This window comes from Nicrophorus vespilloides, unplaced genomic scaffold, assembly GCF_001412225.1.
Source record: "Nicrophorus vespilloides isolate i.1.1-1 unplaced genomic scaffold, Nicve_v1.0, whole genome shotgun sequence".
NCBI lineage: Eukaryota > Metazoa > Arthropoda > Insecta > Coleoptera > Silphidae > Nicrophorus > Nicrophorus vespilloides.
In genome coordinates, this window is record NW_017096493.1 from 1 (window position 1) to 67,972 (window position 67,972).

General features: G+C 36.5%; 13 protein-coding genes across 21 annotated transcripts; 3 read left to right on the plus strand and 10 right to left on the minus strand.

The window, feature by feature from the left end:
- Nucleotides 1-5: 5 nt before the first annotated feature.
- Nucleotides 6-1,939, minus strand: LOC108557151 (plasminogen activator inhibitor 1 RNA-binding protein-like; the record flags this gene model as incomplete). The annotated part of the gene is made up of 7 exons (XM_017913559.1): nt 1,565-1,939; nt 1,205-1,346; nt 940-1,077; nt 707-778; nt 556-642; nt 307-499; nt 6-164 (listed from the first exon to the last, which is right to left on the minus strand). Coding segments are annotated over exons 1-7 (1,032 nt in total), but the record flags the coding sequence as incomplete, so codon positions are not given.
- A 1,796-nt stretch (nt 1,940-3,735) lies between these two features.
- On the minus strand, nt 3,736-9,754 carry LOC108557160 (host cell factor 2). Its single transcript, XM_017913570.1, has 10 exons — nt 9,105-9,754; nt 8,483-8,631; nt 7,406-8,420; nt 7,023-7,343; nt 6,371-6,960; nt 6,093-6,303; nt 4,847-5,820; nt 4,432-4,596; nt 4,183-4,366; nt 3,736-4,103 (listed from the first exon to the last, which is right to left on the minus strand). The coding sequence occupies exons 1-10, from the start codon at nt 9,262-9,264 to the stop codon at nt 4,006-4,008; spliced, it is 3,867 nt and encodes a 1,288-aa protein (XP_017769059.1). The 5' UTR covers nt 9,265-9,754; the 3' UTR covers nt 3,736-4,005.
- A 702-nt stretch (nt 9,755-10,456) lies between these two features.
- Nucleotides 10,457-13,236, minus strand: LOC108557161 (exocyst complex component 3). The gene is made up of 7 exons (XM_017913571.1): nt 13,126-13,236; nt 12,816-13,065; nt 12,564-12,759; nt 11,964-12,500; nt 11,724-11,906; nt 11,236-11,667; nt 10,457-11,180 (listed from the first exon to the last, which is right to left on the minus strand). The coding sequence occupies exons 1-7, from the start codon at nt 13,133-13,135 to the stop codon at nt 10,542-10,544; spliced, it is 2,247 nt and encodes a 748-aa protein (XP_017769060.1). The 5' UTR covers nt 13,136-13,236; the 3' UTR covers nt 10,457-10,541.
- Nucleotides 13,237-13,391: 155 nt separating this feature from the next.
- On the plus strand, nt 13,392-15,635 carry LOC108557163 (carnitine O-palmitoyltransferase 2, mitochondrial). The gene is made up of 4 exons (XM_017913572.1): nt 13,392-14,494; nt 14,555-14,739; nt 14,790-15,073; nt 15,126-15,635. The coding sequence occupies exons 1-4, from the start codon at nt 13,467-13,469 to the stop codon at nt 15,558-15,560; spliced, it is 1,932 nt and encodes a 643-aa protein (XP_017769061.1). The 5' UTR covers nt 13,392-13,466; the 3' UTR covers nt 15,561-15,635.
- Nucleotides 15,636-15,700: 65 nt separating this feature from the next.
- On the minus strand, nt 15,701-17,027 carry LOC108557156 (V-type proton ATPase 21 kDa proteolipid subunit-like). Its single transcript, XM_017913566.1, has 6 exons — nt 16,809-17,027; nt 16,696-16,744; nt 16,558-16,641; nt 16,344-16,491; nt 16,035-16,286; nt 15,701-15,968 (listed from the first exon to the last, which is right to left on the minus strand). The coding sequence occupies exons 1-6, from the start codon at nt 16,867-16,869 to the stop codon at nt 15,933-15,935; spliced, it is 630 nt and encodes a 209-aa protein (XP_017769055.1). The 5' UTR covers nt 16,870-17,027; the 3' UTR covers nt 15,701-15,932.
- Nucleotides 17,028-17,122: 95 nt separating this feature from the next.
- On the minus strand, nt 17,123-18,271 carry LOC108557155 (V-type proton ATPase 21 kDa proteolipid subunit-like). Its single transcript, XM_017913565.1, has 6 exons — nt 18,114-18,271; nt 17,993-18,041; nt 17,855-17,938; nt 17,654-17,801; nt 17,336-17,596; nt 17,123-17,272 (listed from the first exon to the last, which is right to left on the minus strand). Exons 1-6 carry the CDS (start codon nt 18,175-18,177, stop codon nt 17,243-17,245), a joined length of 636 nt encoding a protein of 211 aa, XP_017769054.1. The 5' UTR covers nt 18,178-18,271; the 3' UTR covers nt 17,123-17,242.
- A 492-nt stretch (nt 18,272-18,763) lies between these two features.
- LOC108557154 (nuclear receptor subfamily 2 group C member 1-like) lies at nt 18,764-20,896 on the minus strand. The gene is made up of 5 exons (XM_017913563.1): nt 20,374-20,896; nt 20,126-20,317; nt 19,678-20,071; nt 19,235-19,627; nt 18,764-19,178 (listed from the first exon to the last, which is right to left on the minus strand). The coding sequence occupies exons 1-5, from the start codon at nt 20,660-20,662 to the stop codon at nt 18,989-18,991; spliced, it is 1,458 nt and encodes a 485-aa protein (XP_017769052.1). The 5' UTR covers nt 20,663-20,896; the 3' UTR covers nt 18,764-18,988.
- A 144-nt stretch (nt 20,897-21,040) lies between these two features.
- LOC108557157 (UMP-CMP kinase) lies at nt 21,041-22,286 on the minus strand. The gene is made up of 3 exons (XM_017913567.1): nt 22,115-22,286; nt 21,603-22,003; nt 21,041-21,542 (listed from the first exon to the last, which is right to left on the minus strand). The coding sequence occupies exons 2-3, from the start codon at nt 21,996-21,998 to the stop codon at nt 21,309-21,311; spliced, it is 630 nt and encodes a 209-aa protein (XP_017769056.1). The 5' UTR covers nt 21,999-22,003; nt 22,115-22,286; the 3' UTR covers nt 21,041-21,308.
- Nucleotides 22,287-22,868: 582 nt separating this feature from the next.
- LOC108557153 (kinesin-like protein KIF3A) lies at nt 22,869-25,542 on the minus strand. The gene is made up of 7 exons (XM_017913562.1): nt 25,044-25,542; nt 24,465-24,992; nt 24,202-24,399; nt 23,863-24,146; nt 23,588-23,768; nt 23,269-23,505; nt 22,869-23,208 (listed from the first exon to the last, which is right to left on the minus strand). The coding sequence occupies exons 1-7, from the start codon at nt 25,251-25,253 to the stop codon at nt 22,954-22,956; spliced, it is 1,893 nt and encodes a 630-aa protein (XP_017769051.1). The 5' UTR covers nt 25,254-25,542; the 3' UTR covers nt 22,869-22,953.
- A 236-nt stretch (nt 25,543-25,778) lies between these two features.
- Nucleotides 25,779-26,279, plus strand: LOC108557158. The gene is made up of 3 exons (XM_017913568.1): nt 25,779-25,966; nt 26,027-26,113; nt 26,172-26,279. The coding sequence occupies exons 1-3, from the start codon at nt 25,868-25,870 to the stop codon at nt 26,196-26,198; spliced, it is 213 nt and encodes a 70-aa protein (XP_017769057.1). The 5' UTR covers nt 25,779-25,867; the 3' UTR covers nt 26,199-26,279.
- Nucleotides 26,280-26,877: 598 nt separating this feature from the next.
- LOC108557152 (kinesin-like protein KIF11-B) lies at nt 26,878-30,337 on the plus strand. Of its 2 annotated transcripts, none has more exons than XM_017913561.1 (5): nt 26,878-27,069; nt 27,162-27,281; nt 27,335-27,620; nt 27,682-27,836; nt 27,887-30,337. In XM_017913561.1, exons 2-5 carry the CDS (start codon nt 27,223-27,225, stop codon nt 30,252-30,254), a joined length of 2,868 nt encoding a protein of 955 aa, XP_017769050.1. In that variant the 5' UTR covers nt 26,878-27,069; nt 27,162-27,222; the 3' UTR covers nt 30,255-30,337. The 2 variants fall into 2 exon arrangements, with proteins under 2 accessions (XP_017769050.1, XP_017769049.1); XM_017913560.1 differs by having other exon boundaries at nt 26,878-27,054.
- A 32-nt stretch (nt 30,338-30,369) lies between these two features.
- On the minus strand, nt 30,370-34,339 carry LOC108557159 (serine proteinase stubble). Its single transcript, XM_017913569.1, has 10 exons — nt 34,072-34,339; nt 33,370-33,656; nt 33,281-33,311; nt 32,770-33,158; nt 32,389-32,716; nt 32,140-32,334; nt 31,855-32,083; nt 31,510-31,787; nt 31,293-31,447; nt 30,370-31,092 (listed from the first exon to the last, which is right to left on the minus strand). Exons 1-10 carry the CDS (start codon nt 34,172-34,174, stop codon nt 30,922-30,924), a joined length of 2,166 nt encoding a protein of 721 aa, XP_017769058.1. The 5' UTR covers nt 34,175-34,339; the 3' UTR covers nt 30,370-30,921.
- Nucleotides 34,340-39,217: 4,878 nt separating this feature from the next.
- Nucleotides 39,218-49,013, minus strand: LOC108557164 (cell adhesion molecule 2-like). 8 transcript variants are annotated; one of them, XM_017913578.1, is made up of 6 exons: nt 48,803-49,013; nt 43,238-43,448; nt 42,653-42,745; nt 40,934-41,061; nt 40,639-40,807; nt 39,218-39,963 (listed from the first exon to the last, which is right to left on the minus strand). In XM_017913578.1, exons 1-6 carry the CDS (start codon nt 48,950-48,952, stop codon nt 39,818-39,820), a joined length of 897 nt encoding a protein of 298 aa, XP_017769067.1. In that variant the 5' UTR covers nt 48,953-49,013; the 3' UTR covers nt 39,218-39,817. The 8 variants fall into 8 exon arrangements, with proteins under 8 accessions (XP_017769067.1, XP_017769066.1, XP_017769070.1 ...); XM_017913577.1 differs by having other exon boundaries at nt 39,219-39,963; nt 40,916-41,061; XM_017913581.1 differs by lacking the exon at nt 42,653-42,745 and having other exon boundaries at nt 39,219-39,963.
- Nucleotides 49,014-67,972: the final 18,959 nt, after the last annotated feature.

Genomic DNA, 67,972 nt, shown 5'->3' on the forward strand with positions numbered 1-67,972 from the left:
CCCTCCCTGTTGTTGCGAGCTCCACGACCAGCGCGAGCTCCACGGCCGCGTCCAGCTCCACCCCGTCTGCTGTCGCTAAAGTGAAAGTCGATGCCAACCACGCGCTTTTGTCTGCCCACGCGTTGCGGGTATTCAGATGTATCATATTCTTCGTCATCAGTTTCCTACAACAAAAGAAATAACCAACGCTTAGAAATTGTACCAATCGCAATTCATACGCTACATCTACCGCTACACATTTCAAAGGCCAACCAATAGCATATGTGTATCTTTGAAACATCATTGCAAGTAATATTCGAATCTTACCTCTTCTTCGCCATCCTTCTTCTTGCTGAGTTCATACATCTTCTTCCATTGGCTAGGATCCTCACCCTCGCCGGCCTTGCGCAAATTGTATGTAGGCTTTTGACGTCCAGCACGCTGTGCTTTCCATTCATCCAGAGTCAATTCTTTTGGTTCTTCCTCAACAGGTACATTCTCAGTTTCGTTTTCAGTTTCCCTAAACAAAAATAATATAAATAAATCAAATAAAAACATTTTCCGAGAAATAATTACTTTTGTTCAGCATTGATGGATGTTTCGGCCTTTTCATTTTCGCTCCAGACTTGTTCGGTTTCAGTAGATTTGTTAGCATCAGCTTCCCTGAAAAAAAAAAAGAAAAAAAATTAGAAATGCGTCATTGAGAGCGCGGGGTCCGAGGACTTACTCAATGACGTCCTTATGAGATCCCCAGTTGTGGGCACCACCACCATCTCTCTTATCAATTGGTTTGACTCCTCTGTAACCATGCCTGCTTTCATTATTTGAGTAAGGAGCAAAATAACCCACAGACACAATTAGTTTAAACAACCCAACATAACAAGAGAAGAAGAATAGAGAATAAAAGAAGAAGAAGAAGAAAGATGCTTGCTAAGAGCGTTGATGATGGTATTCACTTACGTTTTATCAGATCCGCTTTGCCTCTCGAATTCACGCTTGCCTCGTCTCGGCGCAACGCCGCCACGACCGGCGGTTTTGCTACCTACAGCGCGTCCTCTCCTATTGTCGAAGTCGCCCTCCCTTCTTGGTCTGTCCTCACTGCAAGATAAGGAAGAGAAAGAATTAGCATCATCGACTTTGGTTCATCATGGAGGAAAAGCACATGGCCGGTCCAGTCACATGGCGAAACAACCATGGCTGACAAAATATATATATATATACGCACCGATTGTTTTCGAAATTTCCATTGAAAGGCCTGTCCTCGCGGTTGCGTCTATTGTTCCTCTCCTCTCGGTTCTCATTGTTGAATTTATTAAATGTCTTTTCAGTTTTGTTGTCAGTGGATCGTTGATGATTGAGCTTGCCGTCTGTAATGGAGGAAGTAGTCGATTAGGGTTGAATAGAATGGAACATTGAGATGGTTAGTGATGAATAGCTATGATGATTAAGTAAGGACGCAATGAGCACATGTGCCCGAATGCCGCTTTCAAGAATGGCCGTCGAGGTCGCGGTTCCTCATATTATTTCTTTTTTTTTTCGGGTTCCTGTAATGCCGCGCTTGGGATTCGGGGCTGCAAATTCTCACCTTCACGCTTGTTGTCCTGGGCCTTGTGGGGCACGTCCTTGATGATCTTCTTCGGTGGCTGCGTGGGTTTACCCTTGGCAGGCGCCTCCGGCTTCCCCTTGTTTTCCTTTTCGACCACTTTGGTTTTCCTTTTCAGCTCCTTCTCCTGCTCCTTTATCTGGAGAGTTTCCAGCGGATCCGTCTCGTTGTCCAGAAAAAGGCTATACCTATTGGCCGTACCGATTCCATATACGTTTTCCATGATGAACAATCACGGTTTAACTCTTCGCAACTAGACGATGTTGGAAGATTTCTTTATGGCTACGCTTTAGCCCTATGTTTTCACGCACTCATTCACAGCAATATGGCCGGCTCCGTGTGCCGCACGAGGGTTATCCCTAGCGCACGGCGCTCCGCGCAAATCCAACGGGGCGCATGCTCGGGGCGCCTGAAATAAATGCGCAACTGCGTGTTCCTGCCGCCCCCGGGTCGTTCAACAAGGGAACATAGGAAACACGTGAAAAAGCAACAAAAAAAGAAGAAGAAGAAGTAGTAGAAGTAGAGGGAAACCGGCACCTCGGGCCCCCTTTTTGTGCCGCCATAGCGCGCTGATCACGACCAGGGGGAATAAAAAGAAAGGAACAAAACCGTTACAAACGGCTTGGCTCGATCGATGCTTCTTTTTTTTCTTCAAAAAATACACGAATTTCATCCTTACATAACCGATAAGGCTAGAAGCAACCTCCGCAAAATCGTGTCGGAGCGCGGCTAAATTTAGCGGTCGCCGTATATTTTTAGAAACAATTTCCCGATATCGAAGGAATTCTGTGACTGGGTTGGTTATGTAGTAAAAACAGATTTTGCATAGTTAACAAAATTTAATTGCGATAAATATTTGTTATTTACAGTTCAATTTATTTGTTTCTTTCGCCTACGCCATACAAAATACGATGTATACATTATATATTTCATTCTTACTACCACAATTATTCAACTTATATGCGTATGTAAACGCATGTATTTTTCATACCGCTTCTGTCATCATACCGAACATATTTTTATATAAACGAACAATATGGACAAATATATTTAATTCGATTTCTTTATAAACAACACATCGTGACCACATTGCTTACATCATAGAAACGATACACAAAATTCCTCTAATATGGCCAAGCTTCGCAAACATCCTATTTACAACTCATACAATATTTGCACTTAAATCTACTAAAGTAATATAAACTTAAAATACTTCCAAAGACAAATAATATTAAAAAAAAAAAAAACAAGAAACAGATATACTTCCTCATTATTATTAGAAAATAAAGTACAAGTTAAATAAAATGATACATTTGCATTCAAATGATTGGAAAACGGAATCATATATGAAAAAAACATTTGCAAAATTCTCATTATAATTAAAATTATTATTATTGTTTGTTTACAATTTATAAGCAATGTATATTCATAATCTTTATTATATAATATATTTATATATATATATATATATATGTATATATATATTCTTCAAATTATGGGTAAAATAGATAGGGAAAAAAAATAGGAGAAATAATGAATAAAATTAAGAAGAACGTTAAAGATCCCATTATCCTACAAAACACAAATAATAATTAGATATTCTTTTGAATCCAATTAGTATAAACATGATAATATACATAGCAGAAGAAAAAAAAAACAACTGTTCTCTCTTATTTACAGTAAAAACCATTAAAAAATTTTAGTTTCGTTTGCATAAAAAACATATACATAACAGCTGTAAATCAATGATTACAATCTATTTGTGATTATTGAATATTTATAAACAATGTGGTCACAAATTTGTACTAGGACTATACTCATCGTAACAAGTGTATTTATTTAAGCACCGCAATGCATATATAATATAAAATATAATTTGAGAACTGTCAATATAATAGAATATAATCTTTTTAAAAAAATGTGACATAAAATCTAATTTTAAAATTATATAGGAGCCTTCAATATTCCTTCAATGTTATGTGATTCAAATTGTTGTTTTTTTATATCTCCATTATTAAATTATTTTGTGTAAAGCTATCACACTTTACACACTGTTTTCTTTCATCTCTCTCTTTATACATATATTTTTAAATATATATATGTGAAATGTAATAACAAAATACTTTAATTATAGTAAAATAATCATGTTCACCTTTTTTTTTAGTGTTTATTCATATGTGTTTGTTGCAAGTTGCTTTCTGTGATCAAAAACTAATAGACGTTTTGATTTGCATTCGATTTTTCGACTTGATTTTTTTTTTGCCATTTCATAAATTAGTGTATTCATGTTCTAGATTATATCGATTATATCAGCGCTAACTAACTCTCATGTTTTCTTTAAAATTTATATAATGCTTTTCGATTCTCCTTAAAAATTGTCCATTTAGTCTAAACATTGAACACAACAATCACTCAAGTAATTCCTATATATCATCCTTGTCAGTAGTTTTCACCTTTTTCACTACATTCGTGGGGGTGGTTCCCTCTGGTCCACGTTTAGCAACCTTGTTGGCATAAGGATCTGCGAAGGAGAACAACAAAACAGAATCGATATTAGAATTGACTGACGATCTTTCACAAATTCATTTTTTTGTGCATACCTTGTAACCACCTCACTTGAGTTGCAGGTCCATAACCCTTATCGTTTCTTGCAGCTATGCGAAATATTATAGCAGATTTGGTGGTGGTATCCACGTGGGCTGCAGACAAAGAAGATGTTGGTACTGTGCAGGAATTGCTGGGTCCACAATACACTCGCACAAAAGCTAAATTTGTACTACGTTCCTGCAAACAACGATAACGGGAAGATAAGAATTATTTAGTTTGGCAAAAGCATTTGCAATTTTTACCTTTGCCGCGTTCCTTACGGCTAAGTAAACGGAATACTCGAGGATATTTTCTTGGTTGACACACGGGGGCTCCCATGACAAATGGGCACCATCGAACGACTTTGCTATCTTGATAGCCGAAGGTGCACCTGGGAATCCCGGAAGGCACGTTTTGAATGCTGACACCTACAGATAAAATGCAACATTTGAGTAAAGCTGTGAAGCATGGACACCAAACTCGAATAAATGAACAACTAAAGTAATACAAAAAATACGTTACACATGAATATGAGCACACAGCAGTTATATATAAATATATGCAAATGTCTGCAAATATATATAAATATATATGTATTAGTAGCATGTATAAGATCTTAGCACTAAATTGTTGTTAGTAATTGCATTTTATATTATCTACATTTCTAGGAATACGTACTTCACTCCAGTCACCCAATCCCACTGAATTGAGAGCCGCGACCCTAAATTTGTACGCTGTACCAGGTTCAAGATTAAGTTTCGGCAGATGCGACACTTCAGGTAAATTATCTTCTTTAAAGTTACTGACGTCATCTTCTAACATAAAGAAGTCGTGAACATCGTAACTGGTACCTTTAATAAACCCAACTGTATACCATTCTTTGGAATCCTTAGAAGGTGCTGATGGTGGCTCAGTCTTAATAATATCTTTCGAATGGCCGACAGCGGCCGAAGCCAACGCAGATAAAGCGTCTCCAGTTTCCTCCCTCTTAATTTCCGGCTTGGAGTCGACGCTATCATCGTCGTTATGCATATCTTCCAAATTAATATCTTTGTCTCCTCTAGTCATATCTTTGGATTCGTCGCTAGTACTAAATCCGTCAGTTTTATCACTCTGCATCGAAGAATCATCATCGTCCATTTCAATTTTAAAGTCTTCCATATTATCACATTCCGAATCGTTTTGAATCTTTCGCTCTGTGCCATTAATGGCAGACGCCTGGCTTCCTAAGCCACTGTCGCTGATAGAGTCAGATTCGTTGCTTTCCTCTCCCTTACCGAGAGCCTCCTTAGTTCCACCCTTGAGGCCACCCCTGTACGTGAAAGGTCTGTATGGTGGTGGAAGAATAGTCTTGTATTTGTATTGAATGTTATCATAACAGTGGACAGTACCGCCCTTTAAACCTAGCTTTTTATACTGTGGGTTACCGCCGTACAGGCCACCAACAGTCGCTGTCGCGTCTGTTTCCATGGGTACGGGTTCCTTTTTGTCTTCAGAATCGATGGTCGCGACATTCTTGTCATCAATGTGCGCAGACTCTGCGTCTTCGGTATCCATACTCTTTTGTGGCTCTGGATCAATCAGTCCTGCTTCCGCAGCAAGAGCTGCTAATGCCGCGTCAGTTGTTGCTGGACCGTCGAATGATGTCGAAGCTTATGTAATTAAAAGTTTACTTTTAGCATATTTAATAATCACTAATTCTCGTTGTTTATTATATATACAGACTGGACCTTTTTTTTTGCATCATTAAATAAATCCTCGCATATTGTAGATTGACATAAACATAATTATGTGCACATCAACTATAATATATAATAAATAAACATCAAGAATATCCAAGCTGTGCAATAAAAGTGTCTTACAGCCTGTATATTGTAAAACATCAAGTAAAGTACGTAAGTTATAATTAGACATTGTTAGTTACCAAGAGTAGCGGACGGCTGTTTCGGTCTTGTCACGACCATCACCTTCGGCTGCTCGACCGCCGACGAATTGGTTGTGGTTGCCGCTGTCGCCGTGGCTGCAGGAAGACGCAGAATCTTGCCCTGAGGTGGGGTTGACATGAACGTTACCGTTTTCCTGTTTCCGTCGGCTAACTGAACTGTCACAGGTTTACCGCCAAACATAACTTGTTTCTGAGAAGGAAGAGGAAACATCTTTATTTTCATACATCCTGTTTTACAAAGTTGAAGTGTTGCTTACTGTATTTTTAGAAATAGTTATTGTTTTTGGCATGATTATGGGTTTGCCACCGATTTTCATATTTGATAAATTGGCCACTGCTGCTTTAGTAGCGGATTGTACGTTCACAGTTGAAGTCTTCGGCTGAGATACGGTCACTGCCTGGGCATTCGTAATCGTTTGTATGTTGCGAATGCCGGCATTTGAACTTACGACTATCACCTGCTGATTACCGATGGTAGATATTTGCCCAGACGAGTTTTTTTGAAGTACAATCTTATTTTGCTTATTGACCAACATGTTCGAAGAAATTGATTTCACCGTACTAAGGACCTTACTAGTATTTGGCGGTACCAACTTCACAATCGTGTTGCTGCCTCCAGTAGTCTGTAGTACTGGCGATTGAATTATGCCACCAGATTTAGGTAAAGTTGCGACCGTCATCCCCGTGCTTGTCTTCACCAAGGTCACTATCTGAGGTTGCGCTCCGGTCTTCTGGACGAGCCCTGCGCTTCCTTTCTGGACAATTACTTGCTTACCAGCGACGGCGACTTGAGGGGAGCCCTGACGTATAACCGTCCCAGTACCTTGAATTTTTACATTACTACCACCTAAATTCAAAATCGAATAACAAAAAATAAATTACTTCTGTTTGTATTTTGCTAAACATTACCCAATTTGATTTGCTGCGCAGAAGCCACTGTTATTTTTTGGGTAGCAGCGGCTGCTGCTGCTAGCGCTTGAATACCAGACATACTTGTTGTCGGTGCGGTCTTGGTCACAGCAACAGCCGCGTTTTGTTCAACAGTGGCTACTGCGCTTGTCGAAACGGCAGTAGCTAATATTGATGTGGGATTGGTCATCACAGTGGATGTGTTCAAGGCTGGTACTGCCACAACGGCTGGAGAATTGCTAATTCCTCCTCCTACTCCAGTGACGACGGTTGTGGTGGCTGTTACTGTTGAATTTGTTATTTTTGTTGAAGCAGTTCGTACTAAAGCAGAATAAGTAGATTGTAGATTCATTAAATATATAACATTTATTTCGTTTATTTACCTCTGACGAGCGGACTCATCACCTTTGCTGTGTTGAGCGGAGAGCCAATTGCTTTCGCTGCAGCGCCAGTTGGCAATGTTCCCGCCTTAGGGGACATTGCGTGTTTTATTATACTCGAATTTGGTATATTTTTCGGAACCAGGCCTGCCGATGACGGTAGGTCATATTTTTGAATTTGCAATATGTAAGTGTTCGTCGATGGTGAACCAGTCCAATTAACTTCTAAAGAATTAGTACCGGCCTTTATGAGACTCACTCTACCAGGTTGAGGTGGTTTATCAACTTCTAGATACCATAGGTCTTTGCAACAAACTTGATTATTCCAGGCCTTTCTGTACCCATCACGTCCAGACCAAACGTATAGTCTGGTGTTTATACCAACAGCGCAGTGGCCAGCTCTGGCGCAAGGATAAATGGACTCAAAAGATCCGATTAACAGATCGTCCCAGTGGAAAGTTTCTAGATTCAGGCAAGCCATGGTGCCAGTGCACTTCCATTCCTTTTCGTTTGGGGACGTCTTGGTATCCTCCGCAACTACCGGAACCCAGCCACCAAACACATACATCCTGTTTCCAATTAATGTCGATGTGTGCAAAGATCTGGGCAGTGGAGTTGTACCAGAAATACTGGGTTTACTCCAGCATAGTGTGTTCGTTTCCAAGAACCATAGATCGCCAAGACGGCATCCGCTCATACCACCATATATAACCAAATAAGACTTGTCATTTGTTTTATCAATGTAAGCCACTCCAGTATGAGACTCTCTAGCAGGAGGACATGGTCCATTAGTACAAGGTATCTCCCACTGAACAGGGTTACTTCGAATATCCAATGCGTATAAGTCATTTAGATACCTTGGAATATTATTCTTAGGATCCTCACTCTCATTGGCCAGACCCCCAAACAGAAATACCTTATCATTAACTAATGTGAAACTATGACCCAATCTAGCACAAGGAGCTAATCCTGATTTTGGAGCCTTTGGTTTTAATTTCTTCCACTCCCACCTTGAAGCCTATCAATGGAAATATAACAAATCAATTATTCAGTCTTTGCATTGCTCTAAGAGTTGCTCACCTGTAGTTCATAAAGTTCACTACTGTATTTACCATACTCAACCATTCCACCAAAAATTAACAGCCGAGTTCCATCTACCACAAAGCCATAAGCAGCACATCCTGGTGGAATATCTCCTTTCAAGACTGGTACAAACCATTGATTTGTTGCTAGAAGGGATGTTGAGTTAATAAGGATATGTCAAATTAATGAAGTGAAGATGTGTGAATATGTCAAATATGTTTGTTATGGTAACAATTGTTTGTTTATATGGCGCGCGATCGTTGTAGCATGCATTATTTGTAGATGTTGGTGTTGTTGTCATGGATCCAGCCCAAAACCAACATCTTGAACGGCAGTAGCACCGATACAAATAAAACTGCTTATTCTAGATTGCGATTGTCAGTTATCGGCGGTACACTTTGTATACACGCCGCCATCTTGGATTCGATGAAAACGTAAATAAATAAGATCGTCGGACGCTCGGAGTACAATAAGAACCTATTGGATGAATGGGAATCGATCATAAGTGTCTCCCCTGAACCGGTGGCGTCTTCGCGATTCGCGTTTGGAGCCGAAATGGTATAAATAACAACATCCGCGCGCCATATTTAATGGCTGCAAGCCAGCCGAGTATAAATACCTGTATTGTAAACGTGGAGTTCATCCACGATTCCTTCGTTTCCACCACCAAATACAACCATTAACTCCTTTATAGCAACAGCGCGATGCCCATGTCTCGGTCTAGGTTGTGGTCCCGTAGGATCGGACACCAATTTCCACCTTAAGACCTTACCCGCCATTATGTGATCACATTGCACTCAAACTACCACGCCAATGGAAATCGTGCTTGACAATTTCAAACCGCTAACCTCACTCTTAGTCCCACTAGTGAAACTCGTTAAATGCACCAGAAAAACACGAGATATGGCACCGGCCCCTACACTTCTTACAATTCCGGCACAAAGCTTACCATATTTCCACCCTAATAACTTCGTATTAGCCCCCAAAGTTCAATTATTTAATCTAACAAACATCTAGAAACATCAACTCCTGATTGTTTCTCAAGATGGACGATCTAACTTGACATACGATTGGTCAAATTGCTTCTGAAGCTCCCCTACCGTCGAATAGCCTAACTACCTTTCCCGCTTTCTTATTTGAATGACAACGCAGGGGATGTTCAGGACCTGCTCCCTCTGTGACCAAACCACATTTATCTACCCTCCGCATGTTAACCATGCGTACTCCCAATGATGCCAACATTTGTTACATTAAACATCTGGACCAAATCAACTTTAAACCACATGCAATCATCTAAAATCTATACATAACTTTCAATACATAGTTTCTTATTTTATCTGATTCTCTAATTCCATTAAAACGTTATTTAAACATAATCATTTAACATAACTTACATTTAATGAGAAACTTTCACATTCAAATTAATTTGTAATAAATTATAATACAGTTAAAACAAAAACAATATTCATGCATAACGACCAGTAAATAAATAGATAATTTAATATATATTCTATATTAATCATCACTAATAATTCCAATTTTCTTATAAGAATTAAAAGTAATTACAGTTATTCTCCATTTATATTTGATATATTTAGAACGATTTTGATAGAAGATATTTTGAACAATTGTTGGTTATTAAACCATAGTTAACGAAGATTGGTTTTTAACGAGAATCTATTACATTCAAATCAATGCTAATTGAAATTTTTACTATTTTGGCAAATTTTCTAAATTGTTAAATTACGTATTTGCAATGCATGTCGTGATAGCGAACATTTCTTGTAAATATTTGTCAAATGATTACGAGCAGTTTTATCTTAGTCTTATCGGAATAATGGCTAATCATACATTTTATAGCTTTTTATAAATAATATTCTTTTCTTTTGTGATTGCTTTAAAAAAAATTTAAATTATAATTTTCAAAATTAACCATTTGCGAACTGGAGATACAAAAAAAAAACAAGCGAATTATCGTTATCATCATATATTTTATTAACTATATAAATAACATATAATCTATTTTGCATATCAGTTGGATTATACAAGGTTAGGCTTAGGGAATGTTACTTTTGATGTCTTGCATCAGCGACTTGGGGAAGACTATCTTCGAGAATATGCTCTGGTGCGAGCTTGTGGATTTCTGCTTGATCACGTAATTGACCTTATCTCTGAGCTCGGACTTTGGGATGTCTCCTCGCAGATACAGGAGCCTGCTGAGATGATCCTCACTGATATCAGGATACTTTTCGACAAGCCTATGAAGATCCAACGAAAGCATATCGTCTTCGCTCTTAAACACCTCTGCCAACATTCCAATTATGTCCAATGGGTTATCACTGGGTTTCATATTCGGTGCGATCGAGAAGAACAATGATTTCAGCTTGTTCGCCTCTTTTGTGATCTGATTAGCGGCTGCCAGACAATCCTGGTACGTTTTGAAAACAATCTTCTTTTGAAGCATGCTGACAATATATCGTTTCGTAACTAGATTACGAGCTTCATTCATTATATACTCGAAGTTCTCATCCACCAATCTGTTGTAGTCCTGGAAGTAATCTTCCAATGTTGCACTGATTGTTTCTAATGGGAGACTCTCGTTCAACCATCGCGACGTGAACAGCTCATCGTAGTGCTTATCCAAATCCAAGAACGCCTCCTCCAGTAAATAGAAGCATGATTGGTTTCGTAAATTCTGAAACAAATTTGTTGTATCAAAACACGCAATTATTATGTTTCGAACAACTTACAATATAGATCTTTTTGTAATTGCTTTTCTTTATCTCTAATTCCATGGAATGACCTGTACTATATTTATCTATAAATTGCAAACCCAATTCCACCAATTGAATGCAGTTGTTCACGGTAGCAATCATGTATTGCGTGAAGTACGGTACTTGACTTCTGTCTTCAAAGTGTTTGTTCTTGAAATCAGAGATAGCCTCGCGATACATTTTGGCGTAGTTTTCAACATGTTTAATACTCAAAAATAAAGCTTCATTCGTTAATTCTAGATTAATAGTTTTGGTTACGTCTAAATTCTGCCCGATCATTTCGAACACTATAGAAGGTCCGGCCGTTCTTAGAACCATTTCCGATCTAGGCGGATTACTTGACCTCCACTCGTTCTTTTCGGTTTCCAATGTTTTCTGAAGCCACTCGATATAGTTGTTCTCCATATTCTAAAATCAAATATAAATAATTATCATTTGGCAACTGGCAAATATTGATATATTACAAATAGATATTTCTTTTGTAAATTGTTCAATGTATCCATATTCAGAAGCGGACCCAAATTTTGCGTATGCTCAATTAAATCAGGATGCCCCATAAGTTCAGGTCCTTTGTAAGTATTCATTGTCCAAGAAAGGACAGATACATATTCATTACCTTCCAAACCATTTTCTATAATAATATTCAGCTGAAGAACGAGAATTACTTTCAAATAATTATTACACTTTCATAGTAATTGATTTACCTGATTTGATAAGCAATTGTTATACATTTCTATATACCTATCAATAATATTGTATTCTTTGGGAACGCATGGTACGCACAAGGTCTTTACTACCCTCAAATCTTCAAGGATGAGCAATCGAATTAGTTCCAAATACCTAATCAACCATAACTTATTATCCTCCCTTCCTTCAATTTGCGTTCCCTCTATTCTTGTAGCGACGGCCTTCTCCAGAACCTCGAAGCACATATCCTTCCACTTCTTCGGCCTACCTGGAGCCATGAAACCTGTGTTCTTTGCATATTTCAAAGCTTCCTCATCAGCCTTTTCTTCCCGTTTTATAATTCTGAATGCGGTCACGATTACTGTAGGCTTCTTACGAACGGCGTTCAAAGTTTGACTCAAATTTAAACGTAATTGTTTTTCTAATAATTTTGATAGGGTTTCAACTTCTGAGAAGTAAGCTTTGAGCATTACAGTGTCATGAGGTGATTGATTAGGAAGTTTATGAAGCTCAAAGAGCAATTCATCTCTGGAATTCTCTAAATCCCTTAAACACTAAAAATATATAAGAAATACATATTGATTAAAAAGTATTAGGATTTAGATAAAATTAAGTACTTGATGTGTATGAAGCAGTTTGCCTTCATTGATCCATTGCTTAGTCTTCTCTACACTCTCTGGGATTTGGAAGATATTTTTTAGGTTCTCCCTAGCAGTTACATACTGGGAGTGTCTCATATTCTCTTCACGGACATCACTCAACTTATTGTGTAAGTCAGGGACAGCAGTAAATAGCTGATTCATTTGCTTTAATCTAAACAGACAACAAAGAATAAAGTTGCAATAGAAAGTATTAAAAACAAAACTCACATCTTCTCAACATCTTTCATATCTTGTGAACTACTCTTTAATAGCTGAAGTCCATCCCTGAAACCATTTAGCTGACTTTGCATGGCAGATTTCAGCAGGGCCTCAGCAGAAGCTTTCTTCCTTATATATTGTTGCTTATAAGACTCCACCTTTTCCAGTTGGCCTGGTCTTTGCAACATGTTCATCACATTTGTGATTGCAACCTGCACCTGTTGTGTTTCCAACTCTTTCATATTTAACTTCCTATATTCTGAAATAAAAGATTTTATTAAATATTATTGTGAAATTCAATCTGTTTGATGATACTCACCGCCTTTCATTATGTTTGTTTTCCTTTTGACAAACGTCAAATTGTATAGGTTATGGCTAGGATTTCATGAATTTAATTATACTGGATTAAATAAACAAACTTCGTATAAATATTAGGATATATCACGTATTTTCTACTTTTATCAGATATTTTATATAATGAGATTGTTGAGTTATCAGTTATATATGATTACGAGAAAAAAAAATATAATCTTGGACTTTGACCTCATTTGATGTAAATTGAGGTAAATCATGTATTTACTGCTCAGCACTGCTCAGTGAGTGTTCCACTTTGGTCGTAGTATAGTGTTATTTGTAGTATTTAGTAGTTGTTTATTGAATATGTTACTAAATCAAGTGAAGACTATATCAAAAAAGAGTATAACTCAGCAACTTATAAGACATAAACATGATTATCAATATTTGCAAAACAGTAAGATACCTACAATGCACTTCCAGAAGTCTTTACCCAGATTACCAATTCCAAAGTTGGAAGAAACTTGTGCTAGGTATTTGGCTGCCCAGAAACCTATCCTACCAGATAAAGTGTTTGATAATACACAAGCAACTGTGAAGAAGTTTCAAGAGACAGTTGGAAAACATTTGCAGGAGCAATTGATTAATTGGGATAAAACAAACAAACACACAAGTTACATTACTGAATATTGGTTTGATATGTATTTGAAAGACAGGAAACCAATTCCAATTAATTATAATCCAGTATTAGTTTTTCAAAATGATAGCAGACCAGAATATAATGATCAAGCTGTGAGAACAACAAATTTATTAATTAGTTCTTTGAGATTCTACAAATCTTTGAAAAAACAAATTTTGGATCCTGAGGTTTTCCATATGAATCCAAAAAAGAGTGACACTCCTGCTTTTAAAAACATTTGCTCTATGGTGCCTTCAGCTGTATCTTGGTATGCAGCATACATGTTCAATGCTTATCCCTTAGATATGAGCCAATACAACAAACTTTTTAACACTACTAGGATACCACAAATGGATAAAGACAAAATAGTTTCTGAACCTGCTAGACATATCTGTGTGCAATATAAGGGAAACTTCTACACATTTGATGTTCTAGATGAGTCTGACAATATTTTACCACCTGGTGATATTAAAGCAGGGATTGTTAACATACTTAATTCTGATGCAAAATCAGCCGAATTTCCTCTTGGTATACTAACAACAATGGACAGAAATAAGTGGGCCAAAAGTCGAAATAATCTTGTTAATTTGGGCAATGAACAAGCCCTTAAAAAAATCGATTCTGCTTTATTCAACATTTGCCTTGATGATGACATCATTGGTGATGATAAATATGCTTTAGTAAGGAGCTCTTTGCATGGTGATGGCAAAAATAGGTAAATTCTTCTTTAAAAAAAAAAAATTTTAAATAATAAAATTAATGGGATATATTCAAGATGGTTTGATAAAACAATCTCATTGCTAGTTACTAAAGATGGTTTTTCATCCATAAACTTTGAGCATTCTTGGGGAGATGGTGTAGCAGTTTTGAGATTTTTCCAAGATATTCTCAAAGATTCTACTGAGCATCCAGAGGTCAACAAAGAAACCAAATTGGGATTAACAGCTGTCAACAAAATAGGTAATTTGTGGATTCGAATTCAAAGGACAAATTTAATAGTTAAGTTACAGAATTTAATATTGATGATTCTCTAAAGCAGGACGTATCTACTGCAATTTCTGAATACTCGGAGGTAACGAAATCTCTGGACGTGAATTTCGTCGAATCCGAGGGTCTTGGAAAGGTGTTTTGCAAGAAATATTCTGTAAGTCCAGATGCTATCATGCAGCTGTGCTTCCAATCAGCTTATCATAAGCAGACTGGAAGATTCGTGGCTAGCTATGAATCGTGTAGCACAGCGGCTTTCAAGCATGGTAGAACCGAAACGATCAGACCAAATACTTCGGAAACGAAAGTGAGTATGAAGTGCTTTACTGTTCAATACATTACATGGATTTCGTTGGCAGGAATTCTGTTTGGCTATCAATTCGGCAAACAGGCCTTCCAATTCGGAATTGGTTGACTTGATAAAGCGGTGCTCAAAAGTTCACGGGCAATTAACGAAGGAGGCGGCGATGGGACAGGGATTTGATAGGCACCTGTTTGCACTGAAAATGTTCTCCGGGAAGGTCGACTTGTCCAATGCCAACATCTTCGAGGATCCCGCTTACGGTTTAATAAACCACAACATCTTATCGACAAGTACTTTATCGTCACCTGCAGTCTTAGCCGGTGGTTTCGGACCTGTGGTTAGGGATGGCCTAGGTATTGGTTACGTGATACGCGATAATGCTATGGGAACTTTGGCCACTAGCTATCCGGGAGTCAATGGTAGAGATTTCATAAGCTGTTTGGAAAAGTCTATTGAGGAGGTGGTAAATGTGTTGGGCTCAGCAGAATAACGCACTTACGTATTTTGTAATTTGTGGGAATGAAGGTCACGTGTTTGCATTTTTTTATTTAGATTAATTGTTTTATACACATCTTCTTTGAATAAAGAATTTATATATATATATAATATAGTTTAAACTAAATCAACGAAAACAAAAAAAAAACGTACACACACCAACACCTTCTAACTATACAAATTAAAATTAATAATATACATTTATACTACATCTTTGACTATAGCTATACTTCAGAGATGAGCTATGACTGCTCTAAACAATAGCCATTAAACAGTTATATATTTTTTACTTTTTTCAATGAACTTATTGAAGGATAGGTATGTATATTTACAACAAACAAATAAATGAGTTATCTTACAGGATGATTTAATGTAGCTTATCACCCATGGATACTTTTGAAACCTGCAACAGGATTATAAAGTTCACGACCTCGTCTACAAACTCCCTATAACGACTGAATTAGCTTACCATATAAATTCCAACAATTAATCCAAATAGACCAATTGCACTACCGAAAATTTCAACGATTAAAATTTTCACGAAAAGAGCCGAATTGGCGGCATCAGCCAAAGCAGCACCAGATCCAACAATGCCAACGGCAATTCCGCAGAAGAGATTTACAAATCCAACAGCTATGCCAGCGCCAAACATTAGATACCCTGCCATCCAATTCTTGCCGCGGATCAAATCGGAATCATTCACAACTTTCATTGTGAAATCCTAGTCAATCAAAAGCAATCGATTAGCAAATTGTTTAACATTAAGATTAGCACTTACCTCAAGGTATCCAGAGAGCACAATAGCAGTAATCAATCCATAAATAGCAACAGCTTCACAGAAAATAACTGAGATTAAATTTTTGGTCTTGATGCGAGGAGCTTTCACACCACCACCAATGATACTTACACCTGTGGTGTGAATACCACTGCAAAATTATATAACATGTCATAAAATATAGGAGAAAAATGATATGAGTGAAATTTGCACTTACAGGGCTGCCCCAACTACGGATAGAGCAACAGAGAGACCAATGCCTATCGTAGCCCACATATGAGGGCTTGTATCTTCTAGGAACCTTAAATCCAATGATATTAGAGGGGATGCTATATAGAATTAGGGACTTACTTACCATCCAAAGCTGACTCTCTCCCCTTTTCCAGTTAAAACATGATACAAACCTGGAATAATGTTTAGTTGAATATGTATACTAAAAGTCCTATTGATTTTATTTGCAATACTCACTTAAAATTGTGATCACAGATAGGGCAGTGCCAGTGAAAACTGACGTTAGCATAGTCTTCATTTTAAAACGTTTTGTGTGGAATGGTCTGAAAGTCTAAATAATAGTCCACAATCTAATATGACACTGGATCCGCGGATGGAACCGAATGTCTTGGGATCTGTCACGTGAAACTAAATGGATATAGGAGTGGTTCTGTCTTGTGCTAAATTGTTGTGAAACAACAGAGACAGACTTATGGCTAGAGCAACATGTTGGAAAGAAGAAGAGGGTTGCTGTAAAGTAGGTCTCTGCACTGTTTGCACGACCGCCAAAATTTAAAATAGACCTCGTTTATTAATTAGCATTATTAATATCTACAAATCTTAACATTTACAAGACTCTAGCGAGGTGCTTACTCTTAGAGTACACCTCTTTAAACTTCCCGATAATCTTCTTAAACCTTTCCCATTCCACCCTTGGAGGTCTGAAAAAAATAAGATAAGAGTATTAATACTGATCCTCGTTTTCCCTTCTTTGGAGTCTTTACCATGTAGATGCCAATGATGAGGCCGAACAAACCAATGGCACTACCGAAAATTTCGACAATTAGAATTTTCACGAAAAGACTTGAATTCGCTGCGTCCGCGATGGCAGCTCCAGATCCAACGATTCCCACACACATACCGCAGAACAGATTTACGAAACCTACAGAAAATCCAGCCCCGAAGATGATATGACTGCCCATCCAATTCTTTATCACCGCCTGCTCAAGCTCCAATTCATTCAAATTACCGATGGATCCATAATCCTAAATATTCAAAAATTTAAATTCTCGATCGCCCATCTAAGCTATACCTATGCATACTTCCAATAAACCAGAAAGAACTATGGCCGTGATCAAACCGTAAATGGCAACGGCTTCGCAAAAGATAATAGAGATCAAATTTTTGGTCTTGATTCTTGGAGCTTTCACTCCAGCACCCATGATACTAGCTCCGGTAGTGTAAATTCCTCTGGAAAGTAACATGGTCATAAAGGCGATATTATGTGTTTGAGAGTTACGTACAAAGCAGCCCCGACAACGGAAAGTGAGACTGCAAGCGCGATCCCCGTTGCAGCCCACATATATGGGGTAGTCTCATCCAAAAACCTTCAAATTTCAATAATTATGTGAACCACCCACTTAGCTATCAGAATATCTTACCATCCTATACTCAATTGCTCGCCCTTTCCGTTCAATGTATAATAGAGGGCTTAAAATAAGCAAATCGTTGGTCACATGCTCTTACAACACACCCAAAAATTGGGTTTCATGGATTACTTACCGAAGAACAGCAGGACCAAGGCTGTGGTCGTCATGAACGTGTAGAGAACCGTGTAGCGAACCATTTTCGTGAAACTTTTGTTCTTCGACGAGGGTGGAAATGTAATTGATTTTGCTACCTACACTACCGATCACACTCACATAATTCACTGCATGTGATGAGTCCTTATCATAAAGTATTTTATTTAACGTTTAGGTGGGAACCAGATAAGAGATCTTATCAGAAAATGTGACATGGAAATATGTACTCTGTATAGAGTAATTTTATTGTTTTGCTTACAGGAAATATTGTCAAAATGTATAATCTAATATATCACATTGTATAATGAAAATGCATAGCAATTTCAATCAAAACAGATTAAGAAAAGTTTAGGCATAATACTGTTTTGTTCAATAAGTACTTTCTTATATAAATATATAATTTTCATCACAATTTTGCTAACTGATTTCAATTGCGAAGTTTCCGTAAGTAGTAACACCCTGTAAATACTAATTTAAAACAAACACAAAAATGTATAATGCACGCAAATCTTAAAATATAATACATATATAAATATGAATAGAAATTGCAACCCAAAGAAATTAGAATAATTAAGTATCTATTATTTAAATAATTTATATACTATAAATAAATATATATATATTGTTTTGTATTTCTTTCATTTGATCACATTTCGTTTATTAATTTAGTCCGTTCCAGTATATGTAAAGGCCGATTTAGTTAAAGTTAATATGCGGTCTAATTGTGTACATTGTTAAAGGAAGATAATACGAAATAATAATCTAAATAATAAGTATATCAGAAATTGCACTATTGGAACATCCTTGAAATGTAATCATTGAAAGTAAAATAAATATCAATCTGTAAGTACACAATTATTTGCACAAAAAGTCTTCGACATTTTCAGACTTTACTTGTCGCGGAAAACTGTTTCCATTCCCGCCCATCTGAAGTATGTAGGGAATAACACTATCGATTTGTACTTGGCCAATTAAGCCGGCAAAAAATAGCTCCTCTATGATCTGAGGATCCAAGGCACGCAACGGTGGTAGACGTAACAACAACCTAAAAGTAATAATAAATTAGAATTTGTTAGAAAGGTGAATATGTGATACACTTACTTCGGAAATCTGTCTACGTCATCAGGACTGTTAACATTTACGTAATTTCGCAACGATTGAAAGGACTTTTCCTGAAGTCTCTCCAATTGCTTTGTAAGATTAACGTTAGGCTGTTCTGAGGAGAAAAGAGCGATCGCTTTCAAATAGGCATATTCGTGGTCATTAACGTGCAATCTGTTCATTGCGTTCACATAGTCTTGCAATTTGACGATGTGATCAGTCACTTGCTTTACTTTGGTTGCTGGCATTTTGTCTTGTGCTATTGACGCATGTAAATGGCTAATTAGTGCAGCCAATATGGTGGATAAAGACAACAAATTGGAGCACTGTGAGAGGCTGAGTGCAAAAAGGTCAGGCCAAGAGCTTTTCAACAAAATGATCTGTGTTTCATGACTGAAAATTCAATGATATTAAGTAAATAGTGAAATGAAATGATAACATACCTAAATGATTGAAATAGAGGAATATTTCTAGCCCAATGGATTGCTGCAAATAAAAGCCTTGAGCCACTTTCACAGATATAATGAATGTTCAGATATGGCGGTACGGCACCAGGGGTCTGCAAATTAAAAGCTATATGCTGTTCCTGCAGTAGGGGTCCTTCTATATCCACATAGGATTCTTCGCATTGTACATTAGTTAGGTCAGTCCCATTCAGGCATTGTACTCTAGCCATTGTATCCAATGCTTTGGAGATTAACTGCTTGTCCCTCGCCACAGTCAAAGCATCTGTCAACTCGCCTGCTCCAGTATTATTACTATCCATTGAACCTTCATCTTCAATACTAGCTTGACTAGGAGACATGTGATAGGGAATATCTGAGAAACTTGGATTACCTAAAGACATAAAATATGTATATTACTATGATAAAAATAATTTAAATTGAATACCCATTCTCTTGTTGAAAAATGGTCCTAATGGTATATCACAGGTACTCATTGGAGCTTGAGGCAAAATATTTGTCTGCTCTGAAGTGAGATCCTTGCGCAGGAATATCCTGTTTAGGCCAGGATTGAAGTTGGAGTTTGTGTTATTTATGTACTCCTTTTTATCAATGATTGGCTTCCGCTCGTGTTGGACAGCTGAAAGAATTATGAATCATCAGTGATTAATAATGTTTACTTTAATATCTACTTACAATCACTTCTCATTCCGCAGGCAAGACATTTCTGCAACCTGCAGTACTGGCACCTGTTTCGGTGGTGCTTGGTAACTTCACAGTTCTTAGATCCCCGGCACTGGTAGCCCAGCTGCTTTCGTATGGATCTCTTAAAGAAGCCCTTGCATCCCTCACAACTAATAGCCCCATAGTGCCTACCAGAAGCCCTATCCCCGCACACGACACACAGTTCTATAGCCAAACAGAGAGAACTTGTGTTGTTCCTATTCTTGTCACTGATTATCTCTGTTTTGATGGTTTGTTCCATAGTTGCTGGTATGGGTTTATTATTTATTTATATTTGGCGACCAAGCACTATAAAGGCACATAGATATGCATGGATGTAATTGACTTTGCGAAAACTAATAGAATCTTGAGTATTTTATTTTGTTTGACCTTTCACTGGTATTAAACATGGACAAGGTTCATGACCTTAAACTACACCTGCTTAATACCCTTCAAGATCCAATCACACTCGCGCGTTCATGTTACGCTACGTTCATTCAATGTTTTCTTTTTGAGACGCATGCTTGAACATACCAGTAATACCAACTGAGAATATTCAAAAAAGCCCGCCGAAAGACGAGAGAGTGGAAAAGCCGGAAAATCGGTGAAAAATAAGTTCCATTAAAACATACGAAAAATGAATTATTTAAATATTTATTTACTTTAACACGGGTTTACACTTAGATCCTAAACATTTAGACTAGATGTAAGAGAATAATAATTGATACATTCTATTGCCAATTAATAAAGTTGGAATGAATGTTATAAAGAAATCATTAAATAAGGAATGCAACTAACGAAATAACATATTTAAATATAGACAGAACCCTATATACTTGTAACAGATATAGAGAGTAGAAGTATTTACTTAGAATTCATTGTAAATTCTTAATGTTTATAAATCTTATTTAATTATCCCCTGCAGATTCCATGTCTACAAAAGCGGCTTTCACATCTTCGAAAACGTCCTCCTGGGTCTTGCTGGCATCGACGCGTTTCACCAAGTTAATCTGTTCGTAATGTTCGATAATCGGCTTCGTCTCATTCACATAAGTATTAAAGCGTTTTTTCAAACTTTCCAAGTTATCGTCACTTCTACCGCTGCCTGCAGCTCCGCGGCTTAAACATCTATCAGTGCAAATCTGGAATGGAAAAACGTTTATTACACACAACATTTGATATCATTATTATTATGCAGTTACCTCTAAGGAACAATCAAAGAATAAAACAAAAAGGAGTTTCACTTTCTCAGCAACACGCCTGTTCCAGCCATCTAAATTATCTTGGTTTCTGGGGAAGCCATCTATAAGGAACTTGTCCGTTCCAGATTCCCTCATAGCCCTCTCCAACAGAGAGCATGTTATGTCCACAGGCACAATCTTTCCTTCCCTTATGTAGGTCTCAATTAGCTCACCATACTCTGATCCAGGCTTCTGCCTCTCCTCTCTGAGCAGGTCCCCAGCAGACAAATGTTTAAAGCCAAAATTATCTACTATCTTCTGGCATTGGGTACCCTTGCCAGCACCAGGACCACCCAACACAAATACCACTTTATGAACCATTTCCGAAATTTTCAGTAGACGTTTGGCACTGTTCATATAATCTGAAACAATATGGTTATTGATTTTTCGTCTTCCTCTTGAAGCTTGTCACTGAATGTTAGTTATTTCATTGGATGACATAACCAATTTAGGACCGATCGCATGATACGTACCTTACTCTCTATTAATAGTCAAGTGTTTTGTTGGCTTAATTCAAGAGATATTTACTTTCTCTGTGATAACAAAAAAATTGATTACAATTGCTATTATTTATCAAAAAGCCGGACGTGTTATAAACATACGCGTGAGTAATTGAAGGTCTTAGATAAATAGTATATTTTATTCTACCACGAGATGGGTCTGACTTACAGCGGAATTTCGGAATGCAACTAAGAGGAGTTCAATCAGACTATGTACCAGGAGATCATCAATTTGAGAATGTTTTTTAAGGTTTATCAAATGTACCTTTCATCTTTTATGTGCTCCTGATGTTGAAGTTGCAAACAAGTTTTGAACAGATTTCCAGTTTAAATCTGAAACACAATAACTTCCGATTTTATCAACCGATTTTGATATTTTTTTCACCAAATCTTCCAGTTTTTCATTTATAAAATTATCAGCATTAATTATTATATTTTTTTTAAAGATAACTTAATAACTTATATGAATTTCTGAAATTTTAATATAAACACTCAGATTGTTCATAGGTATATTTCATTTATTATGTCAATTACAGATATAAATTAATTAAAATGCGACTTTCCAATTATGAGATAAGTCGTTCTTAATACATATACGATATATCTACCACATTTTGTCAAAATTCCTATGAAAATTGTGTAACATAGTAGAGTAATTTCATAAATTAATTGAATAAATAGCGAAAAATTTTTGATAAATTCTGACGAATTCTCTTAATATATACAAATAAATAAAAATGAAGCTTCCAAATTAATTAATTAAATAAAGCATAATTGGTATTGCACAGTGAATTGCTGTTGGCTAGTGCTTATTAGATTGCTGATCGGATCTGGGAAGTCCGCTTGGAGTGGCTGGGTCTTGGAACGCTCGAGGTTCTGACTCTTCGTTCCACCTTCTTTCCAGCATTGTAGCTATGGTACACATTCTTCATGCCTCTGAAAGCTGGTGTGGATTTATCCACGTTTGCGCTCATGTGCTTTCGCATATTGTTTCCGGTATACGCTACGCCTTTAACTTGGAATTCAGTAGTGTCCGTATTCCATAACATTTTCCCCTCGATTGTTTTCTAGTAAGAAAAATCGGAATAGTTAGTATATAAGAAAACGAAGATGAAATTTGCTTTTACCAGATATTCCTTGGGAATATAATTGTCTATCATTACATTCGCCAATTGCAATTCTCTTACTAATAAACGATAATTATCTAATAGAGCTTCCATTTCCCGTTGGTATTCATGTTCTTTGTCCGCATGCTCTTCTTTTACTTCATTCAAAAGCTGCTGTACTTTCTTAAGATTTTTAGTAATACCAATTTTTTCTTCTTGTAAAGTAGAGTACTGCTCTTCTACGTTGATTCTTTCTTGCTAAAAATACCAATAATAATTCAAAATTTCGGCAATAATTATAAACTCGTATAATAACATATTAATGTTTATTATAACTTACCCCTTTCTTTTGTATTTCCTCTTGTAGCTGTTTACTATATTCCTCCATGGTCTGCAACTCACCTCTGGATAATTCTAATAAGAATTCTTGCTGCTTGGCCTTCTCGAAAAGATTTTCGCCACCAACCAAGATTTTCTTTTGAATCAACGATATTTTACTCAACAACTCGGTTTTTTCCCTCCTAAAAAGCATTAAAAAAAATTTAGTAAGTTTCCTAACTTAAATAGCACAAAATATTAAAAATAAGTCAAATAATAGAGATAATTTAAACATACTCAGTTTTCTCAATTTCCTCATGTTGTTTACGAGATTCCTCTTCCAAAGTGATGTCTTTCTTCTTCTTGCTTTCCTGCTTTGCCATCTCCCTTTCTTCATGTAAAGAAATCAAATGGATCCTCTGCTGTAGTTTTTCAATTTCCAATTCAAAACACTCAATTAATCCCTTTTTAGTTTCAACATTGATTCTAGCAGTATTCTTAATAAATTTAACTCTGCTAGCGTACCTCAAAGTGCAGATGCTTTCCTCGTAATCCATTTCCGAGGGGCTGACCATTGCGATCTACAAGAAAATGTTAACAATACCGTTTTCGTCATTTATTTAGTTAGTATATTACCATTGCAGTTTTAGAATTTCCTCCTAATGAATCTTGCAATAAACGCGTTAATTTTGAGTTTCTGTATGGAATATGAGTACTTTTTCCATCCACTAATGCTGATATAACATTTCCCAAGACTGAGAGTGACTGATTGATATTGCTTGCCTCTTTCAACCTATCCCCTGTTGCCTGAGTTCTACTAAGACGTTCTGAGCCCTATAAATTTATATATAATATAATAAATGTAACTTTTACTTACAGCTAGAATTCAAGAAACTTACAGCCAAATCAACCAAATTCAATTTGCCAATGGTTGTCTTGTTGTCTGCCCTGTGTTTTGATTCAAGAGTTATGGTAAAAATTGCATGTGACCGAGAGCTAACATCATTCATTAATGTTGATCTAGTGATTCTGTTGTTGTTACCACGATTCATAAGTTCTGTAATGGATTCTATGGAATCCACAGTAAAACCCATAAGATCTTTTACATAAACACCAACATCTTTGCGCTCCCTAACTTCCAGCTTATTGTTTGGTGTTGTTGATAGCAAGTCCCTGACTTCTTCATTATATATTTCCAAATATGTGACTGTGACTGCAAATGATTTCTCTTCACTGGCCCTAGCAATGTGGGTAAATATATGGGCAAATGCATTTGGTATAATTCCCTTGAGTTCTGGTACCTTGTTATTCCCAGCCATAGTGAATGTTTTACCAGTACCAGTTTGGCCATAAGCAAATATAGTACCGTTATATCCCTGGAAACTCTTCTCAACAATAGGATAAGCAATGTGCCTATACAAATCCATCTGGAACAATTCATTACTTGATAATGCTAGTAATGTTAACGTTTACAATACCTGTGTGCACACTGGGCCAAAGACATGATCAAACTTGAATGACTTTGTTTTTTCATTACCCACTTTAAACAGTGTTAGGACATTTTCTTCTTGATCCAGAGTCACTATATTTTGATTCCCATCAGCCACCTCTTTTTTATTTAATGGTCTTATTCTAATCACCACCCGGACATTTTCCACTTCTCCCAACACTGATTTCTTGTTAGCCATTATGTACTGTAGATGTTACACTGTTATTAATTTATTTCATTCACAGCATAGTACCTGCTGTATGGAAATATATATATATTGAAGTAGCAGGAAGCTAGTTCTATATATGTTTAGAATGAATCAATAATACACCCACACATAGCAACTCATCATCACACCTTATAATGTCTTATAAGACATAAGGTGTTGAGTGGTATATGCAAAATATGATCTACATCCATACATGAAAGCTTATGTATAGTTCGATAAACACTAATAAATCTCATTTGTTCACATCATACAATAGACCTAACTAATTATGGATTTTTATAGCTACATATGCAGTGTTAGTTGCATATTCTTTAAATTGGTATAACAAACAGCAGTATATGTTAGCGAATCTCCAAAGTATAGAGTAGTTAGAGTATTCTAAATAAAATGTATAATATTCAATTTCTACTATATTTTAATATGTTTTACTAGTAATATAAAATAGTTGTAGTCTGTTGTGTTGCCTATCCAAAGAACTTGCTGTATCTCGAGTTGCCAAAGCTTGATCACTCACAAAAGTATTATAGATTGGTGAACTGGGTACTGTCAGCAGGTCCAAAAGGAATTGTTAAAATCCGTGAAAGATGTGGTACGAGATCCTACCCAGTTTTGGAATTGTCGTGGCTGCTATGGGTATTCCTCACCTCTCAGCTTATGTTATCAACAAAGTCGCAATTGGCAACGTAAGACATAACCTACATTACATAATTTCTGATAGCACTCTAATTCCCTGGAATTTGTAGTTCTATAGGCGCAGGTTGCTGACGGAGGAGGAAAAGCGCAACTATCTCCGTGATACGAGGCTGACCAACAATCCCTACACTATTGCTGTATGATATCCTTGACTTATATAGCAAGTGCATCTAACTAATGGTATTTTGTCCGCAGGGCTTGGAAAATATTCCTGATTCATAGAGGATGCTGTTGACAACATCATGTAGTAGGGAAGAATTGTAAAATAAAGAGATATTAACAATAAATTATTTTAAACTGTTATTAAACCTTTAATTCTATCATTATACTTAACTATTTTTTTAGATGATAATTTGTATATTCAAATGATGCTTGAAACACATAAACACTTAAATAGATGGTAAAACATATTTAATTTGGAATCAAAGTGTTAATTCAAATAGAATTGTATGAAAATTTAAATTCAAATTGATTAAGAATATCTATAAGAATATTTGAAATATATTAATGGATATTACATTGGAGTTAATACAAGTTTTTGGATATTTTCAGTTATTGTGAAAATATGGACTGATATAAGCAGCATTTAAGAACTGCCTAAAGTTCTCAACATTATATCACAATGTTTATAATAAGTTGATTATGTAGTATTTTTTTTTATATTTTTGTCTTAGAGAATAGTCCAGTCATTTATTTTACTGATTTTATAAATAGGAGTTCATAGTAAAGTTATACTGCATAAATAGATATAGGATTAATAACAAATTGCAAACAGGTCTTGTTTTGAATTTATCTTGCAGCATTTGATGGTAGATGTCGTGTAGAAAAGTACATTCAGCTGCCGGTAGGGTATAAACATTTGAAATGATTAACGGCTTTGCTTTGCCGGGAGAAGTTATAAGTTAGTCCTTAGTCAACGTTTTTGTTCTGTTAGTTAAATGTTAGCTTTAGCTGTACTTGTTATGTCGGAGAGTCGGTGGTTGTGTCGGTAGTGTCCATCAAGACTAAGTAAGAAAGAAAGAAAAAGACAGAATTCTATGTGATTTATTTCGATTTCAACGGTCGTACATATATACAGGTTAGAAGTTTAACGGTAAAAATTTTGAATTTCACTTGTTGATTGCTATTGGCGGATTTTGTGTAATATCGGGCTTCATTTTTTTTTTGTTCGTTGGTTTTATGCAGTTGTTAAGGGTGAGTCAGGACATCATTTGCAAACGTTGTTCATCGTGATTGTGGTGCTAAGATGGCTCGTTCAATACTGAAAAAGGAGTCCCAACATATCCAGGCATTTGCGCGCCTAAGGTAAGTGGAATTATTTGAATATGTATTTCTTATATAAAGCTGACTACTTGCAGGCCATTTAATAAGATTGAGTTGGAGTGTCATGCAAAGCAATGTCTGGAGATCAGTGGGAAGGATATAATTGTTCAGTTGCCCCATGGCAGTAAACGGTTCATGTTTGATAAAGTTTTTGACACAAACTCTAAACAAAAGGATGTGTACTTCACAATTATTGCCCCGATTATTGAGGAAGTCATGAAGGGGTACAACTGCACAGTGTTTGCATATGGACAAACGGGCACTGGAAAAACGTACACAATGGTTGGCAATCAGACATCAACGTCTATAAGTTATACACAAGTATGTAGATACATATACATTGTACATATGCATATAACTAATTTGTTTATTTCTGTATCAGCATTCCGATGCAGGTATCATACCCAGAACACTTGGACATCTATTTGAGACCTTGAAAAGTAACTCTGACATGGATTTCACAGTGCGTGTATCATACCTGGAAATGTATAATGAAATTATAATTGATTTGCTGTCCACTGAAGAAAAAATTTTAAAGTAAGATATTGGAATGAGGTAGTGATATATATGTAATAAGTATTTTGTAGGATTTATGAAGACCAGAAGCACAAAGGATCTGTGCAAATACATGGATTGGAGGAAGTGACTGTTTTTGATAAAAATCAGGTGTTTGAGATTCTTCAGGCAGGTTCGGAAAAGAGGAAAACCGCGGCGACGCTGATGAATACGCAATCCAGCAGATCTCACACAGTTTTCACGATCACGCTACACAGCAGAGAAACGACTCCAGATGGCGAAGAGTTGGTGAAAACTGGCAAACTCAATCTCGTCGATCTGGCAGGAAGTGAGAACATACTGAAGTCCGGTGCGGTAGAGAAGAGAGCTAGGGAGGCGGGTAACATTAATCAATCATTGCTTACTCTGGGCCGCGTGATCAAAGCTTTGGTAGAAAAAAGCCCGCATATCCCGTACAGGGAATCCAAATTGACTAGGATTTTGCAGGACAGTTTGGGTGGCAAAACAAAAACCACCATCATAGCTACTGTCTCACCAGCCTCCAATAATATAGAAGAGACAATAAGCACATTGGATTATGCTTTTCGAGCAAGAAACATATATAACAGGCCAGAAGTTAACCAAAAGATGTCCAAAACAGCTCTAGTAAATAAATATTTAGCGGAGATCGATAGCCTCAAAAAGGACTTGCACGCAGCCCGGAGCTCTGAAGGAATATATTTGAACCCCGAGAATTACTATTCGTTTCTGGAGGAGTCTGAAAAGACGAAGCAGGAACTGTTGAAAACCGTTGAGGAATGCTCGATTTTCGAAAGCCGGGTGCAGGACATCGAAAAAACGAAGACTGACTTGGAAGAGCTTTATAATCTTACGAAAAAGGACCTGCAGGTGTCTGCATATTCGTTGTCTAAATCTAAAGACAATTTAAAGAAGTTGAGGAAGCAAAGACGTATCCACCAAATACTCATCGACAAATATGATGAAGCGCAAACTAATCTTATGAAGGACAGAAGTGCTCTAGCGACAACTTTACAGAATTGTCTTAAGGACTCTCAACTTTTACACGACAAAGTTGAGAATCTGTACGGGGTTATTGGTAGCAATACAAGCTCGTCGCAAACGTGGCGGGAGTCTTACGACAAACATCACACGAAGTTTATGTCGAATGTGAAGAAGTACCATACGAATTTGGGACATAAATTCGGCGACTTGAATGCGTTGATGACTGCCTACAATGAATTCTTTGAGAAAACTTTGCTGCAATTATGTGAAGAGGTACACCGGGACATGCACGAGTCTAGTGATGCAATAAAGAAAAGCAGCGAAATCACCAAGCATTCTTACGATTCGCTTGTAAAACGTGTTGTTGAGAGGAATGCTCATATAGTGGAAGTCTTAGACAATATCCGCGATTCACATGTCGACTATGTTTCGACTAGTAAAGAGCATGTCCTTGATATGGATTCTAGGATTAAAGACTTCAACACAACATTGACTGAATGCTTAACTGACAAAGCTTTAGCTACTATTGCTCAAGATGAATCAGAGATGGAAAATAGCATGGAAGACATGAAACGTACTATTAGTGAATTGAAAAAAGCTAACGACAATCACATCGCTGAGATTGAGGAATGTCATAAGTATATGTTAGTTGGTATGCAGAAAATTAAATCTGCTGAAGAGAATGCCCAGAAGAATGCACTCTATATTCAATCAGTAGAGAAGAAAGCACTGAAAGTAGCGAAATGCACGGATAAGGCGATTGATAACATGAAATCGTTTTGTACGAAAACGCACGAAATTGCTACACCTATATTTAAAAGTCTAGATGAAAATTCAGAAAAGCACTATGTTCACATAGAAGAGTTGTTGGGCTATACGATGGAGTCATTATCTAATGTGCAAACGGAAACTAATGATATATGTGAATTTGAGAAGAATGTTGCCGAATTGAACAAGGAATATTCGGAGAAGATGGCCAGCGAATCTCATAAGCTTAAGAAAACTGGTGAATCAGTGAAAGCACATTGCGAGGGATGGAAAACGGATGTAAAGGGACAAGCGATGGAGTTTGAAAAACGTAATGATGAAGTGATAGCTGACATAAAGGACATGCATTCATGTATTACGGAGTCATTGCAACAAAGCAAAGAGCTGGTTGCTAATTATTTCAAACAGTTGGTTGATGCTAAACCGACGGGAGATACACCGTTGAGGAAGGAAACTGATGTGAAGTATCAGACTCCGAAGAGGGTGTCCAAGAATATTATGGAGAAATTCTCCACGGAATTTGAGGATTCGATAATTGAAGTTGATGATAGTGATATTGAAGTAGAAAGTTTACTGGCGACACCAGTCCGGGAGAATGGTGACAGTAGTGCGCAAAGTGCGGACAAACGCAAAAGTTTTAGTCCTAACGTAGATTCAGCCTCACCTTGAAGAATGCTGTTTATATAACGTTTTCTGTGTTATGTGTTATTATGTATATGGTTCTATATGAGATAATTCAAATAAATGTATTTTAAAAAAAAGAGAATATATTTGTGTTGTTTTTTTTTTACAAATCTATAAAAATAATATAAAGCATAAATACATCAATTAGTAAAACATTTTTTACTTACTTGGTAACAAAACTTATAAAGATATACTACACATTTACATACATGTGATGATCAGCCTTAATGAAAAATAAATAGGTAGAGAGGTAAGTGGTTAAGTAATATTTGCAAGGCTTTTGTGTGTTTTTTTTTTCACATTTGTTTTTGATAGAAGTGTTCCCCAACCAACCATAAAAAGCAATAGAATAGACTGCTGAGTCTATTCTCAGGAATGATTATTGTCATGTCCCCATTTAAAACTAGAAACAACAGGATATATAGAACGGAACTCTGTACAAATATTATAATAGTATTAAATTATATAATAATAATCGTAAGAATTAACAATAATAAATAATTAAATGTAAAATAATAAACAAAACTACATACATTACTCAGGATCTGTCGGATTTGTACGCAATTTCATTTGCAAATCGATAAACTGAGCGTAAAATGCGTGTCAAATACTATACTGTATTATATGTACAGATGATCGTTTTGGTAAAGAATCACGACATATTATTAACACTGATTATTTGATTTATCCAGCCTATGAACGATGAGACTTTCACGTAGACTCCGGGAACGTCGACGCGGCCGCAACCGAAACCCCAGGACACCAATCCTGCTAACTCATAGAAGCCGTCATCCTGGCATACCAAGGGACCTCCGCCGTCGCCCTGAAATTAAACCAACCAAATATTTAGGTACCATAGATTCATTTTATATAACAAACAAATGGTTCTTTCAAAATATCCTAGATACACACAGAATGCGTTCTAATGACCTACAATTGCCTTGTTTATATTATACTTATTCAATAGTTCTTTAAATTGTTTTTGCTAAATTAGAGAAGACTGCTTAACAGTAGAAAACGTACTTGGCAGGCATCGTTGCCTTCTTCGCCACCGGCACAGAAGCTGCTAGCAGGTAAAATGAAAATTTTCTCGGTTACAGCGTTGACCTTCCGGATACATTCGGCATCGCTGACTATAGGGATCTCCGCTTCTCGCACCCTCAGTGGTATAGGTCCAGCTAGAAACGATCAAAACGCTAATTTAATGCATAGTTCTAGGTGATAGTTAGAGATGACGTACATTCACCCATGTATCCGTATCCGGTGACGGTGCAGCGTTTGCCCGCGGCGTGGCTGACTCCTCGAGCCGGTAAACAAACCAAGCAGACACCTTCCTTCAGTTCTGCTTGACCGTGGAGTTTCAATAGGGCAATATCGTTATCTAGAGTTTGGCTGTTGTGGTTGTGATGGATGTAGGTGGTGGCGACGCGTAGCGTCTGTGCACCAGGACTACCGTACTTCCTAGTCAGATCGTGATCACCGACTCGCACATAGATCGCGTCTCCTGTACGCACGATGCTGCAAAATTCAAAATGATTGGTAATTTTCGAACATTTAGTAGAACAATGAAGCTCTGAATATTTACTTGGTGACGCAGTGGGCCGCCGTGAGGACCCATTGGGTGCCTATCAACGCTGCCCCGCATAAATATTGATTAAGGGAGTTGATTAGGGCAACCTGCCAGCACCATTCACCTCCTTCACCGTCTTCGCCTCCGACCACTCGCGCCCCGCGCGAGTTACCCTTAACACCGCAAACGTACTTGTTGTGGTAAGTTGGTCTACCCGTTGTTGAAGGTTTAACCTCGAGGGATGCTGAAAGCATTATTCATTCACTATTATTAGAATTACAAAAATTTTCTAAAACCTACTTAATGCTGTCGAGTCGTTGACGGTGGTTTGCCAGGGTGTGGTGTAAACAGGTGTGATAGAAGAAGGCGTCGTATTTTTCTGACTAGATAAATCATCCTCCTTGTGGCCAGTGACTTCGCGAATCACCGATTTCGGCGCGCAACATTTCGTTCCGGATTTTTGGCATTTGAAAACTTCCGTCATCTCAGCGTTTCCTGCGTTCAACAAAAATTATATATGGTCCCATTGATTGTTGCTTTCTTACTTACGGAAACAAGTGAAGCTTAGATAAGGTACAATGCAGGAGCCTGGACAATCAGGTCGCGGATCCACAGTAGTTGTCGTTGTCACCGGAGGCGGCTGCTGCGGTCTAGGTTTAGGTCTCGGACTCGTAGCAATTGATGACCTGGTGTTGCCGCAGCAAATGGATCCGCCTTGACAATTCGATGTGTTGGAGATGAGAACCGCGGGCCTTTGGCAAAAGGCAGCCATAATTTTCAGGAGGCAGATTCCCATACATCTAGGACCGGGATCGCGAACCGCTGGTCGCGGAGTCGTTGTGGTCGTCGTTACAATCGGCCGGTCATCGTTTTCCGTCTTAAATATTGTGTTAATATTGTCGTCGTTCAATGAGCTGTAAATTTTCTTACCGAAGCAGCTAAACAGCAAACACTACCGCCGCAGTCGGCTTCGTAGTCCACGTTGTCGCAAAGTAAAGCGAGGAAGTCTCCTACGCATTCACCTCTGCATTGTTTCGTCGGTTTGGTTGGTTGGATGTGTGCTAGAGTGGTTTTAATGAAACTCTCAGTGGTGGTAGACGAATATGGTTTTGGTTTGGGCTTAGGTTTGGGAGTGGTCCAAACGTCGACGCGCGTCTTCGTTGGATAGATCAGATTTGATGGTATGTTGTCTCCGAACTGATCTTTGGACACGCAGCAGCTTAAGTCCGGTTGGCAGAGATCCGCTGTCGTCAGGATGGCCTCGCAGTAATTGGCGACAGTGTTGGCCACACACACGCCCGAACACTTATTAACACTCGCTGTTCCCATTTCGCCCCCCGCCCACGAAGAAAAGAGAAAAAGAAGAAAAAAAGCAACAAATTTAGAACTCACCCGGTTCTTTAAATAATTTCCTATGCCTTTTAGAGGCGTTACAACTTACGTGATTCCTTTTTGTTTGAGTTCTCCTGCGGCTAGAATTCAATGATTATTGCTTACTGCTTAATGTGATTTATGGGGTATTGTATTTACCTGGCGCGTTGTGGACGGGGGCGGTTGCGTTGTGGTGGTCGTTGAGGTTGTTGTGGTCACTTCCGTGGTGGTTGTGGTGGTGGTCGGATGATTGATGGTTTGCTGAGGGGTCGTCGGTGGTGATTTCTCAGTAGCGTTCAAGGGTGGCGCTTCGATGCAGCATTTCATCGACTCCGGACATTGGGCATCCTCCAGGACGTCGTAGCAGATTATGGTGGCCAACGCATGGACGCAATCTCCAGGACAATCTTTCGACTTGACCGTGTTGGTGAACGTGTCCAGCAGTCCTGCACGTTGCGCATCGTATATGGAATAATTATGCAGCTTGTTTATTATATTATATATACGCTCATCGTATATACTGTTATTTGTTGTGCTGACCTCAAAATTATCACCGTTTGGATCGATAAGCGATCCTAGGATTTTAAGATTCGGGATAATTGCTAGATTCCGTTGCGCATCGTTTTAATGGGGAAGCCTAGCCTGCACGAGGGTTGGCTGTGCGCGCTCGCATTGAAATCTCTGCCAGCTTATGTAATGAATAGAGATTTTGCGTCCGCTTCTCATGCATAATATTCGGCTTCTCGGTCATTAAAAATGTAATTCTTTTTTTTTTTTCGTGGGATAACAGTAAAATTTAAATGGCGAAGTGCGTTGGCGAATTGGACTGGTTTTCGGTTTGTTGAAGAATCTAGCACGTACCTGATAAGAAGCTGCCGGCGAGGGAGTCATCTTGAGCGGATGCTCCGATTATTTCACTGCACGAGAACAAGAAGAAGAGGGCGAGTGGTACAATTCTGCACATGTTCAGTACCTTCGGAGAAAAAACTTAGTCCACTTATTGTCAACAACACAAACTCATCGCAGACCGACTTTCATTCATATGCGCGAGGAACTGTGCAATACGGAATTATTTCCAAGATACCCGCTGAAATTTACCGTTGGCAGCTCAAGGTTCTTGGTTGGGGTCTCTTCGGGCTCGTGTATATTATTCGGCCATCGGACGGTGCGCGGCGGACGCCTTTGTACAGTTATATCCATCCAATGCAGAGTTGGTCGCCAGCCGCATCCAAGACCATGGCCTTGACTATATATTATTGTGCCGTTGGTCATCGACCTCTTAAGTAGCTTGTGACGCTACGGCATTGCGCATGCACACACACCTTACGCCTTCTCACCTTCTTCGATGATATCACGTCCCATCATTACCACCGGGGTGCTGTGATCCGTTCGGCCCTACCATTATATTCTGCAACTGCCTCACCCAACATCGGTGCACCGTTGCTTGAGCCCATTCATTTCGATAGCCCCAATTATCCACCAAAACTATTTCCTCCTCTTCATTATCAATTCCTGCTGAATTCAAATCCAAATACATCGGAAATGCGTTCTACATTCCACCAAGGAAATCCTCCTCACCACACCATTTTTGTCACACCAACTTCCAACTTAATATTTACAATGCAATTCTTTTGTCCTCAGCTCATCATCAAGTATCCAACCCATCCAATCCTATATGAATTGTATGCATTGTTCATAGCTTCATATTAAATATTTTTTTATTTAAAAATCAACATAATAATAGCATAGGTTATTTATTCCTGAAAATCAAATAAATCATTGCTTTTATAGAAAGTAAATGTATTTGTTTCATTACTTATTTTACACAATTAACATATATATGTATATATAGTATTTCCAATGCAATCAGAAATTTGAAAACTGTTGTCAATCCGAGGAAATCGTAGCAGCAGAGAAGAGATGAGGTACACTTCCACTCTTTAGAAAGCAATAAATACAGGTTCAGCAATTTAAAAACTTTCTTTATTATAAAACTTATTATGGATAAATCGAGAAAGCCAGAAGTGCTAAGTTCAGTGAGAACAGTTTACAGAACTTCTCTATATGATATTCAAGCACTTAATTACCTGCCCAAAGTTTGCATGTCTCAGGGGGATACGTGAAATGGCCCAAATTAATTGAGACTTTACGTATACATACATCCATTGCAAATAGAATCCCTCTCGCGTGAAGAAAAACTAAGGAAACGTAAGCATCCGCACAATGGACAAATTAACAGATATTTGCCTTAACAGTTTCCGAAACTATATTGTTATATTCCAAAGGGAAACTGTCGCATTTCTAATCCTACCGCACCTGCCTCAACGTTCTAAGCCATTCGAAATCTAACGGAAAACCTTCAATAATTATACCTATTAATAAACCTATATCTAACTTCGATATACGATACAGTTTTGAGCGTTTCGAGGATTAAAAGTTTTGTAAGCGAATGCAAAGGATAAATATATGGAATCCAATTCGCATGTGGATAAATCGAGAATGTATATGTTGCAAGGGTGAAAATAAAATTTCATATTTTCTTCTTACAATCCGAAGGCAAGCCACTATAGCGTATTTACGTACCAGCATGAAATTACTGCTTGATGAAACAAGTTTCTCATAAAATATGTACGCGCGAAAACTTCCAATATAGTGGCGTTACGTAACGCGCTCGAAGCTCGTTTTCGAAAATTTTCACTTCATCCCGAGCGGAGAAGATCGATTACTTTATGCTTATGCATTTAGTTGCTTGTTTACTGTTACTACATTCAAGCTCGTACACATTTAAGACTCCAGCATGGAAATACTTTAGTTGCATCATATGTTATACAAAGCTTTAGATTTTTATATAAATAGTAGTAAGCATTATTTAATAATATTTACTTTTTCATGATAAATATTTATAGTTTATTATTTGAAATAATACAATAATGTGTGTACATACCTTTCGTTCCGGATGATATTTGTGCTCGTCGGAAGTATCATTCACTTCCTTTGAGCGCTTAGCGTCGTCGAGGGCTTCCTAGAAAGGCAATTCTTTTCAGGAAAAAGGTCGTACAGATCAGATGGTATTGGATTGAAAGTAAATACAAGCATGGCAATGGTTGCAGCAGTTAAGTGATTCGTTTTATTATCGCAAATTGATATTTGTAGTCCATGAAAACGAATGAGCCCATGGTGTTTCCTCATTCTCAGCGAGAATGAACTCAGCACATACAGATGCAGCTCATTCGAAACCTTTTTAGATGAACAGATGTTGGATGCCGTCCCGTTACGGCCTGTTTTTGTTTTAGAAAATTAAGGCACCCTCTCGCGACATGTGCTGCTACAACGAACTTTCTTTTCTCCATCCATACATACATACCATACCATTTCATTACATTCCGCCTCTGCACAGGATAATTCAAACGGGAATAATGGTGAAACAAGTGGAATTCAAATCACAGTACATCGACACCATACACATAATTCATGTTTATATAGTTTTATTTTGATAATATACACATCCTTATAATTACAGGTTTCACATTCTCTTTACAAAACTCTTTTCCGATCGTAGCCTAGCTCTCTTTGAAATCCAACTTATCCGGATTGCGTCGCCTTTCGCGCTACGCACCTGCATGGTATGTGTGGTTAAACATCGAACACAATCATTTTTTACTTAATTACGAGTTGAAAGTTACATTTAGTGAATAATTATGATATACATACTTATATCATATACACATACATACATTCTCCTGTATATATATATGCATATACGCGTATATATATTTATTATACTTGGTAAACACAAAGAGAGAAAGAGATAGAGAAGAAAACGAGCGCATCGTCATTCGAGTACATTTTAGATACTGGTTTTCTTGAAGTGGCACAGTGAAAAGGAAAGTCGTAGAGTTTCGATGAAGTTTCTGGATATCTGGAAAGGATATTTTTTTGCTTCCCCTAATTTTCAATAACCGGAAAAGGGATCATTGAAATTGGAAATTCCAGGAAAAATAAATGATACCCAGTTATTATTATATGTTCCTTCACGAAATGAATTCAATTAAAAAAATTGTTGATGAAGTTTTTGGAGTTCTGGAAATAATATAAATTTATTCTCCGAGACGAAAGAAGTTGCAGTTACCAAGTATTTTCTTTTTGTCTTCTTCTTGTAAATTGTATTCTTTTTTTCATGTAGACACCGAATTGTTTCGTATTATGCAATGAATCAGCGAATCAAGAAAACAGGGCAGTTAATTGGTTGTGTTTCCGTTTGGGATTTTGTATCAACTTTTAAGTGTTCTGGAAATTGTATGCACGAGATCTTCCCGTTATTTTATAACAACATTAGTTTGCGAGGTGAAATACTGATCTAGATATTGTGTGTGAAGCACTGTTTACCGTTATTCTGAAGTTAATAAAGTGTATTTTCTGAGATAAAATACTGATTTAGATTTAGTTACTGTTATTCCGAAGTTAATAAAACCTATTATATTTTGAGCTGGAATTATTTACTTAGACGTTATGTGTGAGGAATAACTAAAATTTATTATGGAATAATTAATTTTGATTATTTTTTTTTTGTGCGTTTCTTTACCGTAAATAGTTTTGATTTGATATCTTCTGTAATTTTTCACCTCATTTTTTTATTTCAATAACCAATTTCCATTTTGTTCTTTTGTAGATTTCATTATGTAACGAAACTATAATATTTTAAATATAAGTTTTTAATCAGTCATTTAGAAAATAAAAAAAAAGTTTCAATTTGAAATTTGAAATATTCTCTAAAGAACGTTTAGTGTATTGGAAATGAAATGCATTTTGTTTCTATTTTTGAGGTGATTTTGATGTGATTTATTTTAATTTTGAAGAGATTTGCTTGTGCGCTTTTTCTTGCTTTAGCTTTGACATCTTCAGAAGCAATACTCAACTTCTATTTTGTTCTTATTTTATCTTACCGATTTGCTTATGTGGCGAAACAGTGAAAAACAAAATACAATATATTGAACAGAATTATTTACGTAGTTGAAGCAATTGGAAACTTTTTGTAAATTTTGTTATTTTAATTTATTGAATCATTTTTATACAATATTTCGTCTATTTCTTTCAATTTGTGTTCAAATTGTATCAATGTTGGTATTCGATCGAAGATAGAGAGGATTATAATGAAACATATATTTACACATTTACACTTAATAATTGACGCCTATGAAGGCGATTCTCGACATATATATATATAAATATATCTTCCCAGATTCCAAGGGATGGGGAGGATATAATAACCATTCCGAAAAAGGTTGGGATATAGAAAATTATGATTCTTTTTTTTTTATCTTCTTGTGGTGATTTTTGTAGAAAATATATATAAATTCAATTTCGTTTTTGCGAACACGGGGAAAGCCTTTAATTGATCTCGGAAGATGGCAAAGGTGTATTAAGCCCCGAGGATCAATGAGCCGTTTCCTCGATGAAGGACGAGCAAGTGCCTCGTCGGTTTTGTTTACTTTTATTATTTTTTTTTTGAGGGGACTTCTTCAAAGGCGATTTCCCGTTGCGTTTGATTCGGATTGACTCTCATTGTTCTTAGTTTTCTTTCGCTGGGAAATGGGATAATAACAGAGTTTCCAAACGCAATTCATGACTGTTAGTCCAGCCCTGGCCGCTCCTGATTGCAGCCATGCTAATCCCATCCAATTTTCACGGACCTTTCAGCCCTGGGAGTGCCAATTATCCCATTGAATTATGACCGGCTACCACGTTCTCAGTTAATAACCATCTTCGCTTTACACAACCATTCCTGTCCAAATAAATCTAAACGTTTTGTTTCTTTGGTAAATACCCATTAATATATACACACTAATATGATAATACTATTATTACGTTAATATAGATATTTATCTTGTTTTATATATAATCATCATCATCATCATCTTCATATAATATATATATATAGATTTCTTAAATATTAATAATCTGCTTGTATATATATATATTTTTCTTATTTTTCAGAATTGGTTTCTTAGAATTTCGATTTAAAAATTTCCCGTTCTTCCAGACTCGAAACGCTTCTGACAACAATTTAATTTAGAACTATTTGATTTTTCAATCAATTAGATTTGTGAATAATTTGATTTTTTTTCTTCTTCGCCAAACATCATGAATAATATTTAAGAGATTCGCTAGACACCGAACAATGAGTCACAAGGTTACGACAGAGTTACTATTACGTGAGTATCATAATATTTGAAGAGAGAAATCATAGGGAAATCATATATCTTTTTTTTTTGTCATTTTTGTAGTTGATTTTTTTTGTTTTGTTTCTTCTTTAACTCAAGATGGGGTTGGTTTTGGGTGTTGCTTTAGCTTCGGGTGGTGGTGGGATATGTTGGATGGGTGACATTTTTGGTTTGGTTAATTTTGCGGAAGTGAGGAAGTGCGAATAGAAAAACGTGGGGGATTTGAAAACGGGGGATCAAAGTAATGTAGAAAAAATCGTAGGAGGTTGGGGGTTGTGTATATATGGTGTTTCAGGGTGAGGATGTTTTCTTGCAAGTACGTGTGTTGTGTTTTTCGCTTAACTTTAGACATGGTTTGGCTGACTTAAGACTCGGGGTTAAAACAGCTACCTGTCGCGCACCCTCAAGGGTTGCAGTTGTATACTCAAGTACATTGTGCAGTACATATAGATAATGATTATGAAAATGCAAATCTTAAAAGCGCTTTGGGAAAGTCCTGCAGATCCTGTTTGCATAGCGGCCGGTCTTTCTCCTACAAAACAACAAATCATAGGCATATACAAAACCCGGAACCTGCTCTCTTTTGATTTGGTCTACTTTTGCACATGCACCGCGTACGATCGTTACGTTTCTCTCTGTATTTGCTTGCTTGTCTGTTTGTTTGTTCGGCTCTTCAAATGGTTGCGCCCTTGCGAATATTAAGTATAATATGAGTGAAAATAAAGAAAAGTAGAATAACGAAAAATTAAAGAAATTAATAGTAACAATAAAATCAAACAGAACGAATAAATAACAGTGGAACTGGGGTTTCGTCGAAACAAATTCGGATGAAAGATGATGATGAACGAGAAGAGACCAACGAGTTACGTCGAGCCTTCGTATAAACACAAGTTCGATTCATCCTAGCAGTTTCACGCAGATCTTTGGTGGTCTTTGAAATGGTTGCACCGATGCTTGGCATGAGTGAAACATCCAGAACGTGATAGGTGATGATTATGGCATGAATGAATGATTTAGAAGAAGATGGAAATGAGATAGGTGAAGATTGACGGCCAGTCGATGGCCTTTAAGAGAGCCAGAATGAGTAGTTTTCGTAGACCGATGTTCGAAAATCCGAGATTGAGGAAGTAAGCGTAGAACGATGGTGCAGTGCGTGTTGCCGTTGATATGCGACTTGACCGGGATGAATACTGTGGGTTGAACTCACCGTTCAAAACATGTACCCGAACGCTAGCCACATCTGCGTTCGATGGGCTGCATGAGTATTTGCCGGAATCTGAAAGATCCGCGTGTTGTATTAAGAGATACGAGGTCGTGATTTCACCCTTTTCGGTAATAACACTGACGCCACCGCGGCTCGAATCGTAGCTGATCACCTACAAGAAAGAGGATGTTTAGATCCAAGGCAAAGTAGCGTCTTTGAGATCACCAGGCAAATGAATCTGCACGTAACAGTCAGTTCGCCCAAGTGACACCGTCTTTACCGGTGGATTCTTTCTTACGTCATCGTGATGGTACCAGAATATATAAGCGGGAGGTTCCGGACTAAAACGAATGGAACAAGTTAGGTTGATGGTGCTTCCTTTGTCAACATGTAGATCGGGACCTCCTAAAATCGTAGCAGTAGGAACTGGAACAGAGCGCCAATTACAATGCAATCCATACAGATCAACTTAATGCTAGTTCGACCCTGACAGTAAGCAAAAACGTAACGAAAAAAAGAAATTAAAAACAACAAGAAAACAACAACATTAATAACAACAACAACAACAAACGTCGAAAACAAAAATGAAAATAATAATAAAAAAATAAAACAAAATCAATAATGATAACGGAAAAGAAAAGTCATTGGGACAACGTAAAAGTAAACAACGCGAATCCAGCGCACATGAGGGCTGCATGGTGAAAGTATCCTCGACCGACAATAACGATAAATCGAGACTCCCAACAACTGCTATAACCATTCTATCCCAGAATCCGTATCACCTTAATTGCCACCAATTGTTTCTATATATATATATCTTTTTTTAACCCCCCACCCACCAAAGCTCCTTTTTTTTTGCTGTTGCAACTATAAAACGCGTTTATTGGCAAACGACAAACGCCCTGTAATGTCTGTACAGTTAGTTACCAACCAATTCCCAGGATTCGCCGGCTAAATTACCAATAACCGCTCTAAATTATAATTACATCATATATTATCGGTACAATCAATCAGTTGCGAAATTTAGCCAGCTCACAGCTACAACTAATTATATATTCGTATTCATTAGATTATATTTACATAAAGATATATTAAATGCTCCAACCATCTAACAGTACAAACGCAGTTTTTAATTTGCATTCATTTTAATAATGAAATCGCGCGCGCGACATTTTCTACATGGAATAATTCCACAACTAAAGCAAATATCCCTCGAAAAATAAAAAAATATTCAATAATATATGATAGATTAATATAAAATTAATTTTCAATTTATTAATTTACATGGAAAATAAATAAAAATTATATTAATTTAATTAGACTTTTTTTTTAATTAATTCATTTGTTTTTATGTAAGAATTATTTAATACTCGTATTAATGGTGGGATGCTTGCAATTGTTGTATCTATTCAAAGTTTGGAGTATCTAACAGCTTACACATATTTTGACGAGTTTGATTTTCTTTAATTAATTACATATAAAAAAAAATAGTAATACATTACTTACAATTAGTAAATGCTCTAAAAAATAAAGATATATTATAACAGTCATATTAGTTTGAACATAATTCTTGTTTTCAAACATTTAATTTGTTTGATGAATGAATTGAAGAAAATTACAATAATCAAACTCAATGATCAATTCATAACGTTTATGTATGTTGTTGTTTGATATTTAAGTATTTGTGATTTGTTATACCTATTGGTATAATATGTGTTAGACGTGAGGAAAAGGTTATTGAGTTTGGTTTTGGTAATGTTTTGGTAGAAATCGATTGGTAACTTTCCCAGCGACGGCTTTTGTATCACCAGCGCAGCGCCACTCACATGCACAAGTTCAGTTGGTTAGGGGTTAAAGATTTAGCAGAAAACGCAGCCACACACAGAATCGCACGCAAACACACTCACGCATTAGTTAAATATATATACACATCAATATTCGAGCAGTTATCCATTTTAGTAACTGAAAACATCGAAAAACCAACGGAAAGGGAATATAAAGTAAATGAAAAGAAAACCTTGATCTGCGAACATTTTGTGATAACTATCACTACCATCACTATAAAATTTGTCCCTTTCCGATTCGGGCAGATCTTCGTTATCGCTGAGATCTGGAACGAAAACGGAATTCGTGAAGCGGATGCGAGCCGGCCGTGATTCATGTCCTAATTAAGGGTAGATTTACTTGTTTTCTTTTATTAGTGTTAATTTCAAATTGCAACTATTCCTGCAGTGAAAGATCCATTATCTTTAATAATGTTAACTACTTGATGAATTTCATACTGTTTATTAATAGATATTGTTATATTATTATAATTTAAAAAAAATAAATAAATAAAGAATAAGGAATGAAAACAAAGACAAAGAATAGTAACGAAATTAAAAGAAAGAAGGAACAATGAGAGCAAGATCTAAATAATGGAAAACAAAATAAATGTGTCTCTAATTTACTTTACTTGAAACGCGTTTTGACTTCTTTCTAATTGTGAATTGCAAAATCTATACTTTAAATGGTCTTTCAAATTTTGAAGTTGTTTTTTACATGAAATAGTTTTGGAAAAATAATGACTGGTTTAGGGGTGTTTTTGGTAGATTGAACTTACCGACGACGTTAAGGGTGACGGAATAGCTTCGCACGGGTTGGGTACTGATCTGACATTCGTATACTCCGGCATCACGTTTTTGTGCCCATTTGATCTGCAGTGTCCATTCGTCAGTTTCGGGATGATGATTAGCTTGGAATCGCTGGTCGCTAGTATAGGTGTAGCTGCTCACGGTGAGTATGTGGATATCTCGATGCCTTATCCAAGACACCTGCAATGAATCAATCATCAGCATCCCTTCGCCATTAACAATACAACGCACTAAATCTCCCTGCTCGGCGCCAATAAATAACCCTCTGCCCTCATGACTCTTTAAACTCTTCCATTCGCTGCGTTATTAGGGCTCTCCGCAGTTTCGCGCAGGCACTGCCACTTTGGAATTGGATATAGTTCAACAACAATCTTGGCAACTCGGGTAAATTTCATTTAGCTGCGAATTTATCGCGGCCCTCGAACTTTCCAAGAGCATAATTACGACACTAATATGCCGAATATATTTCTTGCGCAATCGTTGAATTCTTTCACAGCGACGTATAACGGGACATATGCAAACGAATGGTATATGAGAAACAAAATTGGATAACATTTGCACATAATGATAGAACCATGTAATATTTAGTATGAATACAAATTCCATTTGATTTCGAAATTTTACAAATAAAAAAAATTAAAACAGTGACAGGTTTGATTGTATACCAATAAATTTATACTAGAAAATCTGTCTTAACTAGATGATGATATGAATTATGTTTCCACTTAATAACATCATGTACACTCCGAGGATAAACGCGTGTGCATCCGAATATTTCCCGCTGAGATTTGCATTGAAGCCCTTGGGGTGCGGCGATTTGTTGAATATACCCAGATTTGAATTAACTCGCGGTCTAAACCACTGAAATCTCTAAATGTAATTAAATTTCAACGGAAAAGGGGGAATACATACTCGCTCGGATATTGCGCTCGGAACGGACGCACCCGTTCCTCGGGACACCCCTTATTAACTCCACAAATTATTAACAATTCATACTTTAATCCCATCACGTCATTCGCTATTCCATTACATTTTTTGACGCTGATTTTATCCGCGCGCATTAGAATCAGAACAGTTTCACATAATGCCGCCCCTTTGAAGTTTTCATTTAATCCACCACACGACAAAACTAGCATTTGCAATTTAATCATGTCTAAACTTTTATTTCCACTCGATTCTCACATTCATAATGCATCTCTAATTACATAATTGCATAAAAAAAGAAGATCTTGCTGAACTTTTCTCATCGTAACCGATAATTTCAAACATTGATTACTGCACAACAAATTATTAATTATTTACTTACGTAATTGTTTGCAGGGCTACGTTCTAATTAGATTAACTCACGACACTCCAATTTACATACCATCAACGCAATCATCAATTTATAACTGTAAAAACAAACTTGTTAACTTCGAACAATCCGGAATTATTTCAATTTTTGATGTTGTGAGTTTGCAAATGGTGGAAACGGTTTTTCAAGAAGCGTGAAGCAATGACAAAAAAAAAATAATGTTTGTATGCAAACAGCTATATATAATAATAATGCATATTTATAGTGGCGAAGCATTGTGATCATAGCCAGTAATGGTCCATTCAATTTTATGTCCAATTAAAACGAACAAATTTGATGCATAAAACGTTCAAATCCCGTATACTAACACATATATAGCTGAAAATATATATTTTTTTATGTTGAAGCCACCAACGCGCCGGAATAATATTTTCTATACTTTCAATTTTAATGGTTTTCTCGTAAAATTATAATACAGATATATTAATGGGGAAGGTTTGCTTCCAGATTTTTTTTTTATAATTATCAGGCAACATATTTTTATATACTTATGATATTAAATGACGAAACGTGAAGCAAATTGCTGGTCTGTACGATCCTATATACGGCTTTCCCCGTGGGCGTCGTTAATCCATTTTCATATATATATATTTTTACGTTACGCAATCGCTCTTGTACGTCCTTCAGGTGGTCATAACATTATTTCGTGACAGAACGACTTGCCACTTGGGTCCGCAGGTCGTGCTGTTTCATATATACATTTTTTTTTCCCATTTATTTTCTTTGTAAATCATAACGGAATCACACGCGCGTTACACAACTCAACGTGATTTTAATATTTATTTATTTTTTTAAATATTTATATTACTAATTTAAGAATTTCTAAAGAATTGAATGGTTTGTCGTCATTTTAGTTTAGCAAATAACTAAAAGATAGCGTTCAGAAAAATTTGTATGAAATGGTTTAAAGCTGTTATACTGAATTGACGCTACATCTGCAGTTGAAATATGAAATGCTAAATCACTCAAAAACAAAGAAATCAATCACATTTAATGTGTATCGATGTATGGGGGATGTTCGCAGGCCGGGATTAATATCGCGTCGATTTTTACACTACGCCGACCACAGGATCCGCAATTACGCAGTAATTTCGATGTTGCATAACGCATAAAGTTGGACCGATTGACGTGCTCTGCGCAAATAAACGACGACGCGCCGATATAAATGTATTTAATTAATGCGCTTAAATTTAATATTGCGCATTCCGTGTTGACTTAATAACGATATTAAATTTCATCCGTACACCCAATTCCGATCCCTTCGTCCTGCGGGACTGCCGACCCGTCAATTACTATGCATGCCCATGCCTGTTTTTCATCCCTTATTTTTTTTTTCTGTCACACTGGTTTGAGGGAGATTCCCATTTGTTGTCCGCGGCTGCAAATGACCAATTCTCCATGCATTCCCAAAGGCAAAAGTAGAACTACCACCATCCCCCAATGGTCGGACTTTTTTAATGCGAGAAGCATTTTAAAGTTGTCGCTCAATTTTGAAACCCTAATCATACCCGGCACATCCGCAATATAAATGTAAATTGTGTTATGCTCGGACAGGTAACTCCAATCGGTGGAAAGCGACGTGATTTTCCACTGCTGCTACTCACATCACCGTCTCTCTTGTTCTTGATGTTATTGTTGATGTTCATTTGTACATTGAACTAGATAAGTAGCATCCGTGTCCTGAATGTTAACACAGGCTCATATTTCTGCGCGATGGGAATTAATTCAGCATAAGTATTGTACTTATTACGTTTAATTGAAAGGAAAACATTCTTCTTTATCTTTCCTTCTTTCTTTTTCCTTATACATATATATTTCTTTTTTTGTGTGTGTGTGTGATTCATTAAAAACCGACGAGGCAATTTTACGAACTGAATAAGCAAAATGCAGCGGAGGATGCTAGTGTTTCCAGATGTATGCAAATTTATCTTATTCATATTTAAACCGTTGCCTCTCGCCGGTTTTTCATTTACTTCCGAAGCAATTTTGTTAAACTGCATTGTATCTCTCGAATGCAATAGAAATATTGCGTACAATCTCTTGAAATGGTAAACTTATTGCCTTCCACAACTCCATGTGGAAATATAATACAAAGCGAATTTCTTTAACAGTGCAAACATACATTAAAACGTTATGAATGAAACTAGACATTACGAAGTTATTAAATTAAATAATCCAAATCATTTTTTACTATTTTTTGTTTCACTAATTGTTAAGTATATTAAATAGTAAAAATTATCTAATTCTAAACTTAATAAAAGGAAATAATACCAAATTAAAAATTTAAGAAAAAGTACAAATTATTTTTAAACAATAAGAAATTTGTTTTTGACATATGAAAAATTAAATGTTGTAAATTATTTTATAAGCTAGGTTTTAGTATTTTGTAATTGATCTTCGAAAAGGAACAAATTATTACGTGCAGTATCCACGACGATTGATAAAGTGAACGTAATTTGCCCACGGCTAATCATGCCGTACAGACAAAGGGAGAGTTACGATAGGATTGAAAAAATATGTACATAGATCAAATTTCCCGTGAGTTTCAGGATAAAGGATAGTCACGTTCTTCGCTGTTTTATTATACATTTAAATATTTTTTGATGTGTATGCTTTGCCGAAATTGGAGCGTGTATTTCCATCTTGTGCATATGTGTGTAATGTCCACGAAATGAACAAATGTTTGGGCTGGTTTCGCGATGACCAGTAAAGATACCGGCTTTTAATAGATGCCCAGACTTGCTCATTAGTGAGGCAATAAATATCCGGACGGCAAACGAAACTTCCGGTCAGCAGATACTCGGCCAGTTATCGCCCATCATTCCTTTCTAAATTAGGCCCTTTCGCGTTTTACGGCGAATCTAAATAAGCCCTGCGCTGAAAGCGTACAAAAAGGAAACATTTTTTGGTAAGAGAAGGAAGAGTAATAAAACGAAAAAGAAAGCAGGAGTACACGGTGAATAGAATAGAGGAGAATAGCTTGCTCCGAAAACTTCCGTGCGAACAATGATAAAACCGGTGATATAATCTCTATAATTTACGTTCGCATTCACCTTATTCCTTGTACCACTTCTCAAAATGCAAAGAGGACGAAGAAAAATATAAGCGGACGTTATTTACTGATTGCATTCATTAATTATATTGTAAAAAAATATACTTTCATTACATAATATTTTTGTAATAAAAAATTAAAATTATGCTTATTGTTGAAGTTAAGAAAATCAGTTTGAATGGATTCCAGTTTCATATGAAAGTTGGATATCTGGGGAATGTAGTGAGTATTCATACATCACTATGGTTTCATAAGTAATGTTCTCATCTAACCATAGATTGGAAACAGTTGATTAAAAGAAAAAAATCTACAACTGCAGAAATTGCATTATATATAAGAATAACTCAGTTCAAATCTTTGAGGAAGATTTTAGAAAGATCATAGTATATCACCAATAAAAGAGTATACTAAGACCTTCGAGATGAGACAATAAAAGTGGTAATCAGAGTTTTATCTAGCAAATATAAAGATAAGCTACCAAGCTTAATTTATTGGACAATGACATTTGGACATTATTATGTTTTAATTTATTATTAATTAAATTTAGATTTATTCATAACTTTTTGTATGGTTTTCTTATGTATGTTTTGTATCGAAATTATGGGAAACAAATTTGTAAATTATGTAATATCAGCATTGATTTAAGATGGTTTGTCTGATGTTTTAATCAAAAAAAAAATACATATTGGATGTGGAAAAAAAAATCGCAATTTCCTGCGGACGCTCATCTCGTCCTGGCGGCCGTTTTCGTCCGTGCGCAAATGTAACTGGTTCTATTAAAAAGTTAATTGAATTTTGCCATTGTTATGTCGCGCAGTCGAATGGTAATCACTTTTTAAACTCGGAACGTGTCGCGTCGGAGCACGTAACACCTGGATGAACTCGGTTTCTTAACAGCGAAAAGAAATTGACAAACGAGGAAAAATCAAGGGGAGGTCGAAGAGGAAATAAAAAAAAACGAAAGAAAGTTGTAAGCAGGAAGCGTAATTATGAATCGATCGGATCCAGTGCGAGTGGAAGATTCGTTAATTGCCACTTCGGAGCAGACTAATTAAAAAGTCCGGAGAGTCCCTTTATGTTGCTTTTCGAAAAGAGAAGAAGGATGATGATGATGATGATTTAGCTTACCGTTTTGTTTCCTAGGTTTCGAACGCGGCACGTTAAGTAGGCGGATTTGCCTACTAAGGCTGTTACATTCCTTGGAGACATTGTGTCGAAGTAGGGTTCCGGGTGGCTGGGGCTGGTGGGTAGTACCTCGGGGATGGCGGCCAAAGTCATCAGGAGGTTGTAGTTGTTGTTGCTGCTTCGGTTGACCACTCCAGCGTCGACGAGCCCTCCTGGAATTTGGAAAATATGTTTGTACTTAGCGCCAGCAAGGATTAATACAATAAAACACTTTGCGGTTAATGGAAGAGGCTGTGTGCCTTCACCATCCAACTCCGAGGATAAATAATGTATGGATGCGCCGGGCAAAGTGGACCGTTAATATCACGGTATCACTTTAGCTTTAAGATATCGACGCGATTCCCACAGGGGCCTTCCAATCTATTTAATTTTGACTTCTTTACTCCTTTTCCATACTTTTTAAACACATAGCCTACATACAATTTCATCAACGAATTATGTTTCTCTACACAATACTTCCAATACATTTTACTGCTACATTCACTTTAACCATACACGGATAGATTTATTTAAGAGCCATTTCATTACCTATTTTTCTTTTTAACTGCTCAATAAATAATACAAGATCTTATAAATTACACTTAGCTTTTCGTATCGTTGAATTTCTGGACATATCGCAAACCCAAGTATAGCATACAGCTTCATAAAATACAAAAAAATAGACATATCTTTTAGTAGATTTTTTGTTGTTGTTGATTTAACATCATGAATACATGTTTGAATTTCAAAAGACACAAGAAGTTAGTAATTGGAACGAGCGGCAGGTAACGAACAACGAGAGAAGAGGTTGCGTTGTTAAACGCTGTAAACGGCTTGTGTGGTCGTAATTTATTTAATTGGCGCGTTATCAATAATGGATTTGATAATAGGATGCGGAATGGCAAATTACGATGCCTTATCTATTCGAAGGGATGATGCACCACGCTGTGCGCGCTTTGCGTGACATGCAACCAATTACGAAACCCCGCATCGGGTTGAAATAATACGCGTTACGTAAACGTAAATCATAGTCAAAGGCGTATTTGTAGGTAAAAAGTAAGCAAAATAAGATGGCACGCGACGATCCGGGTGAATACGCCGGATCATCACAGGATAATCCAATTCGTAATCGGATGCAGTTACCTAATATATATTTAAAAAAACTTAACTTTTTATTTACTTGTTTTCAGGTAATGAATATTTCGATGTTGGGAAATGGTTTTAATATATTTTTCAAGTTCGTTCTGGGTGTTAAGCGATCACCAATCGAGCGGCCCAAAAAATACGTGGAAAGGTTGAAAAATAAAATAAAAAATAGAAGGGAATGCAAATAAAAATCTCAAAGCCCGTTGTTTATGGCGGCTCGAGAACGTAACGTTTTTATTTTCCCAGCTCGCATGTATTAATAAATGCATTTCGGTTGATCGATGGGATGGATGCTTGTAAAACGTTGTCTTCGTTAAAAACCGAAAATCCTGCATGCTTTCCTAACGAGGCACATCGTTACATTTCTCCAACATTATTAAATTTCACAAAACACTAATATTGTGTTTTTAAAACCAATTTAAAAAAAAGTCTGTTTTAGTTTAAACCCTAGTTAGTATTATTAGTGTATAGTATGTGATGTGGTGGACTGTAAAAATATTGTATAAATCTGAAGTAGAGCATACTAATTTACGTCCAATTTCACAGGGAAGTCCCCCGGGTCTTCTATTATGTCAACTCTATGCAACCGATATTCATACGTCGAGAGAGGCAAGACAATGGAAACGTTCGCACATGATATTGCATTATTAGAATTCGATGGAAATCCGGTAATTGCATCACGGTAGCTCGAAGATGAGCTCCATTTCCTCGAAACATGGCCCAAGAAATTGCGAATCTGATTAAGCGAAATGAAATCAGAGCATGTTCCATTTTCAATAGAAAATTCATATTTGACAAGTAAAAGTAAGTTTACGGGAATAGGAAGTGCACGTTCTCTGCTATCATTATTGAGTTATTTGAAAACTACATTAATTTCCAGCTAAAATTGAGACAATTCCCTGGATCAAATCTGGAGACGTCGGAAGTACTGGAGAAAAAAAGTCGCCGATGAAAGTGTGTACGCGTTTGAGCTTGGGTATGGGAGGACAATCCTAGTATATATATATATTTATATAGATATATACAAGGCGGAAGAGAAAGAATGCGAGCGGAAAGATAAGGGTGAAGGGAAATAAACAATGGGCGTCGTGTGCGTCTGAAGGGAAAGCCGGTAATTAGAGGAAATGGTGCAGCGGTAAAGTGTTGAATCTCAAGGGTATTTGGTATCAGAAATGAATCGGTTTTATGAAGACGATGTATAGCCCAGACGTCAGTTACAAAGCAATCTTCTTAATAACTCGGATGGGGGGGCGGTGAACAAAGCGGTACAAATTCGGTTCGCGACGTTCTGAATCGACCCATCGATTTCAATTTCGAGAAAAATTAGCTCCATTCCGGTGAGTACAGATCGCGGTGGTAGGATAGAAACGAATACCGGTATTTTTGAAAAAAAAAAAAAAAAAACTTGTGTTGAAATATGGAAGACACTTCAGAGCTATCCGAATTTCCAGATGCTAGATGAACATCTCGCAAATCTTCAAACATTACGTTTTATTTTCCTTATAAATTTCGATCTACTAAATTATTAAATCATATCTGCCGGATAATTTAACAAAATGAATGTTGCGTTATTATGATTATCTTTTAAAATATATTGGATTAACATGCAAATAAATAAATTATAAAAATTGTAATTAATATGTGTATGTTATGTAAGTATACTGTCGAGTTTTGATAGTGAAGACAGTTATACCGGTAACTAATTTACTTAATGTCCTTTTAGCGATAGATTGTAAAGGGGGATGAAATTAGATTCTGTCTCTCGGAGATGACACGTGGCTGGTGACGGTAACTAGTGTAAGTTTGTTGGATGTGCATCGCGACGTGTTTTCTTGAAAGAACAGGAGGAATGTGCGCTGCGCCGTCTGCTAAGATTTATTATGAGACAAATGCCATAAGATCGTACCCCCGGTGGATGAGGAGGAGTGTTCCTTATTTACTTGGTTTTCGCCTATTTTTATGATTCCGGTCCCGCAGACACGTGCCTCTCCGATGATTTACGAGGGTCGTGAGCCATGGGCAAAATCGCGCCGCGACGCCGCAATTATTTTCTCGCGTCCTTCGCCTTTCACCCTACGACAACACTCGCACGAAGATCCGTCTAAACCTAAGCAAACGAAATGATTGTGTAACATTGTTCACGCATGACTCTGACTTTAGTTGCAGATCGATGCCGTCTGAATTCGGGACACGCCCGAGCACCAGATAGCGAGACCAGAAGCCGTTTAGTCACTAGCAGACCTCATCCCCGAAACCAAGTTTCCATCCTGCTTCATCAAACTACAAGCTTAAAATGTACTTTCGTACATCCCTCGCCGTTCACCCCTTGCAGTCGGAACTTCTTGAGTTCCTCTGGCTTTCCGGAAATGGTTATAAGTATAATTAGATCAATCGGCGTACACCTGTCCCTTCTTCCGTATGGCCTCTGGATGTGCGATGGTAGTCGAGGTCCCATGTCGGTCACTCAACCTCCGTGTCGTGGTCATTGTGTAGGTATAGCCTCGGACCCCTCTTGAGACCTAATCTGATTTATGATCCGTTCTCGAGAAAAACATAAAATTACAGCTCGGAAAAAGGGATTTTACAAATATCCCTTCAGCTATTTATGTAATGTACACCGCGCGCGCTGCGGGCGTCTCGTCTCCCTTTTCATTTTCCCTTTCTTCCATTGAAAAGGTGTTCCATCCACTCGAATAACTTAATTGTTGACACTAAACCTCAAACGCTTCGAGGTAACGCCCGTCCTGCGGATTCTCCCCATTCCGCAACATAAATACAACGCTTAAATATTTATGGAGCTGCTCCTCCGCACTAGACGTTTTCCACTCAATTACTTATTAATGCGAAGCCTTTCAACATTAACTACTATTTGTCTTTCATATTACCAATTTCCAATTTATAAATATTACATCTCGCATTAAAATAGCAATTACAAGGAGCGCCGTTTTCTCGCGCCTCCATAGACCTTATCTAATATTCCATTCCATCCACTTCACGCACGACCCCAATATACATTCCCAGCACATCCCGACATCATTACTACTAACATCCATACAACGTCACATATGCTTTAACCTTACATTCAGATTTCAACACAAATATCATCTGCATCATCAAGTTGATGTTATTTAAATACAACACTACACTAGGAAAGTAAATAGTAAATATATTCAGTTCTGAGCCCCATTTTGTATTTGATATGCCTATGAAATTGGAAACATTTGCTGAAGGATCATTACAATATTAGGATCATATGTAAATCCAGTAATTGCATCGCAGCATGTGCTTAATCTCTTGAAAGCATGGATCAAGAATTTGGAGTGAGCTAGAACTAAATAAGCTTAAGTTATTTTCATCACCGTCAAGTTTTCTTCTATTAATATTCTAAATTGTTTTTATTATAAAAATTAGAATAATTCAGTAATTTACATTTTCAAGAAATGTTGGTCTCTCTAGAAATAATTCTGTATTTTCAATTAATTATCCTACAAAATGTTAATGGTTAATGATAGTAATAGAATTTGTGTTGATTTAGTAATTGAATTGAAAATATAAATGAGTGTGAATGTTTTAATGTCATTGTGCGTGATTTTGATGGAAGGCAAACTGTGAATTGCATGGGTCTAATTAAGACTGCAATCGCTGTTGAAAAGACTTCGATCGGAGCTGAAAGGAATGGCCGTAAGTAAGAAAACTTCTTTACGGAGTAGAGTTGATCAGCAGCAACGCCTGCGGGCATCGAATAGCACAATCGCGAAAGGACGTCGGAATCGATGGATCCAATTGGAATCTAATGTGAAACGACGTCGGGAAGATCGCATTTCAATCCAATTGGAGCCGTTTGGTCACAGACTATCCGTTGTACTTACAGCAAACGATGGCAAAGTAATTTTTATCTTGTGGCTTAAAAATAACATCGGGAATGCTATATTTTTTTTCTTCATCTTCTTCATCATCAATATTTGTTTTGCTCTGTTTTTGTGCATTGAAAAGAATAGATAGTTGCTATTTGTAAAAGCGTTCGGGAATTTCCAAGGAAGCGATTTGTAATGAATGCCCGCGGCTGTTGAGCGGCTAGCTGCGTGGGCGGATCCGAAGAATATATTCTTGTTCCCATGCATTTTACTCCAATTCATCCCCTTTGCTCGTTGTTGCTTGATTTCTGATTAATGCTATGAAGTCGACCGAGAGCATCCCTCAACCGTACTGACCTATCCATTACTCCCACCCCTTTCAGCTTTTTGATGAGTAAATATTGGCTGAGCACATCTCATCCGAACGGCTGTTTAATAAATGATAAAACTTAGAGCCGCTCGGCTCCTTCGTTGCGTTGCGTTACGTTACGTTACGTTCAGTTGCCAGGAACAGATTGCAACTATAATTGCGATTGGATTTTATTGAGATTAATTATTTGCTTGGCGCCCGTTACGTAACGAGCTTCGCGGCCGATGCGTGGCCGGCATTTGATAGATAGTTTCTGCCTGCATACGATCAATCAAAATTTATTGGAAACTCGGAGATTCCGAACGAAAGTGCGAGTGTGTGTGTCGATCAATTGTTTCAACCCCTTTCAACATTACTATAATTGCGATTGTAATTGCTTTTTACATAACCGCTGTCAACGCCGATCGAATTGAAACACTAATTGATTTTCATTTTCCCAATTTAATACACCACTACATTTTATTTTTGATTACATAACATATTCATTTATTTATGAAGAGTTCTTAAAACTATATTAATATTGTGTCATTTTCTTGAAGGATACTAATTAGAAGTTATTAATTAATGAATTTTTTGACATTTGAAGAAACGTTGTTTCTGAAACAATTGTATCGTGGTTAGGAAATAAATGGCACGTGTAAAGTTCTAAGTTTTGTCGCCTATCAGACACCATCGGTGCTGCGTTTCTGTTGAATTATTAAGCAAACAATAAGAAATGCCACGTGTAATCCTCCCCCGCACCTCCGCTTCCACCGGCGTCACAGGAAACGACGCCAGGACCAAGGAAGCGGAAAATCCCGGCTCGCGAGCAGGATGCGAGCATTCGCAACTACTAACTGGCTTACACGGTTATTAATTATTTAGTCTGCGGCCCTAACGGAACGCGGGAAGGGTTGGAGGAGATGGCACGACGACGACGAAGACTCCCGAAAACCTCAGGCCACTTGTCACCTACCGCCTAGTTCCAATCAACTTAATTATATAACACAGACCGCCCCCATTCTTCATGCTGCACCGCCATTATCCAACTTGTTAATATCAAAACAGTGTTATTAATAGGTTAACTTTTGGGGTAGTTGCTGTGAATAATGGATGATTCCCAAGAAATCCACTGTTGTTTTGAATCGATACAAAAGTACACGCAGATTTTCGCTACTCGCATTTATATAAACCCAGAAATTAATTGAAATGGGTAACAGATGCTCCAACATGGCATTCCTTAATTTGCGTAGTAAAATATTTACATCAGAAATATTTTTTATAAGCTAACAAATTTATTTACAAAACAATGAAAATTTAACAATTTTTACAATTATTGAAATAAAAAAAATAATTTTGAATTTTTGTTGATTTTTTTTCCACATATTTAATTTAGTAATAAAATTATAATAAATTAAATACTTATATAAAGAAATGTATTTGTAAGGATTCAATATTTTGCAAGGGAAAATCTGTTTGTTTCTCTACTTTTATGTTGGTATAAGTAGAACGATTGTGCGGATTCGGTGAAAAAAAGGTCATCTCTTGTTATTCCATTGGTTAAGTTAATCCACAAACGTGCGAAGCGACGGGGCTTCTCTTCACGTCAGACCACACGAAAACCCAAAACAGGAATAATAAAAGAAAATACGCACACGAAAAAAACAAAAATCTGTGCAAATCTCGGCGTCATAAATAAAATTTATTTAACCTTTATGTTTCAATGAAGCAATTAATAATGACAATATAAAAAAAAATATATATATGTATAAAAAATAAACAAAGTATATGAACAGACGGGGAGGAAAATTAGAGTGCGCCTGAAATATTGTACAGGGGTTGTAATAAATATAAATTACGGAGGGGCTGAAGCAAATAAATTATGGAAATATATTTCACGCGCCGCCGATAGTGATCGGTGGAAACAACGAAAAACAAAAAGAGTAAAACAAAATACAATTTTTTTTTCCACCGCGCGAGTGGAAAAACGGCACTTTGGGGATGATGATGTGAGGGCGAATAAATTGCAAAGGTGGAGAAGAGTGTGCTGTTTCCTTGTTGCATAATTTGCGCTGCGGATCTCATAATCGCATTAATTAGTTAATTGTAAACAGCGAGCGAAAAGTGTATATTAAAATCGCGGCACGTTCCGTTTAAAACCTTATAAACAGGCAGGTGGTTGCTCGTCCTTAGACGCACGTATAACGAAAGCTTCGATGATCCTGTTCCTTCCTCAGCATCCGTGCACTTCGGTTGCCTTTGCAAAGTGTCCTTCCGCACACGTGCGATTTCAGCTGTAGCCTCGAGGGGTAGACAAAAGCTTGCACCTTGCACGTGTATCGACTACCTAAAACTCCAACCAGAAGAATACTAAACAAAGTATGAATATAACCATATTCAAGTATATACAGATTTTACTACATATGGTTTTTATAGTTAACATTCAATTAAAAATTCAATTGTTACACGCGTGGCGTCTAAGAAACTCAGTTAAATATAACTTTAGTAATTATTTTTTTATAAGATACTTTCAATTGCCGTAATAGGTACATTAACATATTTGTTACATAATCAATCGTTAAACTTAACTGCGCGTTAGAGGGACTCTGAAAATGACTATTAAATTCAGTTATAAAACTTGTAATAGGCATTCAATTTGAATATCGTAAGAAGCGATTACAACATAAACTTAAGTATATAAAATATATTCTTAATATTATATACATGAAAAATATATCTACTGTAGGAGTGGGCAGAACTTTTCTGCTTATTATATAATAAATAAATTGTATATTACATAATCGTTAACACTAGGTAGTGCTTTGATAAAATTTTCAAAAATAAAAATTTAATTATGTAATATACATTTTCATAGTTAAATCTGCAGATGTTTGGATCGAAACCCGAAGATATATTTGAATGAAATTAAATGCAGAATTAATATAAGCAAGCAAAGAAAAAACACACACAAACATCTGCAACCAATATAAACACCGTTATATAAGTATATACCTATTTATATAATTTCGCTGCTTCAACAGATGGCTGCTGCCTCGAATTGGAAATAAAGAAGCAAGAAATGAAAAATAATAACGTAGAGGAGTGAGCGTAGCTTTTTCGTATACTGAATATGCATGAATGTGCATTCAACAAAATGCAGATTGATTTGGGTATTTGCAGCTTTCGTGCATTCGTAAAAGTTTTTAATGTTATTGCTGCGGTCTCCGACTTTGTGATCCTCATGTTAAAAAATATATTTATTTACTTTCATTTCATATATTTCTTCTTTCTTTCCCTGTGCAAATATTTGATTCGTAAAGTGGATTTGCGGATTGCTGCATCGGTTTCAGGACTTGCTTATACATTGCATTATTCCATCCGAACTAATTGAAACTGGTTCTACAATTCCAGCTGTTTCTAAGAGCGAGGAGCACACACATCGGACCTAAATAAATAAAGAATCCGGTATGATTGAGTGTATATCGTTTTCAGTAAACAATATTAAATACATGAAATTTCTTAGCTGGAGTTCATTTCACAGGTTCAGATAGTTAAGTAACGGTGGATTGGTGAGCCAATTTAAAATATCTTAATATTTAATTGTATTTTTTGTTTGAATCATAAACAAATACTAGTTTGTAGACTACATAAATACGTTTGGTCTTAAATTCATCAAAGTTTATTGGATATATGGATTCTGAACTATACTTGGATATCAAACTGCTTACTGACAAAGCCATTATCCAACTAGTGCGGTTATTGCAAACAGTCCTGAAGCAAATAACTCTAATATTGAAATAGTTCAACTATTCCAATACAAAACAAATACTCACCTATGAATCAAATATATATATAATTAATATGAGAAGAGAGGCTTCAATAGTCTTTGTATTTATGTGTAAAATAAATTCTTGTGTTGTCTGTTTAAATAAGAATTGGTTTTTAGAGTTTGCAGGAGTTTTTTTAATTGGTTTTTGTCGAAACAAAGATAAACTTTAGCAGCTGAAGAGATATGAAAACAATAAAATCAATAAACACCTGCGTTTTAATTTAACACCTGGGTTAACATCTGCGTTTTAATTGAACACAATTTTCATTTTGTAAAACAAATATTTCACAATTAATGAACGAAATTTTAGTAAACACAATAAAATGAATTATTTAAAAATTGATTTATTTTTCATTAATAAATTAAAATTGATTTCGTTTAATTGGTTTTTAGTTGAAATAAAGATAAAATTTAGCAGCTGCAAAGATAAGAAAACAATAAAATTATTAAACACCTGCATTTTAATTGTACACCTGGGTGAACACCTGCGTTTTAGTTGAACACTTGCATTAAAATTGTCATTTTGTAAAACAAATATTTCACAATTAACGAACTAAATTTTAATAAACACAATTATATGAATTATTTAAAAGTTGATTTATTTATCATCAATAAATTACAATTGATTTTGTTTAATTGGTTTTTAGTTGAAACAAAGATAAACTTTAGCAGCTGCAAAGATAAGAAAACAATAAAATTATTAAACACCTGCGTTTAAATTGAACACCTGCGTTTTAATTGAACACCTGCATTTTAACAGATCACCTGGGTAAACACTTGCGTTTTAATTGAACACCTGTGTGAACACCTGCATTAAAATTGTCATTTTGTAAAACAAATATTTCTTAATTAATTGCTGATCTTTTAAAATTATTTTAATTAAGTTAAACTATTTTTATATAACGATTATTTTACTACTTTGTTATAATTACATCAATATAGATGAGACCTATTAATTAACTTCCGTGAGTATATTGGAATACGCCTCTCATCTTTATTTAATGTTATCTCCGTCTACAATATATATTTTTTTTTGTTCTCATTCGTTTTTCTGCTGGAGTTTCTGTTCAGGGTTTAATTACAATGAAAGCGGACAGAAACGCTCCTGCGAATTGAGTTTGATGCAAAAGGGAGAACCTAATTCTGTAATGAAATTATTTCGGCTTGGTCGAAAGCCCTCCGGAGACAATCGCGGGAAAACCAGAAATTTAATGAAGAATCCTTTCCATATTACATATTACACTTTACAAATGCATTATTATATTTCCATTTCATCCCCCAAAACCAAACCCTTTCTGTTCTATTCCAATCATCAGCGAACGCGTAATTAGCAATAAATATTTATCACTAGTTGTACGAGGATAATCGTAATTGATTGAACTAATTTTGGATTATTTGTATTGGGATTTCCATTTGAAATGGAAGTGGAAAAATTGTTGTAAATACGGAGTTGCATTGTTGGGACTAATTAAATCCGAAAATCGCTTTAGAAAATAGGAAACTTGCAGACTTTGAATAGCATAGCATAAGTTATTCAACGTTTTGCGAGCGAATCTTTATAAATGTTATATGTTGCGAGAGCTGCAATTTAGAATTAATTACGTTTGGAAAGATGAAAACTATTCGCATCACTCGCATCCAAATACACCTTGGAAATCTGTTTGTCAAAGTGTTTTCTATCTAAAACGTTACATATTTCAATGCGTTTTCACCATTCCTTTCATCACTTCCATTTTATTAGGTGAACTTACATTTCCTTCATACAATTTGTTATACAGTGGAACCTCGCTTAACATTCGTTCCAAAATTTCCGGATTTTTACTAGTTTATTGAAACATATTTAAAAATACACAAGTTTTAAAAATGATGTAACAGGACTTCTCTTCTCATCGTCAGTCCTTATTTTTCATAAATTCATTTTGCTCGTTATGCGAGGTTTTACTATACTTTTCTTTCTAAATTCATTTACTTGAATATCAAAGTATTTGAATTTCGAATAATATTATCAAATAATGCGAAAACGGTACATTTATTGCACTATTTTTAATAACACGGAAACAATTAATCGTGTTATTCGAGTATATTTATATTATTATATAATAGTGCGTCGAGAGATCCAATTTGATACAATATTATGCAAATATACATACATTAATAATGTTTTCGTTTGAATTTACGTTTTAACGGTCGAATTCAATATGTTTATTTTTTTTAGTATGCGATGCATAAATGGAAATAATCGAACCGTATGATTCAACGTGCAATAAAATTAAATAGATTAAATAAAAAGTTAAACTTATTAATAAAATTCAGCAATTTATATATAAATTCAAGCTTTAAACTATTGAAATAAAATTAACAATCATAAATTATTTAATTTCCAATTAATTTTGGAAAATATTAATTATAAATTAGTAAATANNNNAAAAAGTAATTATAAACTATTTAATTAATATTTAAGGAATATTCTTAACCTTCCGTTACTTGAGCGGCAAATGGGTACAAAACAACCATAACTTTTAAAATTGGCAAATATCATGCCATGCATTGAACGAATAACATTCTTAGCAGAGTTTATCAGACGCGAAGCGAGTTGTGTTTTTAAATTTTTTGAAAAATGTAACTATGTTACGAAATTCCGCGCGAGTTATGTAGGGTAATCAAATATAGCGTGTATGTAATAATACCTTTATAATGTGACTATTTATTTCAAGTGATTAAAGTAATAATTACACGCTTAGAAATGTGAATTACCGTAACATCAGAAACTTAATAAATGATTTCATGTTGTTTCGTTCTCGATAGTAAATAATAATTGTCCAATTGTTTTAATTAAAATATTAATTATTAACGTAATTATCCAAAAATTTCAGTAGAAACCTTTTCATAATTATTATTACTCAATAGTTTTGAACTTTGAGCTTGAACACGGATTACAGTTAAGTGTAAACAATTAAAAAAACATGCAATAATTTGGAAACATATGAATCATGAAAAAGAAAATTGGAACATTCACCCCTAGCAAAGGGTGTGTTTTTTTTTTAATAAACTCGGAATACGATGGCGCGTATTCTATTAGCGCGAGCCCCGAACCGTTCGTAAATATATATTTTTCGGTCGTTGCGGCCTTTGGTCCCTTAGGAATATTCAAAACGGGTCTTTTTATTTGCTATTTTATTTTATTTTTTTTCTTCTTCTTCTTCTTAGGGGTAGGAAATGTGGAACGGAAATATATGTATACAAGTTCAACGTAAACAAGACTCGCGTGCGCCACCGCATAACTGAAACGGATCGCTCGATATTCTTTCATCCCCATTATGATAAGGTTCTCTCCTCGTTGAGCTCGTTCCTTCCCGCAATATCTTTGCGTCGTTGTATGTTTTTTTTCCTTTTCTTTTTAATAATGCGAGGATAAAAACCACTTCCTGAGAAGAGAGCAGAAGATAATATAGCAAGGACGAAGACAAAAAGGGTGTAGGAAGGAAAACGCATTCGCGTAGAGCAAAAGAGAACGCCGTTTCTTTGCCCACCCTTCTTCTTTAAGGGGGATGAGTGAGTTGGTGTTAGTTGGTTGGTTGGGGTGGGGGAGTTGGAATTCACCCCCACTCCGTAGTTCATAGAATTCGTGTCCGACTCTCGTGTTCTGAATAGACTAATTACTTTAACCCTAATATTCTCAGATCATTCAATATGCAGACGGCACACAACATTAATAATTTGACTTGACAAATTCATTGACCGTTTTCACAAAGCAGAAGAGCCACGCATACAAATCGCGTCCCTTCGTTAAATATCCGGGATAGGTGGTTATTAGAAGCTATCAAAAGCTACTCGCACTTTGTCTATCTCTAACGCAGTCTTGATTAACGCATCGACACCAAAGGAAACGTCTCTATTGATGACTTATTGCTAAATAATAAACACAACAAAATAATATTTTTTTTTTAAATGAGTTAAATTTTAAAATATTAAAGTTCTGTTATAATGCCGAATCCGCACTGTCCTTGAGACTTATAACAACTCTTCTTTAATAGACAGCTAAGGACTCAATACATAGTGATTCGTTGTTGAAGTGTCGTCGTCCTTTCAAGGGTTTTCTGAAAGGGAGGCAGCAATAGACTGAATTAGTGTCCCGATTTGAGTGAAAGAGAGAGAGAGAGAGAGAGAGATAGATCTTTAAGGGCCATTCGCACAGAATATCTATTGATTTGTGTCGTTTGTACATTCACGAGGCCTCTCCTCTTCCGTCCAACTGGTCCAAAAAGCAATTTGCACTTTCCGCTGTTGGCGCCAACCCGAAAAAGCTCCACAGTTAAATTACTGAATTTGAGCCGAGAATCCCTGGGACGCGCAATTGATCACCCAGTGGTGTGATCCATGGGCAAAACTGAATTTAATAAGGGGATGAATGCTGATCCGGCGCTGGATTCGGACGGGATCTTCGGGGGATATTTTTTTTACTCCCCCCCCATCGTCGTGTTTAAAAATTGGCTCGAGGTGGGTTGAGGAAAACCGCGAGGTGGATTGTGTGTGGGGGGAGGGTTTTGTTCGAGGGCGGCATTCGGGGAACGCGCATACTTCTCGGCACCGGGGAGTTCAGCGCGACGGGAAGAGAGACCCAAATACCTTTCCGCTTTATGTTTATCCATTACGTAACGGTTCCCCTCACGAAAGTGACAGAAGCTCTGTCGAGATTACAACGGGCTTAATGCTCCGCAATCTTAGCATTACGCTCTTCTTCCCTCGTTCACCGTTCTCTATCCTGCCGAAAGAATGGGAAGGGCGGGAGAATAGGCACAGAGATTAGCGCTCGGAAAAGGGCCGAAAGCAAATAGTCATTATGCAGAATTTAGTCTTGGGAATTCGTTGGATATTGATAGATGCTGTAACTGGACGCCGCTTCGAGTAGAAGAGACCTGCTAAGGGAATTTGATCAGCTTGGGGTCCTTTAAAACCTGAAACTAGTGTTATATTGAAAAGGTGCTTCTACAAGAAGCGGTGCGGTAGCTGCCTTCAAAGGCAGGAAAAAGTACAAAAAAATGCGAATACCGTAGGCGTTTCAGTTTACTCAATTTAAAGTCAGATTATTGTGTCAGCCCTTTCACATCAACATTTCTTACAATATCCTAGTATAATCTAACTTGCAATTCCCAACATCCCTAAATACATTAATTCTAATCATTATTATTATTATTATAATATGTAATTTGGAAAAATACAGCTGAATTGAAAAAATGTAATGCTGTATTTATTTTTTCAATTTCCAGTATACGAGATATGTAGATGAATGATTAGCATGTCAAGGAACGAAATGTAGACTAAGCAAATGTATGCAATTGAGTTATGGAAATATCCGGATTGGAGCACTTGCAACTTCAATAATGGATCATAGGAAGCCGCGGCTGTCGGCTTTTGCGGACGGGTTATTCTTTCAATTAAGGACGAGCGCGCATTAACTGATGATTTAGAAAATCAATGGTAAATGAACGAATCCCAGGAGCCCTGACGTCTGGTCGATTTCAAAGAAATGATTAATGGTCACACCGAAGTCTCTTCTCTCTCTTTATTAACATTACATATCTCCACAGAAAATGGTTTATCAACGGTCCTTAAAACCAATTTTTTTTTGCTCCCCAACCCTTCAGAAACTTCAGATAAATCACATTTTGTTAACCTCCAACAAGAAAAAAAAAAAGAATATGCAAAAAAAAAACAGCTGAGAGGTTTTGAATTTTGATTTATTCAGTTACGAAAGGGACAATGATCTCTCCGACGAATCGATCACCGCGAGTAAAGTTTCTCATGCAATATATCTAAGCTATATTTAACATATTTTAGCCCTTATAAAGAATAACTCCTTTGCAGCGAAGGGTTTTTTCCAATATAACTTCGCGATAAATTAGGGAAGGGTGTATGAAAAAAAATAATAATATGAAGGAGACAGAATAAAATATTGGTGTTCGAGAGGCCCTTTTTCGGGTATTGGATTTAATGATTTTTTTTGTTCAGTAATGTTAATCCCTGTTTGCATAATGTATAGAGATGGACACTGCAACTTTCCATTACGTTGTCAAATAGTTTGTTTTCCTGCTGATTACGCTACGTATTTCATTCTACCATATATTTGTTTTGTCCTCTAATTTTATTTACAATATATCCTATTTGTACTATCACTAAATTCCATCGCTTCCTATATTAATTATACTATATATAAACGATAAATCTAAACAAGGATAATACACATGTACAGGATAATATACAGATTGATTACAATCTATTCCTGTACCCACCACTCACATTAATGATCATTTATTATAGTGTATAAAAATAAGGATAATCATGTTAACATAATAATCCTTAAGTTCTAAAAATTCTTCCTATTTGAAATATGACTGGTTGTAATATTGTACCATAATATGGTACTATAATTTCAATCTTAGTATTGGTAACAGTATTTACCTATCAGTTTATGGGTTCAGCTGAGTCTAGGATATAGCTTGGTGGTCTACTGTTTGTCGGATTCGGCTTTGGCAAACCCATATTACTGTCTACTCAAAATGAATTGAAACGCACCACCGACGTTGAGTAATTTTTACCCTTAATCTTATATAACATTCATAACGGATGATTGATGCAACTGAATAATTGCAACAAATTTATAGACAAATCCATTGCGCGCATACAGTTTTCTGCGTATTCCACTTGCAACCCTTGGCCTTAGCGAGGAGTATTTTTCGCCACGCGAAGGGCGGAATGGAAATAAAATAAATATGATTAATGGGTGGCGAGATGCGCGCGGATTTTATTCACCCGCATCCATCATTCACCCACCCCTTCGTTTAATTATTTCACCCAAACGCGTTTCGCTGTTAACATTTTCATTCGCTAATAAATTAATTGCCGAGGCCCGCATTAATGCATTCCGTTCTGGTGGACCGCGCGCGAAATTTTTTTGCACCTACGCAAAACACACACATATACCCACCCCCCAGTGACCGTTGCCACTGCCACCCTTAAAAACTAGGGGGTGGTTGGACGCATTCCGAGCGCTCGCTTTTTCGCGGTATCCTCGGAACACGAATATCATTACAAATGGTTATTAATATTAAAATCATTTCCATGTTACACTATGAATAGTAAATTAGATTTTTATCGGCTAGGGTGAAAATGTCAGTTTCCGCGCGTCGCATTATTTAAATCTTCAATCGCTGTTGCTGCTCTGCTGCCACTACCCCTTTTTTTACAATATATGTATATATTTTTTTGGTATATTCATGCATGGTTATTTTGTATATGATTGTGGACAACCTCACAATGCTAATCATTAGAATTAAAAATTGTAGTGTTTGGTTATAGTAAGCAATGACAACTTTTTGTTGCAATACGATTGACCAGAACTGCGTTTGTTATGCTATGGTCCTTTGGAGTATGGGCGCATCCAATATGCATTGCAGCGTGCCAAGAAATTTATGGTGTCCCTTAGGCGACGCATTTTAAGCACGCTCTTCTGGATGCCTATAAATTAACGCCGCAAACGGAGCGCAACCTAATAGAAAACAAAATCCGTGTACATTTGAATCTCAAAGAATAATCATCGCCGCCGCAAGGATTTCATTTAAGCAAGCGGCCCTTTTTCAACCACCCTACCACCCTCCACGTTGCGAAAGAGGGATCGGCCCGAAGCGTTTCTTTGATAAATGGCGGATCAGAAATTCGCTCGATAGGAAGAAATCCGAAGGCGGCACAGCTTGTAACGCAATTTTCAAACTCGGCTTATTTTTCTACAAAAAATGACGAAAACGAAGAACAGGGTGAAATATATATATATATATGTATAAAAAGAAAATGAAATAAAATGAAATAGAGGAATTCTCTGATGTGAAGGGTGGAAATGGAAAATATGTATTTCACCTCTTGACGATGTGGGGGTTGGCGATTTAACGCGGCAATTGGCCGGCGAAGATTAGATTAGTAGAGCCTCGGTGGATAATCTGCGCGATTAGCAGTTCGGACATTCGGTGATGTCGATAGATGGGCCTCGTTCGATTTAAGTGGTAAAGTTTCCGGAATCAAAACCGAATCCGGAACTCCGATAAATTAGACGTAACAGCTTTCCGGGCGTAGCCCATCTACCCCCCACCCATCTAATTCTTACTTCATCACTGCTTAACTCTGCCTAACGAACCTTCAACACTTACATATAAATCAAGTAAAATATAGTTTTATAATCATTACGTTCTTATATACTTTAAAATATTTTTTATCCATTCTTAGTTATAGTTATATTAGTTACATAACAAATTATTTATAATTATTTCTTTTAATCAAGAATAGAAAACAAATCTTTATATTTAATTTGTTCTTAAATCATTATATAATAATACATTTTATATTTCATACTTGTTTTCAAATCATTTACGAACTAACTTTGAAACAGAAAATTATATACAACTTTACCCCAAATTATATATTTTTTCAATTATTTTTTTATAAAAATACACACTTTTACTTTTTTGAACTGGGATTTTCTTCGTATCTTAAAATTCTGTAAAATTCAACAGACATATGTTCACCTGAGTTTGATCGAGGCCAGTTTCCACTTCCTGATGATGTAATCATTCTGTTTTTCCGGTTTTCCGCAAACTCCATTTTATTTGACATGCAAATTTTATTGAAACTCGAGAGCGCTTCGACACACAAATCGTTACTTCCAAAATGGAGCAATTACACGCGCTACAACTTACGTACTAAATAAATATATTTATTGTAATGGATATTATTAAAAACTATAATTAATGTCCAAAATCTAGGTAATCTTAACTGTAAAATTGTAGATAACATGTAGGTAATAAGAAAACTAAGTACGTAGTAATAAAGTGATTGTTCTGTTTAAGTATCAAGGCTTTAAAACTGTTAACCGGTCCTTGAGGAGTCTGCACAATATCCAATCAATTCTCTAAATCAAATTAGAAGCATTCTTGTGGTCGATCTAGGATTCGGAAAAGCTTTCTGCTAATTTCAGACGGCTGGCTCAGTGTCTCCTGGGATTGCAGATACTCACCTCTACAAGTCTCCAGCAGCTCCTGCGACTGTTCTCCACCGCGCATTATCTCACCAATTACCAGCAGGAGACGTTCGTTCATCGGAGCAGAGCCATCATTTAAATGCGAAACGCGTATAATAATGCACACAGAGAACCCAGTTAAATCACTCATAATGTCACATTCTGTGAGCATTATCTAGCTTTCAACGGACTGACAGCTATTATACAAACAGATCATTATAAAGATATTAGTTAAATGAATGGCATTAAATCAAAGACACTCGCGTCTTGTTAAAACGCGCGACAGTTTAATGCTTCACCCTCACAGCTCCCCCATTTTTTTTTGTGCTTATCCCATAACTTTGTACATTAATAACAAAAAAAAAATGGTGATTAATAATTGAAAATAATAAATTAAGAAGTAAATATGTAAATGTGTATATTGACAAAGTTTTGGAAAAAGTAAATATGTTTTGGATAGAGATTTGTTGCCCGTAGCTGGACATTCCTCTTCATGGTTTATAAGGTGTAGCATATCTGTAATTCTTCTCTTTTGTTGCTCTTCTCTTGTGTCTCAATAACCGGTAAGGTTCTCTGTATTGTCCTTCTATATTTGCTCTTCTACCTCGGACTCGATATACTATAAGATCTCTACTTTTCCTGTGTTTCTATCTTTGTGTAGTTTACTATCTGTGATGTCCTTGTGTGAATACCGCTTCCACAATTAAATGTTTCTACCCTCCGAATATTCCTATACCTATAACCGAGCATATCCAAAAAGATAATCAATGATTTGTTTAGTTTCAGGATTGAGAATGGAAAAAAAGGCCATTTAAAAATGTAAATATAAAAAAAAATATTTGGAGCAGGTGCGGGTTACTCGGCCTTTGTGTTGGCTGGGTTTTCGGGATTC

Coding starts and splice junctions, on each gene's coding strand:
- LOC108557156 (XM_017913566.1), bottom strand. CDS start 16,869: ATGAAGACTATGCTAACGTCAGTTTTCACTGGCACTGCCCTATCTGTG. Junction 16,492..16,557: donor TCCGTAGTTGGGGCAGCCCT/GTAAGTGCAAAT, acceptor ATAATTTTGCAG/TGGTATTCACACCACAGGTG. Junction 15,969..16,034: donor TAATTGTTGGAATTTATATG/GTAAGCTAATTC, acceptor ATCCTGTTGCAG/GTTTCAAAAGTATCCATGGG.
- LOC108557164 (XM_017913573.1), bottom strand. CDS start 48,952: ATGACTTTGGCCGCCATCCCCGAGGTACTACCCACCAGCCCCAGCCAC. Junction 43,449..48,802: donor GAAACCTAGGAAACAAAACG/GTAAGCTAAATC, acceptor GATTCATTGCAG/GTGTCTTGGATAAGGCATCG. Junction 42,746..43,237: donor CGTCACCCTTAACGTCGTCG/GTAAGTTCAATC, acceptor TTTTCGTTCCAG/ATCTCAGCGATAACGAAGAT.
- LOC108557160 (XM_017913570.1), bottom strand. CDS start 9,264: ATGGCGGGTAAGGTCTTAAGGTGGAAATTGGTGTCCGATCCTACGGGA. Junction 8,632..9,104: donor ACTCCACGTTTACAATACAG/GTATTTATACTC, acceptor CATCCCTTCTAG/CAACAAATCAATGGTTTGTA. Junction 4,104..4,182: donor TCAAGTGAGGTGGTTACAAG/GTATGCACAAAA, acceptor TCTCCTTCGCAG/ATCCTTATGCCAACAAGGTT.
- LOC108557155 (XM_017913565.1), bottom strand. CDS start 18,177: ATGGTTCGCTACACGGTTCTCTACACGTTCATGACGACCACAGCCTTG. Junction 17,939..17,992: donor GAGCAATTGAGTATAGGATG/GTAAGATATTCT, acceptor TGAAATTTGAAG/GTTTTTGGATGAGACTACCC. Junction 17,802..17,854: donor TCCGTTGTCGGGGCTGCTTT/GTACGTAACTCT, acceptor GTTACTTTCCAG/AGGAATTTACACTACCGGAG.
- LOC108557154 (XM_017913563.1), bottom strand. CDS start 20,662: ATGGAACAAACCATCAAAACAGAGATAATCAGTGACAAGAATAGGAAC. Junction 19,628..19,677: donor CCTCTATTTCAATCATTTAG/GTATGTTATCAT, acceptor TTGAATTTTCAG/TCATGAAACACAGATCATTT. Junction 19,179..19,234: donor GACGTAGACAGATTTCCGAA/GTAAGTGTATCA, acceptor TATTACTTTTAG/GTTGTTGTTACGTCTACCAC.
- LOC108557163 (XM_017913572.1), top strand. CDS start 13,467: ATGTTACTAAATCAAGTGAAGACTATATCAAAAAAGAGTATAACTCAG. Junction 14,740..14,789: donor AACAGCTGTCAACAAAATAG/GTAATTTGTGGA, acceptor GTTAAGTTACAG/AATTTAATATTGATGATTCT. Junction 15,074..15,125: donor CAAATACTTCGGAAACGAAA/GTGAGTATGAAG, acceptor TTTCGTTGGCAG/GAATTCTGTTTGGCTATCAA.
- LOC108557157 (XM_017913567.1), bottom strand. CDS start 21,998: ATGAACAGTGCCAAACGTCTACTGAAAATTTCGGAAATGGTTCATAAA. Junction 21,543..21,602: donor TCTTTGATTGTTCCTTAGAG/GTAACTGCATAA, acceptor TTTCCATTCCAG/ATTTGCACTGATAGATGTTT.
- LOC108557161 (XM_017913571.1), bottom strand. Junction 12,760..12,815: donor ATGAAAGATGTTGAGAAGAT/GTGAGTTTTGTT, acceptor TTGTCTGTTTAG/ATTAAAGCAAATGAATCAGC. Junction 11,907..11,963: donor ACAATTGCTTATCAAATCAG/GTAAATCAATTA, acceptor CTCGTTCTTCAG/CTGAATATTATTATAGAAAA.
- LOC108557152 (XM_017913561.1), top strand. CDS start 27,223: ATGGCTCGTTCAATACTGAAAAAGGAGTCCCAACATATCCAGGCATTT. Junction 27,621..27,681: donor CGTCTATAAGTTATACACAA/GTATGTAGATAC, acceptor TTTCTGTATCAG/CATTCCGATGCAGGTATCAT. Junction 27,837..27,886: donor ACTGAAGAAAAAATTTTAAA/GTAAGATATTGG, acceptor AGTATTTTGTAG/GATTTATGAAGACCAGAAGC.
- LOC108557159 (XM_017913569.1), bottom strand. CDS start 34,174: ATGTGCAGAATTGTACCACTCGCCCTCTTCTTCTTGTTCTCGTGCAGT. Junction 32,335..32,388: donor TCTAAGCTTCACTTGTTTCC/GTAAGTAAGAAA, acceptor TGTTGAACGCAG/GAAACGCTGAGATGACGGAA. Junction 31,448..31,509: donor ATACGGATACATGGGTGAAT/GTACGTCATCTC, acceptor GATCGTTTCTAG/CTGGACCTATACCACTGAGG.
- LOC108557158 (XM_017913568.1), top strand. CDS start 25,868: ATGTGGTACGAGATCCTACCCAGTTTTGGAATTGTCGTGGCTGCTATG. Junction 25,967..26,026: donor ACAAAGTCGCAATTGGCAAC/GTAAGACATAAC, acceptor TGGAATTTGTAG/TTCTATAGGCGCAGGTTGCT. Junction 26,114..26,171: donor ACAATCCCTACACTATTGCT/GTATGATATCCT, acceptor TTTTGTCCGCAG/GGCTTGGAAAATATTCCTGA.
- LOC108557153 (XM_017913562.1), bottom strand. CDS start 25,253: ATGGCTAACAAGAAATCAGTGTTGGGAGAAGTGGAAAATGTCCGGGTG. Junction 24,400..24,464: donor TGAATTTGGTTGATTTGGCT/GTAAGTTTCTTG, acceptor ATAAATTTATAG/GGCTCAGAACGTCTTAGTAG. Junction 23,769..23,862: donor GAGGAAATTGAGAAAACTGA/GTATGTTTAAAT, acceptor AATGCTTTTTAG/GAGGGAAAAAACCGAGTTGT.